The 71509-nt window shown below is 44.8% G+C and overlaps 2 protein-coding genes across 5 annotated transcripts; both read left to right on the top strand.

Moving 5' to 3' along the window:
• The first annotated feature begins 22656 nt into the window (after nucleotides 1–22656).
• SIRPB2 (signal regulatory protein beta 2) lies at nucleotides 22657–33800 on the top strand. Its single transcript, XM_004433882.3, has 5 exons — nucleotides 22657–22853; nucleotides 28779–29144; nucleotides 29624–29965; nucleotides 30542–30607; nucleotides 31647–33800. Exons 1-5 carry the CDS (start codon nucleotides 22781–22783, stop codon nucleotides 31790–31792), a joined length of 993 nt encoding a protein of 330 aa, XP_004433939.2. The 5' UTR covers nucleotides 22657–22780; the 3' UTR covers nucleotides 31793–33800.
• Nucleotides 33801–40178: 6378 nt separating this feature from the next.
• On the top strand, nucleotides 40179–63262 carry NSFL1C (NSFL1 cofactor). Of its 4 annotated transcripts, none has more exons than XM_087445489.1 (10): nucleotides 40179–40343; nucleotides 42550–42647; nucleotides 48977–49051; nucleotides 51601–51766; nucleotides 52412–52504; nucleotides 53517–53626; nucleotides 54029–54166; nucleotides 60868–61032; nucleotides 61131–61201; nucleotides 61940–62819. In XM_087445489.1, exons 1-10 carry the CDS (start codon nucleotides 40239–40241, stop codon nucleotides 62086–62088), a joined length of 1170 nt encoding a protein of 389 aa, XP_087301615.1. In that variant the 5' UTR covers nucleotides 40179–40238; the 3' UTR covers nucleotides 62089–62819. The 4 variants fall into 4 exon arrangements, 3 of the variants coding, with proteins under 3 accessions (XP_087301615.1, XP_087301617.1, XP_087301616.1); XR_015555611.1 differs by lacking the exons at nucleotides 61131–61201; nucleotides 61940–62819 and adding exons at nucleotides 56861–56939; nucleotides 62848–62993 and having other exon boundaries at nucleotides 40180–40343; XM_087445491.1 differs by lacking the exon at nucleotides 61940–62819 and adding an exon at nucleotides 62848–63262 and having other exon boundaries at nucleotides 40180–40343.
• The last annotated feature ends 8247 nt before the right edge of the window (nucleotides 63263–71509 follow it).

Genomic DNA, 71509 nt, shown 5'->3' with positions numbered 1-71509 from the left:
GGACCTTAACACGCCACTTAAATCAATGGATAGATAATCTTGACAGAAAGTCAACAAGGAAACAGTGAGCTTAAATGAAACTAGACAGATGGACTTAATAGATATACAAAGAACATTCTATCCAAAAACAGCAGAATACATATTCTTCTCAAATGCACATGGAACATTCTCAAAGATAGATCATATGTTGGGAAACAAAACAAGCCTTAATAAATTTAAGAAGATTAAAATCATATCAAGCATCTTTTCTGATCACACTGGTATGAAACTACAAATCAACTACAAGAAAAAAGCTGGGAAAATCCCAAATACGTGGAGACTAAACAACATGCTACTGAACAACCATTGGATCAATGAAGAAATCAAAAGGGAAATCAAAAAATGCCTGGAGACAAATGATAATTAAAAAAAAAAAAAAAACTCTTATGGGATGCAGCAAAGCAGCCCTAAGAGGGAAATTCATAGCAATACAGGCCCACCTCAACAAACAAGAAAAATCTCAAATAAGTAATCGTAAACTACCCCTAATAGACCTAGAAAAAGAAGAACAAACAAAGCCCAAAGACAGTAGAAGGAGGGAAATAATAAAAATTGGAGCAGAAATAAATAAAATAGAGACTAAAAACTCAATAGAAAGGATCAATGAAACTATGAGCTGGTTCTTTGAGAAGATAAAGAAAATTTACAGACCCTTAGCCAGAAAAAAAGAGAGAAGACTAAGATAAATAAAATCAGAAATGAAGAGGAGAAATTACAACGGATACCAAAGAAATACAAAGCATTATAAGAGAATAGTATGAAAAACTATATGCCAACAAATTGGAAAATCTAGACGAAATGGATAAATTCTTAGAATCATACAACCTCCCAAAACTGAAACAGGAAGACATAGAGAATCGGAATAGATCAATCACAAGTAAAGAGATTGAAACAGTGATCAAAAACCTCCCAGAAAACAAAAGTCCAGGACCAGATGGCTTCTCTGGTGAATTCTACCAAAGATTCAAAGATTTAAAACCTATCCTTCTCAAACCAATCCAAAATATTGAAGAGGACAGAACACTTCCTAACTCATTCTACAAAGCCAACATTACTCTGATACCAAAACCAGAAAAGGACAACACAGAAAGGAAAATTACAGGCCAATACTGCTGAAGAACATAGAGGCAAAAATCCTCAATAAAATATTAGAATTCAAATACAACAATACTTTAAAAGGATCATGTACCACGATCAAGTAGGATTTATTCCACGGATGTAGGGATGGTTCAACATCTGCAAATCAATCAGTGTGATACACCACATTAACAAAATAAAGAATAAAAATCACATGATCATCTCAATAGACACAAAGAAAGCATTTCACAAGATCTAACAACGATTTATGATAAAAACCCTCAATAAAGTGGGTATGGAAGGAAAGTACCTCAACATAATAAAGGCCATATATGAAAAACCCACAGCTAATATCATACTCAATGGTGAAAAACTGAAAGCTACTCCTCTGAGAACAGGAACAAGACAAGGATGCCCACTCTTACCCTCTTATTCAGTATAGTACTGGAAGTTTTAGCAAAAGCAATAAGGCAAGAAAAAGAAATAGAAGGGATCCAAATAGAAAAGGAAAAAGTAAAACTCTCACTATTTGCAGATGACATGATTCTATACATAGAAAACCCTAAAGAAACTACCAAAAAACTATTAGAAATAATCAACAAATACAGTAAAGTTGCAGGGTACAAAATCAACATACAAAAATGAGTTGCAGGGCCAGCACCATGTTGCACTGGTTGAGTTCAGCAGGCTCCACTTCAGCAGCCCAGGTTCGTGGGTTCGGATCCTCGGCATGGACATACACCACTCGCCAGCCATGCTGAGGTGGCAACCCACATACGAAATAGAGGAAGAATGGCACAGTTGTTAGTTCAGGATGAATATTCCTCATCCAAAAAAAAAAAATCAGTTGCATTTCTAGTTCTACACTAACAGAGAACTACCAGAAAGAGATTTCAAGAATACAACCCCGTTTACAATTGCAACAAAAAGAATAAAATACCTAGGAATAAATTTAACCAAAGAGGTGAAAGGCTTATACACAGAAAACTATAAGACACAATTGAAAGAAATCAAAGAAAGCATAAACAAAAGGAAAAATATTCCATGCTCATGGATTGGAAGAATAAACATAGTTAAAAAGTCCATATTACCTAAAGCAATCTACAGATTCAATGTAATCCCAATCAGAATCCCAATGATATTCTTCACAGAAATAGAACAAAGAATCCCAAAATTTCTATTGAACAACAAAATACCCCAAGTAACCAAAGGAATCCTGAGAAAAAAGAACAATGCTGGAGGGATCACAATCCCTGACTTCAAAATATACAACAAAGCTATAGTAATCAAGAGTATGGTACTGGCACAAAAACAGACACACAGATCAATGAAACCGAATTGAAAGTCCACAAATAAAACCACATGTCTGTGGACAGCTAATCAACAAAGGAGCTAAGAACATACAATGGAGAAAGGAAAGTCTCTTCAATAAATGGTGTTGGGAAAACTGGACAACCACATGCAAAAGAATGAAAGTAGACCATTACCTTATACCACACAAAAAATTAACTTAAAATGGATTAAAGACTTGAATGTGAGACCTGAACCCATAAAACTCCTAGAAGAAAAGACACTCTTTGACATCAGTCTTAGCAGTATCTTTTTGAATACCATGTCTACCAGGCAAGTGACACAAAAGAAAAAATAAACAAATGGGACTACATCAAACTAAAAAGCTTCTGCAAGGCAAAGGAAACCATGAACAAAACAAAAAGACAACACACCAACTGAGAGAAAATATTTGGAAATCATATATCTGACAAGAGGTTAATCTCCAATATAAATAAAGAACACATACAACTCAACAACAAAAAAATGCATAACCAGTCAAAAAATGGGCAGAGGGCCCAGCCCAGTGGCATAGTAGTTAATTTCAGTGTGCTCCACTTCTGTGGCCTGGGTTTGTGGGTTCGGATCCTAGGCGCAGACCTACACCACTTGTCAGCCATGCTGTGGTGGCAACCCACATACAAAATAGAGAGAAGGATTGGCACTGATGTTAGCTCAAGGTGAATCTTCCTCAAGCAAAAAGAGAAAGATTGGCAACAGATGTTAGCTCAGGGCAAATATTCCTCAACAACAACAACAAAAATGGGCAGAGGATATGAACATTTTTCCAAAGAAGACTTACAAATGGCCAACAGGCACATGAAAAGATTTTCAATATCATTAATTATTAGGGAAATTCAAATCAAAACTACAATGAGATATCACCTCATATCTGTCAGAATGGCTATAACTAACAAGACAAGAAATAACAAGTGTTGGAGAAGATGTAGAGAATAGGGAACCCTCATACACTGCTGGTGGGAAGGCAAACTAGTGCAGCCACTATGGAAAATAGTATGGAGATTCCTCAAAAAATTGAAAATAGAAATACCATATGATCCAGTTCCACTCCTGGGTATTTACCCAAAGAAGGCGAAATCAATAAAGTAAAAAGATATGTGCATCCTTATGTTCACTGCAGCATTATTCACAATAGCCAAGATGTGGAAGCAACCCAAATGTCCATCAATGGATGAATGGATAAAGAAGATGTAGTATATATATACCATGGAATACTACTCAATCATAAAAAAGACAAAATTGTCCCATTTGCAACTGCATGGCTGGACCTTGAAGGTATGATGTTAAGAGAAATAAATCAGACAGAGAAAGACAAATACCATATGATTTCACTTATATGGGGAAGATAAACAAATACATACACAAGGAGAATAGATTAGTGGTTACCAGAGGAGAAGGGGGTGGGGAGGGCAAAAGGGGTAAAGGGGCACAGATGTATGGTGATGGATGAAAACTGGACTGTTAGTTGTGACTACAATGCAGTCTATACAGAAACTGAACTACAGTGATGTACACCTGAAATTTACACAATGGCGCAAGCCAGTATGTCCCCAACAGAGTAATTTAAAAAAATGTTTGTTGTTTTTTTTTTAAAAGATTTTATTTATTTATTTTTTCCCCCCAAAGCCCCAGTAGATTGTTGTGTGTCATAGCTGCACATCCTTCTAGTTCTGTATGTGGGACGCGGCCTCAGCATGGTGGGAGAAGCAGTGCCTCGGTGCACGCCCGGGATCCGAACCCGGGCCGCCAGCAGCAGAGCACGTGCACTTAACCGCTAAGCCATGGGGCCGGCCCTAAAAAAATGTTTTTACACAGAATGCAGTTCCGAAGAGAAACAGATTGTCACTTAAGACCACACACATGGAGCTTAGTTGGATTTTATATATAATTATATACAGTATAGATAATAGATCTGCATTGGCACATGTGTTCAATAAATATGAATATTAGCATACAAAAAAACACTTTATGAGAAGAAGGGGGGATATCAGAAAGATGGTGGAATGGGAAACCCCAGACCCTCCTTCTTTCACAGATATGGATTTAACAACAATACAGGGACCAATTGCCTTTGTGAGAAATGCAGAAGCCAGGTAAGAGGTTTCTATACCTCAGGCAAGCTAGAAGCCAATCACATTGAAGCCCGGGAGGAACATTCATGACATTCACTCATCAGAACCCCACCTCTTGGCACAGGGCAGCATTAGTGGGAAGGAACCCTGAACTCCCAACTTCTCCCTGGAGAGGGAAAGGAATGGAGCGAATCAACATTCTGCCTTTTCTGGGTGCTGCCAGAGGGGCTGGTTTCTGTCTTGCCTAAACAATAAAGACAGGAATGGAGTGCAAAGTTGAAAGGTGTTGAGAATAAAAGCAATCAACATGGCTTGGTCTAGCACCAGAGTTTGCAGTACCACAGATAGACATTAGGTGGAGCTCCAGTACTGTGGCTTACTACAACAAGCGCAAGGCTGAAGCATTGCAGACAGACACCAGGGGAGCTCTTGGGTAGAAACACACAAACCTCTTCAATTAGGAAATCACACATACAAACGGAGAAAGGCACATCCCCAGAAAAGGCTTCAGAGGTTTCCATAAGCTCCAGAAGCTCCACAGGCTTTGGTTGGGGAAAGTTTTCCCTGTAGGAAACCAGACTACAAAGATGAAGAGGCAGCTGAGTTTTCAAATTCCAAAGAGCCACAGAAGATAACAAGACATACAAGAAAACAAGGAAACACGGCCTATTCAAACAAATTAAATCTCCAGAAATTGACCCTAAAGAAACATAGATACGTGGATTATCGCACAAAGAATTCAAAATAACCATCATAAAGATATTCAACGACTTAAAAGAGCACAAATAGACAACTAAATGAAATCAGGAAAACAACGCATGAACAAAGTGAGAATAGCAACAAAGATACAGAAACTATAAAGAAGAAATGAACAGAAATTCTAGAGCTGAAGAATATGGTAACTGCATTGAAAAATTCACTAGAAGGACCCCACAGCTGACTTGACCAGGCAGAAGAAAGAATCAGTGAACTCGTATACAATAATTTTGAAATTATCAAGGAAGGGGAGCAAAAAGAAAAAAGAATTAAGGAAAGTTAAAACAGCCTAAGGGATTTATGGGACACCATCAAGAGGAACAACATACAGATTATGTGAGTCTGAGAATAAGAAAGAAAGAAAGGGGCAGAGAGCTTATTTGAAGAAAAAATGGCCTAAAACTTCCCAAATCTGAGGAGAAAAATGGACGTACAAATTCAAGAAGCTCAAAAAACTCCAACTAGGATACATCTAAAGAGACCTACATTGAGATGTCATAATTAAACTGTCAAAAATCACAGACAAACAGAGAATCTTGAAAGCAGCAAGAGAAAAAGTGGCTTGTCACATACAAGGGAGCTCCATTAGCTTGTCAGCCAATTTCTCAGCAGAACTTTGCAGGCTAGAAGGGAGCAGAATGATATATTCAAAGAGCTGGGGAAAAAACCTGCCAACCAAGAATACTATTCCCAGCAAAACTGTCCTTCAAAATTAAGGGGAAATTAAGACTTCTGCAAATAAATGAAAGCTGAGGTAGTTCATCACCACTAGACCTACTCTACAAGAAATGCTGAAGGAAATCCTTCAAAGTGAAGCAAAAGGATGATAAACAGCAACATAACTCTCTGATAAACGTAAACATATAGGCAAATATAGAATCTTGTAGTATTGCAATGCGGGTGTGTAAGTCAATTTTAAATCTGGTGTGAAATTTTCAAAAGAAAAGCATAAAAATAAATATAAATCTATGTTAATGGTACATGATATAAAAAGAGGTAATTTGTGTCATCAATAACATGAAATGGGGGGGTAGAGATGTAAAGAACTAGAGTTTTTGTATGCAATTGAAGTTAAGTTGTTATCTGTTTAAAATAGATTATTTTAACTTTGAGATGTTTTGTGTAGTTGCATTGGTAATCACAAAGAAAATATCTATGAAATATACCCAAAGGGAAATGAGAAGAGAATCAAAATATATAACTACAAAAAATCAACAAAACACAAAAGATGGCAGCATGGGAAGAAAGGATAAATCAAAAAAGCTCCAAGACATAGAAAAAAAATTTTAATAGCAGTAGTGAGTCTCTCTATATCAGTAATTACTTTAAATATAAATGGATTAAACACCCCAATTAAAATATAGATTGGCCAAATGGATTAAAAAATAAGATCCAACTATATGCTGTCTACAAGAGGCTCACTTTAGATCTAAGGACATAAATAGGCTAAAAGTGAAAGGTTGGAAAAAGATATTCTGCACAAATGGGAACCTAAAGAGAGTAGGAGTGACCATACTTATATTAGACAAAATAGATTTTAAGACCAAAAAAATGTCACAAGAGACAAAGAAGGACATCATGTAGTGATAAAAGGGTCAAGTCACCAGGAAGATACAACAACTATAAATACATATGCACCTAACATTTGAGCTCCCAAATATATGAAGCAAACATTGAAGAACTGAAGGGAGAAATAGACAGAAACATAGTAATAATAGGAGCCTTCAGTACCCCACTTTCAGTTATGGATAGAACAACCAGACAGAAGATCAGAGGACTTGATCAACATTGTAGACCTATTGGACATAAGAGACATATACAGAACACTCCACCCGACAGCAGTATAATATACAATCTTCTCACGCACACATAGAACATTCTCCAAGTTAGACCACATATTAGGCCACAAACAAGTGTTAATAAATTTAAGAAGATTAAAATCATACAATGTATCTTCTCTGACCATACTGGAATGAAACCAAACATTAATTGCAGAAAGAAAACAGGAAAATCCACGAATATGTGGAAATTAAACAACTCATTCTTAAACAACCCATGGGTCAAAGAAGAAATCACAAGGGAATTTGGAAATATCTTGAGACAAATGAAAACAAAAACACAACATACCAAACTTACGGGATGCAGTGAAAGCAAAACTAAGAGGTAAGATTATACGGTAAACACATTAAAAAAAAAAAAAAAGAAAAATCTCAACTCAACAACCTAACTTTGTACCACAAGGAACTAGAAAAGAAGAACAAACTCAACCCAAAATTAGCAGAAGGAAGGAAATAGTAAAGATTAGAGCAGAGATCAATGCAATAGATAATAGAAAAGCAGTACAAAAAATCAACAAAACCAAGAATTAATTTTTGTAAAAGATCAACAAAATCAAAACAGACATAGCTGAACTAACTAAGAAAAAAAAGATAAAAGACTCAAATAACAAAAAATAGAAATGAAAGGGAATGTTACAACTAATTTCAGAGAAACAAAAAAGATTATAAAAGACTACTATGAACAATTATACACCAACAAATTGGATAACCTAGAAGAAATGGATAAATTCCTAGAAACATACCAAGACTGGATCATGAAGAAATAAAAAATCTGAACAGACCTATAATAAGTAAGGAGACAGAAGCAGTAATCAAAAACCTCTCAAAAAAGCCCAGAACCAGATGGCACCACTGGAGAATGCTACCAAACATTTAAAGAGGAATTACCACCACACCCACCTCCAAAAATCTGAAGAGGGAACACTTCCAAACTCATTCTATGAGGCCAGCATTACTCTCATATCAAAACCAGACAAAGACACAAGAAAGCTACAGACCAATATCCCCGATGAACGTCGATGCAAAACCCCTCAACAAAATCTAGCAAATCAAATTCAACAGCAAGTTAGGATCATACACTATGACCAAATGGGATTTATACCTGGAATGCAAAGATGATTCAACATATGAAAATCAAAGTAATACACCACATTAACAAAACGAAGGACAAAAACCACGTGATCATCTCAGTTGAGGCAGAAAAAGCATTTGACAAAATTCAAATTCCTTTCATGATAAAAACACTCAACAAACTAGGAATAGAAGGAAACTACTTCAACATAATAAAAGCTATATATGAAAAGCCAACAACTAACATCATACTCAAAGGTGAAAGACTGAAAGATTTTCCTCTAAGATCAGGAACAAAGCAAGGATGCCCATTCCAGACACTACTCTTCAACATACTACCAGAGGATCAATTAGACAAGATAAAAAAATAAAAGGCATCCAAATTGGAAAAGAAGAAGTAAAATTATCTCTATTCTCAAATGACTTGACCTTGTGTGTAGAAAGCCCTAAAGATGACACACATACACACACATTTTACAACTAATAAATTAGTTCAGCAAATTTGAAAGATAGAAAATCAACACACGATAATTGCTTGCGTTTCTATAAACTAACAATGGCCAATCAAAAAAGGAAATTTTTTAAAAATCTCAAATGGATTTTAAAAAAAGCATCAAAAAGGATAAAATACTTAGGAATAAACTTAATCAAGGAGGTGAAAGACTTGTACAGTGAAAACTACAAAACATTGCTAAAAGAAATCAAAGAATGGGGAGGGAGGAGGGCGAAAGAGATGATTAGGCACACGTGTGAGGTGATGGATTGTAATTAGTAATTGGGTGGTGAACATGAGAACATGACCTAATCTATGCAGAAATAGAAGTATAATGATGTACACCTGAAATATTTACAATGTTATAAACCAATGTTACTGCAATAAAAAAAAAAGAAATCAAAGAAGACACAAATAAATGGAAAGACGTTCCACGCTCGTGGATTGAAAGACTTAATATTATTAAAATGTCCATATCACCCAAAGCAATCTACAGATTCTATGCAATTCCTATCAAAATCCCAATGGCACTTTTTTGAAGAAATAGAAAAAAACATTCTAAAATTCATATGGAATCTCAAGGGACCCGGAATAGCCAAAACAATCTTGAAAAAGAACAAAGTTGGGGACTTTACACTTCCTGATTTCAAAACATACTACAGAGCAACAGTAATCAAGAAAGTGTGGTACTGGCATAAAGATAGATATATAGACAAATGAATAGAATAGAGAGACCAGAAATAAACCCTTCCATATACAGCCAAATGATTTTTGACAAGGGTGCCAAGACCACTTAATGGGGAAAGGACAGTCTCTGCAACAAATGTTGGGGAAACTGGATATGCACATGCAAAAGAATGAATTTGGACCCTTACCTTACAACATATACAAAAATTGACTAAACATGGATTAAAGACCTAAATGTAAGAACTAAAACTATAAAACTCCTGGAGGAAAACATAGGGGAAAATCTTCATGACATTGAATTTGGCAATGATTTTTCGGGATATGACACTAAAAGCCAAGGCAACAAAAGCAAAAATAGACGAGTGGGACTACATCAAACCTTAAAACTTCTGCACGTCAAGAAAACAATCAGCAGAGTGAAAAATCAACCTATGGAATGGGAGAAAACATTTGCAAATCATAAATCTAAGAAGGGGTTAATATCTAGAATATATAAGAAACTTCTACAACTCAACAGCAACAACATAAATAATCTGATTGGAAATGGGCAAAGGACTTGAATAAACAAATCTCCAAAGAAGATATACAAATGGCCAACAAGTATATGAAAAGATGCTCAACATCACGAAGCCTGAGAGAAATGCAAATCAAAACTGCAATGGGATATCACCTCACATCCTCTAGGATGGCCACTATTAAAACAACAGAAAACTACATCAAACTAAAAAGCTTCTGCACAGCAAAGGAAACCATCAAGAAAATGAAAAGACAACCTAACAATTGGGAGAAGATATTTGCAAACCATACTTCTGATAAGGGCGTAATCTCCAAAATATATAAAGAACTCATGCATCTCAACAACAAAAAAACTACCAACCCAATTAAAAAATGGGCAAAAGACCTGAACAGACATTTCTCCAAAGAAGATACACAGATGGCCAACAGACACATGAAAAGATGTTCAAAATTACTAACTATCAGGGAAATGCAAATCAAAACTACAATGAAATATCACCTCACGCCCATCAGAATGGCTATAATTAACCAGACAGGAAACAACATGTGTTGGAGAGGATGTGGAGAGAAGGGAACTCTCATACACTGCTGGTGGGAGTGCAAACTGGTGCAGCCACTGTGGAAAACAGTATAGAGATTCCTCAAAAAATCAAGGATAGAACTACCATATGATCCAGCTATTCCACTGTTGGGTATTTATCCAAAGAACTTGAAAACACCAATTTGTAAAGGTACATGCACCCCTGTGTTCATTGCAGCGTTATTCACAATAGCCAAGACTTGGAAGCAACCTAAGTGCCCATCAAGGGACGAATGGATAAAGAAGATGTGGTATATATACACAATGGAATACTACTCAGCCATAAGAAACGATGAAATCCAGCCATTTGTGACAACATGGATGGACATTGAGGGTATAATGCAAAGTGAAATAAGTCAGAGGGAGAAGGTCAAATACCGTATGATTTCCTTCATTAAGTAGTAGATAATAACAACAATAAACAAACACATAGGGACAGAGATTGGATTGGTGGTTACCAGAGGGGAAGGGGGGAGGGAAGAAGGTGAAAGGGATAATTCGGTACATGTGTGTGGTGATGGCTTGTAATTAGTATTTTGGTGGTGAACATGATGTAATCTATGCAGAAATAGAAGCACAATGATGTACACCTGAAATTTTTACACCTGAAATTTTTACAGTGTTATAAACCAATGTTACTGCAATAAACAAAAAATTTAAAAAACACAAAATAAAATAAAAAAACAATAAAATAAAACAAAATAAAATGCTAACTATGAAAGATATTTCACTAGGAAATTGAGAGGCATATAATTATCTATTTAACTGTCTGAGAACATCATTAAAATCGGAATTTGTAGATTAACATAAAATAGTAAAATCATAGGTTTTAATCATTCATAAGGTTTCTCTGTTCTACATGCACTTTGTGTGATCAGAATAAAATGTTTCAGGTACATATTTGAACTAATTCACAAAAAAAAAAAAAAAAAACCAGCAGAAAATAACAAGTGCCGACTAGGATGTGGAGAAACTGGAACTGTGTGCACCGTGCATGGGAATGGAAAATGAAAAATAGTATGGCGGTTTCTCAAAAACTTAAAAATAGTGCTATTATATGATCCAGCAATCCCAATGTATATATCCAAAAGAACTCAAAGCAGGATCACGAAGAGATGTTTCCACACTCATGGTCATCGCAGCATTATTCCCAATAGACAAGAGATGGAAACAACCCAAATGTCCACTGACAGATGAATGGATAAAGAAAATGTGGTATGTCCACACAACAACATGTTATTCAGCCTTAAAAAAGAAGGAAATCTCATCACATGCTATGACATGGATGAACCTCAAGGACATTATGCTAAGCAAAATAAGCCACCCACAAAAGGACGAATACTATACGATTCCACTCATATTACTATCTAAAGTAGTCAAAATCATAGAAACAAAAGGTAAAGTGGGGGTACCAACGGCTAGGGAGAGGGGGAATTAGAGTGTAGTGGGTACAGAGATTCAGTTTTGCAAGATGAAAAAAGCTCTAGTGATCTGTTGCACAGCAATGTAAATATACTTAACACTATGGAACTGGACACTTAAAAATGGTTAAGATGGTAAATTTAGGGAGAGAAGTCAAGATGGCAGCGTAGGCAGACCCTGAACTCACCTCCTCCCGCAGACAAAGCCAATTTACAACTACTTGTGGAAAAATTACCCCTGAGACAGAACTGAAAACTGGATAAGAGGAACTCCTGCAACAACGGACAATCCCAATTGAGGTGGAAGAGGCAGAGACTCCCTTCTGGAGAGAAAAAACGCAGCCTTCACAAGCCGCCAGCTTCACGGCCACCGGGGAGCAGCCCAAAGGTACGCAGCCTACCTGGAGGCGTGGGGCACTGAACCAGGGAGCTCCCCCGCTGTAGGCATTTTGTGGACCCAGCACAATCGAGACCAGTGGCATAATATCTGACTTTGCCTGCTACTAAAACATTGGGGAGTACCCCCAGAAAAGCTGGTTCACAAAGAAATTAAAACTGGCTCTTAAAGGGCCCACGCGCAAACTCACCCGTTTCAGAAAGCATCCTAAAATCACCAGAAAGAAAGGTGCATAGTGCTTTGGTGAAAAGAGACTCACCTGAGAGGCCCTGAGTGCATCTTGGTGAGAGGTGAGACCTCTCCAGGGACTGGGACATTGGCAGCGGCCATTGTTGTGGCCTGGTGTGGGCATGCTGACACAGACGCCATTGGAGTTCTCCCTGGGGCCTGCTAGCCCAGGTCTGCCCAACCCACTAGAGCACCGATTTAATCCAGCTCAGCCAGGGCGGGCAGCCCACCCTAGAGACTGGCCCCACCCAACAACAAGCCCTCAGGCAACTTGTGGGCCTGCATATATTGGTGACTGGATTCTCTGCAGCCTGGCAACTGAGCCCACTTCAGAGGGGCAGGGCGTTCACAAGGAGCAGGTGGAGAGTGTGGGGCAGTGGTGGATTGTGTGGGGCTCCCGCTGTGGAGAGACTGGGTCCACTTCGGGAGGTGGGGGCACACACACGGGGCAGGACTGTGTTGACTGTGTGTGTGGACCTGTGGGCGGCAGGGCTTGTCAGCTGCAGAAGACTTGTGCTTCTCAAAGACCCACATAGGGAGTTTGTCCCACCTTCCAAAGTTTGAAACAATTGGGTGCTCCTGTGCCTGAGGCCAGCCCCACCCAGCTGCAATCCTCAGAGAGCTGACAAGAGACCTAAAGGCTGGAGGCTTATAGCAATTGTAAGGCCCTGAGCCTAACAACCTGCCACGTTGGGGACCTACTCACTTAAAAGAAATATTGCAACATAAACATAGTATTAGAACTTGCAGCCAACTGAGCTGGGGCTCCCCACACCTGATAAAGAGACTGAAGGGCCCACAACAACTACAAGCAGCTGAGCATTACAACAGCTGATCAGGAGCATAACTTGACCTACCTGGACGCCTACAGGGAGAGCAAACAGGCCACAACAGAAGGACATATGTAGCCCGCATAGGGGTCACCCCTGGAACATTGAGAACTGAGGGAAGCACACTGCAGGACTCCTAAGGCATCACTTGTATAAGGTCACCTATCCAAGAGCAGGAGACATAGCTGACCTACTTAATACGTAGACACAAGCACAGGGAAAGAGGCAAAATGAGGAGGCAAAGGAATACATACCAAGTAAGGGAACAGGACAAAACTCCAGAAAAGGAAAAAAGTGAAACAGAAATGAGCAACCTACCCGACAGAGAGTTCAAACTAAGAGTGCTAAGGATGCTCACTGATGTGGGGAGAAGAATAGATGGACTCAGTGAGAATGTCAACAAAGAAATGGAAGATATAAAAAAGAACCAATCAGAAATGAAGAATACAATACTGGAAATGAAAAATTCACTAGAGGGACTCAAAAGCAGAGTAGAGGATACAGAAGAACGGATCTGTGAGCTGGACGAAAGACTAGGAGAAATTACCCAAGCTGAACAGGTAAAAGAGAAAAGAATTAAAAAGAGTGAGGACAGTCTAAGGGACCTCTGGGACAACATCAAGTGCACTAACATCCGTGTTATAGGTGTCCCGGAAGGAGAAGAGTGAGACAAAGGGGCAGAGAATCTATTTCAAGAAATAATGAATGAAAACTTCCCTAACCTAAGGAAGGAAGCAGACATCCAGGTACAGGAATCACAGAGAGCCCCAAATAAGATGAACCCAAAGAGGCCCACACAAGACACATCATAATCAAAATGGCTAGAATTAAAGATAAAGAGAGAATCCTAAAAGCTGCCAGAGAAAGACAAGTTACATACAAAGGAAACCCCATAAGGCTATCAGCTGACTTCTCAGCAGAAACCTTACAGGCTAGAAGAGAATGGCACGATATATTTAAAGTGCTAAAAGGAAAAAACTTACAGCCGAGAATACTCTACCCAGCAAGATTATCATTCAAAATGGAAGGAGAGATCAAAAATTTCCCAGACAAGCAAAAATTAAAGGCGTTTGTCACCAAGAAACCAGTGCTACAAGAAATGTTAAAGGGACTGATTTAAGGGGAAAAGAGAAGACCACAAATACGAAAAAATATCTATTTCCATGATAAGAGGGCAATGGATACAAATGCACATAAAAGAAGTTAGATATGATATCAAAAACATAAAAGGAGGGAGGAGGGGAGTTAAAGAGTAGAGCTTTCAGACAGAGGTCAAACTAAAGAGACCATCAATTCTGTATAGAAGGAGAAAGGAACAGAGAAGGACTACTAAAACACTGAGAAAAAAAGTTTAAAAATGGCAGTAAGTACATACTTATCAATAGCTACTTTAAACATCAATGGACTAAATGCCCCAATTGAAAGGCATAGGGTGGCTGACTGGATAAAACACCAAGATCCATATATATGCTGCATACAAGAGACACACTTCAGACCTAAAGACACTCACAAACTGAAAGCGAAGGGATGGAAAAAGATACTCCATGCAAATGGCAATGAAAAGAAAGCTGGGGTAGCAGTACTCATATCAGACAAAATAGACTTTAAAACAAAAACTGTAAAAAGAGACAAAGAAGGGCATTACATAATGATCAAGGGAACAATCCAACAAGAGGATATAACACTTGTAAACATCTATGCACCCAATGTAGGGGCACCTAAATATATAAAGCAATTATTAACAGACATAAAAACAGAAATAGACAGTAACACAATAATAGTAGGGGACTTTAACACTCCACTTACAACAACGGATAGATCATCCAAACAGAAGATCAATAAGGAAACATTGGCCTTAAACGACACACTAGAACAGATGGACCTAGTAGATATATACAGAGCATTCCATCCAAAAACCGAAGAATACACGTTCTTTTCAAATGCACATGGAACATTCTCCAGGATTGATCACATATTAGGCCACAAAACGAGTCTCCATAAATTTAAGAAGATTGAAATAATACCAAGCATCTTTTCTGACCACAACGGCATGAAACTGGAAATCAACTATAGGAAGAAAATCAGAAAAGCCACAAATACGTGGAGATTAAACAAAATGCTACTGAACAACTACTGGGTCAACGAAGAAATCAAAGAAGAAAGAAAAAATTACCTGGAGACAAATGAAAATGAAAATACGACATGCCAGAATTTATGGGATACAGCAAAAGCGGTTCTAAGAGGAAAGTTTATAGCAATACAGGCCTATCTCAACAAACAAGAAAAATCTCAAATAAACAATCTAACAATGCACCTAAAGGAACTGGAAAAAGAAGAACAAACAAAGCCCAAAATCTGTAGAAGAAGGGAAATAATAAAAATCAGAGCAGAAAGAAATGAAATAGAGATGAAAAAACAATAGAAAAATTAATAAAACCAAGAGCTGATTCTTTGAAAAGATCAACAAAATTGACAAACCTTTAGCTAGACTCACCAAGATAAAAAGAGAGAAGGCACAAATAAGTAAAATCAGAAATGAAAGAGGAGAAATTACATCAGACACCTCAGAAATACAAAAGAGTATAAGAGAATAATATGAAAAGCTATATGCCAACCAATTCGACAATCTGGAAGAAATGGATAAATTCTTAGAATCATACAACCTTCCAAAACTGGATCAAGAAGAAGTAGAGAATTTGAATAGACCAATCACCGGTAAGGAGATCAAAACAGTAATCACAAACCTCCCCAAAAATAAAAGTCCAGGACCAGATGGCTTCCCTGGTGAATTCTACCAAACATTCAAAGAAGACTTAATACCTATCCTTCTCAAACTCTTCCAAAAAATTGAGGAGGGGGGGAAGCTCCCTAACTCATTCTACGAAGCCGACATTACCCTGATACCAAAACCAGACAAGGACAACACAAAAAAAGAAAATTACAGGCCAATATCACTGATGAACATCGATGCAAAAATCCTCAACAAAATACTAGCAAATCGCATACAACAATACGTTAAAAAGATTATACACCATGATCAAGTGGGATTCATTCCAGGTATGCAGGGATGGTTTAACATTCGCAAATCAATCAACGTAATACACCACATTAATAAAATGAAGAACAAAAATCAGATGATCATCTCAATAGATGCAGAGAAAGCATTTGACAAGATACAGCATCCATTTATGATAAAAACTCTGAATAAAATGGGTATAGAAGGAAAGTACCTCAACATAATAAAGACCATATATGAGAAACCCACAGCTAATATCATCCTCAATGGTGAAAAACTGAAAGCTATCCCTCTAAGAACAGGAACCAGACAAGGATGCCCACTGTCACCACTCCTATTTAACATAGTTTTGGAAGTCCTAGCCAGAGCAATCAGGCAAGAGAAAGAAATAAAAGGGATCCAAATTGGAAAGGAAGAAGTGAAACTGTCACTATTTGCACATGACATGATTTTATATATAGAAAACCCTAAAGAATCCACCAGAAAACTTTTAGAAGTAATAAACGAATTTGGTAAAGTTGCAGGATACAAAATCAACATACAAAAATTAGTTGCATTTCTATACACTAACAACGAAGTAGCAGAAAGAGAAATTAAGAATACAATCCCATTTACAATTGCAAGAAAAAGAATAAAATACCTAGGAATAAACTTAACCAAAGAGGTGAAAGAGCTGTACACGGAAAACTATAAAACATTGCTGAAAGAAATTGAAGAAGACACAAAGAAATGGAAAGATATTCCGTGCTCTTGGATTGGAAGAATTAACATAGTGAAGATGTCCATACTTCCTAAAGCAATCTGTAGATTCAATGCAATCCCTATCAAAGTTCCAACAACATTTTTCACAGAAATAGAACAAAGAATCCTAAAATTTATATGGAACAACAAAAGACCCCGAATAGCTAAAGGAATCCTGAGAAAAAAGAACAAAGCTGGAGGTATCACACTCCCTGATTTCAAAATATACTACAAAGCTATAGTAACCAAAACAGCACGGTACTGGCACAAAAACAGACACACAGATCAATGGAATAGAATCAAAAGCCCAGAAATAAACCCACACATCTATGGACAGCTAATCTTCGACAAAGGAGCCATGAACATACAATGGAGAAAAGAAAGTCGCTTCAACAAATGGTGTTGGGAAAACTGGATAGCCATATGCAAAAAAAATGAAAGTAGACCCTTACCTTACACCATACACAAAAATTAACTCCAAATGGATTAAAGACTTGAATGTAAGACCTGAAACTATGAAACTTCTAGAAGAAAACATAAGCAGTACGCTCTTCGACATCAGTCTTAGCAACATATTTTCAAGCACCATGTCTGACCGGGCAAGAGAAACAATAGAAAAAATAAACAAATGGGACTACATCAAACTAAAAAGCTTCTGCACAACAAAGGAAACCATCAACAAAACAAAAAGACAACCTAACAACTGGGAGAAGATATTTGCAAACCATACATCTGATAAGGGGTTAATCTCTAAAATATATAAAGAACTCATGCATCTCAACAACAAAAAAAACTAACAACCCAATTAAAAAATGGGGAAAAGACCTGAACAGACATTTCTCCAAAGAAGATACACAGATGGCCAACAGACACATGAAAAGATGTTCAAAATCATTAACTATCAGGGAAATGCAAATCAAAACTACAATGAAATATCACCTCATTCCCATCAGAATGGCTATAATTAACAAGACAGGAAACAACATGTGTTGGAGAGGATGTGGAGAGAAGGGAACTCTCATACACTGCTGGTGGGAGTGCAAACTGGTGCAGCCTCTATGGAAAACAGTATGGAGATTCCTCAAAATCAAGGATAGAACTACCATATGATCCAGCTATTCCACTGCGGGTATTTATCCAAAGAACTTGAAAACACCAATTAGTAAAGGTACATGCACCCCTGTGTTCATTGCAGCGTTATTCACAATAGCCAAGACTTGGAAGCAACCTAAGTGCCCATCAAGGGACGAATGGATAAAGAAGATGTGGTATATATACACAATGGAATACTACTCAGCCATAAGAAACAATGAAATCCAGCCATTTGTGACAACATGGATGGACATTGAGGGTATTATGCAAAGTGAAATAAGTCAGAGGGAGAAGGTCAAATACCGCATGATTTCCCTCATTAAGTAGTAGATAATAACAACAACAAACAAACACATAGAGACAGAGATTGGATTGGTGGTTACCAGAGGGGAAGGGGGCAGGGAGGAGGGCGAAAGGGATAATTAGGCACATGTGTGTGGTGATGGGTTGTAATTGGTATTTTGGTGGTGAACATGATGTAATCTATGCAGAAATAGAAGTATAATGATGTACACCTGAAATTTATACAATGTTATAAACCAATGTTACTGTTAACAAAAAATTTAAAATAAAAAAAATAAAAATAAAAAAATAAAATAAAAATAAAAGATGGTAAACTTAATGTTATGGGGTTTTTTACCACAATAAAGAAAAAAGAACCCACACGCACAAAAAAAAAGCTTTAAGACGAATGAGTGAAGCCAGGCAACAGTCATTGCATGACTCTATATGAAATTCAAGAACCAGCAAAACCAGTCTATGGTGATAGAAATCAGATTGGTGGTTGCTGATGGGGCCAGAGATTGAATGAGAAGGAGCAAGAAGGAACCTTCTATGTCCTGGGGTGGTGATTACACCGGTGTATTCAGACATAAGAAGCTTAAAAGTTCAGTGAGCCACGCATAATATTTGTGCAGTAGTATGTAAGTCATATCTCAAAAAAAATTTAAAACAACACCATAAAGCATGTCACGGAATTTGACACAAAATATCAAAAGTGAACAAGAAAGGCAAATCAAACCACAGGAGCAGGCAAGTTGCAAAGAGCAGTAAGTCAGGTTCAAGGACCTTAGAGGCTTTAAAGAGAAACTAAACGCTTCCCCTAAAGGAAGGAATGGCAGAAATGATGCTAGATGAACTCCGAGATTAGGTCATAAAAAGTCGTGCACTCCTGCTCTGTTCTCTTGCGAGTTGTGGGATTTGGTGCTTACAGACCACTGGAAATCCTCACTGCTTCAGCTCCCCAGTTCACTGCCAGCTCTCAGAGAATCAGGAATATTCAAGACTTAGAGAAACCCACCACCGGTGATCACAGCTGCCTGTGATTTGCAGGTGACTGACAGAAGGGTGTGGGGGCCACCGCAAAACCTCACATTTGCCGTCCACTGATGCCCACACATCTGCTCCTCTCCGTTTCCAGAGGAGCAATCATGCCTCTCCCTCTCATTCACCTTCCAAATCTAATACAAGCACCTCTCCTCTGTAGAACCTAATCCAAAGCAAATCTGGCAAGGAGTTCTGGAAAATGTGGTTCCCAGGCTTTCAGGCCCTCCAATAAAAAGCAGAACAGAGAAGGGATGTAGATAAATGCCAACTGCAAAAACACCAGTATTGCTGTTTTTTAAATTAGTATTTATTTGATTGCTGGTGAAGTTGAATGTTTTCCCCAGACTTGCTTACTGTGTTTTCCATTTTGTGGTAAACAAGGCAGAAGCTGTTGTTTCAACATAGTTCCATTTCTGTAGGCGGGGGAAAAAAGCCCATGTAGGTGTAGACTTGTGTTTTATTTATATCTCAGGTGCCCCTGCCGAAAACAGCTTAGGCTGATTCCTCAAGCTAGTGACAGTCACTGCGGTTCCCGCAACAACCAAGCCCACTGATGAGGAGGAGAATCACTGCTCCTGGTCACTGAACCATTACCAGGAGCCAGTGCCCCCCATGCTATCACATGGCATGCATTTTACAGATGAGCAGGACAGATCTGATATTTTGTAAGTACTTCCATGTGCATTTCCCTCTCACAGTAGTCTAGTTCCCTCCAGTGCAGCTCTGTTTCCTTCAAAGCTGGAGACTGAGGCTTGTTGCCTGAGGAGATGGCTGGAGAGATTCCAGCTAGAACAGAGGAGACCATCTGCTCAGAAGAGGGCTGAGGTTAGGAAAGTCCCTACAGAAGGAAAGAAGGGAACGCCTCCCCTTATGATTTGGTGAGGGTGGCCATAAAAAGGGGGAGAAGGCCAAGAGTTGAGATGCCAGGGTTCTGGCACACCCACTCCCTGGGGTCAAAACTCTGGGGTGGTGCAGCAACGGAGTATAGAAACCCAGGTATGTTTAGAGATTCCTAGAGCAGAAGGGATCATAGCCTGGCTTCCTAGGGTGTCCAGGAGGTCACACACCTCACCAAGGGGCCAGGTCCAACCTGGCTTCTGAGCAATAGATCAGAGATAGTGGAAGAATTGAATATCTCCAGAAACTGGTGACTATGGTTAACCCCGAGGAAGGTAATATCTGGGAACCTTATGAAGGAGACGTTGAATCCTGTGAATTCTGAACCCCGTGGATGCCCATGGTAGATGAATTACCAAAATGTCCACAATTCTTTCATCTTCCCTGTATCCACGCCCTTTGCAATCTGATTTTGCAGCTGTTCCCATCAGAGGCGAAGTCTGTTTTCCATCCCTTGACTCTGCTCTGATCTCCTGACTTGCTTTGGCCAAAAGAATGTGGTAGAAGTGACATTGCACCTTGCAACTTCTGCTCTCTCTCAGAACTGCCTGTCTCATGTGAACAAGCCCAGACTAGCCTCCTGGAGAGTGAGAGACCCATGGAGGAGAGCTGAGGTGGCCCAGGTGACAGTCAACCAAGGCCAGTAGCAGAGTTACCTAGCCAACCTGCTGCTAATCTCAAATGCATGAGCAATCCCAGTCAAACCAGCTGAGAAGAGACACAGAGCTGAGCCCAGACAAAATCATCAACCCAGAGAATCACAAACTAAAGAAAAGGTTATTGTCTTAAACCACAGCATTTTGGGCTGGTTTGTTATACAGCAATAGCTCACCATTACAATGCCTTACCTATTAAAATAACTAAAATTAATTTTTCTTGAGAAGAAAAGAAATAGCTGAGAAAGGAATCCACACAGATAAGCAGGTGATTCAGAAGTTCCCCTGGAAGGATGACCTGGAGGTGCTGAGGGTCTGTTGGAACTTTCTAGGCCTGTGGTCAATTCAAAGAGGCTCCAATACCTGGGTCTCCTCAACTGGAGAACAAGTAGAAGGAGCAATGGTATTTAGCAGTGGTGCCGATGCAAGGTCCCAGATGGCCGGACAGGACCAGCCACCTCAGCAGACCCAGTGCAAAGTGCTGAGGGACCAGGCCAGATCGCTTCCTCCTGGCAGACCGCAGACCCCGAGACAGTACACCAAAGCCCACCATCCTGCGCCAGAAAGAATCTTCAGCTTCCTCCGCACCCAGGACCACCCAGAGTAGGAAGGAGGGAGGGAAGCACTGAAACTTGATCTTCCTCTTTTTTTCTGGAAAATACCAAGTTAACCTAAAAAAGAATGATAGTAGCTTGTACAGTGCTTACTCCACCCTACACAAGCAATCATATTTTTATTCCTGTTTTACAGACCAGAAAACTGAGGCAGCAAGTGCTCAAAGGATTGTAATGCTTGGGTAAAACCAAGACGTGAACCCAGACAGTGCAGCTAAAGAGGCCGCCAGAATCTGGAAGAGGCTAGGATTGCTTTAACAGGCAAATTTAAGCTTTGCCTTCCTGATAGCCAGCATGATATGGGCTCCTGAGGAAGTTCAGACCAGTTACAGAAGATTAAGATGCCCCAAATACAAATTTTTGTACAATCTGAGTGTTTAATATTTGGACCCCAGGAAATGGAGGTTTAGAGAGTTGCCCATAATCATACATTTAGGAATGGGGTCTGTGCCCTCCCAGCACTGCCAAAAGGAGGCCTCCATGGGGCTTGCTTTATAATAAATCCTTCTTAAGAAAATGTCGTCTCCTCTATTTCCTACACATCATGAGTAACAATGGCTGATATGTTTAGCATTTATCTTGTGCTGAGCCCTCACACAAGTATCTCATATAATCCTCGTAATACCTGTCCGAGGAGGGGATTGCTACTTGTCCACATTTTGCAGATGAGGAAACAAAGGCTCAGAGACAGCAAGTGAGTTTGAAAGATCACACAGCCAGGAAGAGGCAGACCCAATACTTGATCCAAAGTCCAGCTGACTCCAGTGCACACTATGACAGCCGTGCTCATCTCCCTCCCAGGGTGCCCAGGACAGGGCCCGGGGCAAGGGGTCATTAAAGTTTTGACAGAGTGATTACAGGAACCACTGCCCAGACACGGAAGCCTGAAACCCCTCCACCCTGCTCCTTCCTCTTGCACCAGCAGCCTTGTCTTGCTGTAGTGAAAACACTTCCCCAAGGAGCTTTAGCCACGAGAAGCAGAAACAGCCTTTCCCACGGGCCCCACTTCAGAAGCCAACAGCCATCAGAGAGCAGACCGGCAGTCAGTCTTGGGGACCACAGGAGGCACGTGTGCCCCTCGAGATGCCCACCCCCACCCATCTGGGCCACTCACCCCCCTGCTCCCGACTGCTGGCGCTGCTCCTTGTCCTCTCAGGTGAGTGGGATCTGGGACAGAACAGGATCCACCCCTGACCTGTCCCAGAGAGGGACACCACGTGCTCTGGCATGCCTAGAGGGGCTGGACCCCACCAAGACAGAGTGGGGGGTGGGGGGAACTGAGAACTTTCCTGACCCCAGCAGATCACAGACCCAGTATCCGGAGAAGCAGGACTTCTTGGGAGGCAACACAATGAAGTTAAATCCCCAGAATCTGGGCTCATGCCGGCCAGGTTCCTGCTGGAACAATTGTGTGCCCATGTCAGATGCCATGGCTCTTTAGTCTCTCCTACAAAACAGGGCCTCTAATAGGAACTCTCTCTAGGGATGCTATGAGTACTAAATATAAAAATGGTGAGGCTCAGCCCAGGACCACTACGTAATTTGCGGGGCCCAGTGCAAAATGAAACACAGGTCCTTTGTTCAAAAAGTATTAAGGATTTCAAGACAGCAATAGCAAAGTATTAACACACGCATGGGGCCCATCTAAGCGCAGGGCCCTGGGCGACCATACAAATTGCACACCCGTGGGCCAGCACTGGCTCAGCCTGAGAAAAAGCTGGGCTCAAAACTCACCACTGATTGCTTTAAGTAACTTCTCTTTGAGCCTCTATTTTTCCCCTCTGTAAAATGGGGCTAATCATAGGACCCACCTCACGACTTTGTTTAGAGTTTCAACGAGATAATACCTATAAGCACCCAGCACATTGTAAAGATTTAGTAACTGCAGGCAATTATTATCATCATACCCAGGTCTCCTCTAAGTCAGGGTCAGGCTGGTTTAACTCCTGAGTCTTGGAGCTCCTGGGTACAGCTCAGCCTCTGAACCAAGAATTCTCTGATCCACCAGGCAAGATGCTTGGCTCTCAATCAGCTCATTCCATCTCCTGCCCATCTGGGTCCCTGCCCCAGGCCCTCCTGAGATCCAGATTCTGTTCATCACACCTTGGTCACCCCAGGAGAGGCCCTGGTAGGACCCAGGTGTGGGGTCAGACCTGGATGTTCCGTCACTGACTGGCTGCGACTTGGAGCACCACTTTGCTTCGCTGAGCTGGTTTCCTCAATTGTAAAATGTGAATCAAAATTCCTAGTCATGCAGTCCACAAATACTTTTGAGTGTCTACTATGTGTTAGGCACTATGCTAGAAAATCATATATCTAAACCCCCCAGGATCAAATATGTTTGAAAAATATTGATTTTCTACCAGGCTTCCAAAAGGGAGCCCCTCAGCAGGGATCATGAAAGGCAGGGCACGCAGATAGAAAATAGATGAGAAGGCATCCCAGAGCTGCGGGGAGGGGGCTGGTCCAGCTCCACAGACAAGGTACCCAAGACATTTCCCAAAGTCCGTGTGACAACATGGAAGGAGAACTGAGAAGGGGAGAGGGAGGACAAGGGCTGTGGGGCACGGGGGCTTATTCCAGGCTCCTGTGTCCTCCCTGCTGTCTCAAGTTCCCAAACTCGCCCCCCGCTGGGACTTTCTGAGTCATCACCTCCTCCCACTGCCTCTTCGCCATGAGTTCTCCGTTTCTCATTACACACTCGCAGGTTTCATCTTCATGAATTTTTTTCCTTTTTTTTAACAGCTTTATTGAGGTATAATTGACATATAATAAATTGTACATATTTAACATGTACAATTTGTTACATTTGGGGGGCACTGGATATGTTTCACACTTGTGACTCAACACCAAAATCAAGATGATAAACATTTACAACACTCCCAACAATATCCTTGTGATTCATTGTTTCCACTCCTCCTCCCCCTCAGGCAACCACTTATGTGCTTTCTGTCACCAAAGATTAGTTTGCATTTTCTAGAACTTTATACAACAGAGATCATACAGTAGGTACTCCTTTTTGTCTGGTTTCTTTTACTCAGCACAATTATTTTGAGATTCATTCATGTTTTTATACATATCAATAGTTCGTTTCTTTTCATTTCTATCCACTGTATGGATAAGCCAGTTTGTTGTTCCATTCACTTGTTGACAGACATTCGAGTTGTTTGCATTTCGAGGCTATTACAAATAAAGCTTCTATGGACATTCATGTACAAGCTTGTGTGTGGACATATGCTTTCATTTCTCTTGGGAAAATACCTAAGAAGAAAATGACTGGAACATATGGTAGGTGTATGTTTAACTTTTTAAGACACTGCCAAACTGTTTTTCCAGATGGTTGTACCATTTTACATTTTCATCTGCAGTGTACAGGGATGACATTTCCTCCATATCCTCACCGACACATGGTATGGTCACTCTTTAATTTTAGTCCTTCTACTGTGTGTAGTAAGATCTCACTGTGGTTTTCATTTGCATTTCCCTCATGTGTATTGATGTTGAACATCTTTCACATGGATCCTCTTTGAAGTGACTGTTCAACTCCCATTTTTAAATTGTGTTCCTTTTATTGAGTTTTGAGAGTTCTTTACATATTCTGGTTACAAACCTTTTATTGGATATATGCTGTGCAAAGATTTTCTCTTACTCTGTGGCTTGTCTTTTCATTCTTTTACAAGTGTCTTTTGAACAGCACAAGTTCTTAATTCTTATGAAGTCAAATTTATCAACTTGTTCTTTTATGGATCATGATTTTGGTGTCATGTCTAAATGTACAGTAGAATTCACTAGCGAAGCTATCTGGGCTTGGAGTTTTCTTTGTGGGAAGGTTTTTAATACAAATTAAATGTTTTAAATAGATAATAGGGTTATTCACGTTATCCATTTCTTCTTGAGGTAACTTTGGTAGTTTGTGTTTTTCAAGGAATTTGTCCATGTTGTCAAAGTTATATAGCCGTGAACTTGTTCATAATATTCCCTTATTATCCTTTTAATACACTGATGTCACCTCTCTCTTTCCTGATATTAGTAATCTCTTACTCTCTCTCTCTCGCTGTTCAGTATGGCTAGAGGTTTATCAATTTTAATGATTTTCTCAAAGATTTTATTCTCATTGATTTGCTCTATTGTTTTTTGTGCTCTATTTTATTGATTTTCACTCAGATCTTTGTAGTTTCCTTTCTTTTACTTACTTTGGGTTTAATTTGCTCTTTTTTCCAGTTTCTTAAGGTGGAAAACATAAGATCAGATCACTTAAGTCCTAATATTGGCATTTAGCTATAAATTTTCCCCTGCTTTAATGGCATCCCACAAATTTTAATGTTGTGTTTTCATTTTCATTCAAGTCCAAATACTTTCTAATTTCCCTTTTATTTTGTCTTTGACTCATGTGTTATTTAGAAGTGTATTATTTAGATTTCAAATATCCAGGGTTTTCTAGGCATCTGTCACTTATTGATTCCAATTTAATTCCACTGTAGTCAAAGATTATGCTTTTCACTACTTCAGTTCTTTTAAACTTATCGAGAGTTTATATGACTCAGAATATGCTCTATCTTGGTAAATGTTTCTTGTGCATTTGAAAAGAACTGTAGATCCTGTTATCTATTACCCTCCTATTCGTTCTTTGTTCCCTTTTTCTCTTTTTCTCTCTTCTTTTGGTAATTGAATATTTTTATAATGCTATTTTATCTCCTTTATTGACTTATTAGCTATAACTCTTTATTTTGTAGTTTAGTGGTTGTTTGAGGATTTATAGTACAGTCCCTATCCTCGGGTTCTGCATCCGTGGATTCAACCAACTGCAGATGAAAGGCCTACGATGGTTGTGTCCATACTGAACATGTACAGACTATTTTTCTTGACATTATTCCCTAAACGACATAGTATAACAACTATTTACATAGTATTTACACTGTATTAGGTATTATAAGCAATCTAAAGATGATTTAAAGCATACAGGAGAATGTGTGTAAGTTATATGCAAATACTGCACCATTTTATGTAAGGAACTTACGCGTCCCTGGATTTTGGTATCTGTGAGGGGTCCTGGAACCAATCCCCCGAGGATGCCAAGGGACGACTGTATACATCTTTAATTTATCACCCTCTACCTTTAAGTGATATCATATCATTTCTCATATAGTGTAAGAACCTTAAGATTGTATACTAACATTCCCCTCCACCCCACCTTTATTCTGCTGTTGTCTTAACTTTACTTTTACACGTGTTATAAGCCTCATGATAGAATACTATTATTTTTTACCGTTTTGAGGTTTTGCTTTTCAGATTTGTTAGGTGGGACCAGAGCACTTCTCTCTGGGTAGTCTACCCATTTCCCTGTCAATCATGAGGTTTTCCAGGGGGCAGGTGGGAACAGGCGCTATTCTCAGCCCTGTGCTGTGTGATGGGCACTGTTCAGTGCATGTGTATGAGGAAACTACCTGAGGCCAGGGAAAGAACCATCAGAAAGGATGGGAGAGAACAGACCTGACCGACTCAAATAATGGTATTTGGGGGTGGGAGTCGCCGAACTTCTTGGAACTAAGGACACTACGGGCAAGAGGAAGCCCTGGAGTTTAACCTGGGGCATCACTTGGTCACAACTGTGAGGCAGCATTTAGAGGCCATATCACACATGCCTGGCTGAAGACGAGCAGGAAAAGAAGTTAGAATTCCACAACCCTTCCCCAGATCCTCCTAGAAGGGAATGTTTGCTTCACCTCCCTCCTCCCTACCTCACTCGCAACTGAGAAACACCATAATATACTCATGTCTTGGAGTGAGACCGAGTTATGCACAAGGCCTGATGGGAGCACAAACCGAGGGAAACTCAGGGCACAAAGCTGATGACCTTGTGTTGAGCAGAACCCTAAGTCACTGATCTGAGTTCAAATCCTGGCCATGGCACCTACTGAACACATGGTTCACCTCGGGTTTCTTCACCTCTCTGAGCATTACTTTCCTCATCTCAAAGATGGAGATAGTAATAGCATTCACCTCATGAGGTTCTTGGAGGAGGTACTTGTGATCATGTTCATAACCCAGGTGTAGAAGAACTTCCTTGGGTGGCCTCAGCCCTCTTTCTCTGTGCCCAGTCTGAGGCCAAACTCAACAGATCAACCTATCCCCAAAATAGACCCACTTCACAACGCATCAACAAGCGTTGCAGTTTGTTGAAGGAGTCACAGGAGGCGGGGAGGGTGTTTACACTGAACACCACAGCACATAAACTTTATGTGATACATTGGAGGGTTAAGAGCAGGGACCGGAAAAACAGGGTTTGAACTGAGGCTCTGTCACGTTCCTTTTGGTTGATGTATTAGTTTGCTAAGGCTCCCACAACAAGGCTTTAGTTAGTTTGCCACAGGCTGCTGGCTTAAGCAGAGAAATTAATTTTCTCATAATTCTGGAGGCTAGAAGTCTAAGATGAAGGTGTCAGCAGGGTTGGTTTCTCCTGAGGCCTCTCTGCTTGCCTTGTAGATGGCCATCTTCTCCTTATGTCTTCACATGCTCTTTCTCTGTGTGTGTTTGTGTCCGAACCTCCACTTCCTATAAGGACACAAGTCATATTGGATTAGGACCCACCCATGTGACCTCACTTTAACTTAATTACCTATTTAAAGACCCTGTCTCTAAATGCAATGACATTCTGAGGTACTGGGGGTTAGGACTTCAACGTATGAATTTGGGGGTGGGGGGCACAATTCAGCCTAATAAACAGTGATCCCGGGAAGGTTGCCTAACCTTTCTGGGCTCTCAGTGTCTTCTGCTGTAAAATGAAGATGATGCAGCCCACCTCATCGCAGTGTTAAGAGGAATAAATGAGATAATACATGCAGTGCCTGGCATGTGTGAGCACTCAAGTGCCGTCTATCATTGTAAGTTCTCCCTTTGATAGCTCTGTTCCCTCTGTCCAGCAAGCTGCCTCATCTGCTCGTTCACTTCCCTCTCCAACAACACCCTTTGAGTGTCCTGAGCCATTGTTCTCGGCCAGCTAATGACTGGTTTATATTAAGCTTGCCTCTTAGAGCACCAAGTCCTTCCTGCCCAACCCCAAGCCTTTCTTCCCCTGTCGTAGGATCCTCTGAGCAGAGCAACAGGCATGAGTGGCAGGTGCAGCAGCCCAAGGGCCCCGTGCTGGTGGCAGAAGGTGAGATGCTCCTACTGAGGTGTACGTTAGTCGGCTCCTGCCTTGATGACATGATAAAACGGGTCAAGGTGAGCAATCAGGACCAGCAGGAAATTTATAACTTCAAACACAGCATCTTCCCCGGGGTGATGCCCCTGATCCAGAGGACGTTGGAGCCACTTAATTGTGACTATTCCATCTATATCCACATTGTCACCAGGGAGCACGCTGGAACCTACCACTGTGTGAGGTTTGACGGCTTGAGTGAGCGCTCAGAAAAGAAGCTGGATGAGGGCACCTCAGTGCTTATGAAGGGTGAGTATCAGCCATGCAGCTCACAGCACCCTGCTCTGCTCTATCTCCCTGCATTAGTCGCCTTTATCCACAGTCACGTGTGTGTGGCGAGGGGTTCATTTTAACTTGATGCAAGTGTTTCCGGATGGCTTCTCTGACTCCTTCTGAGCTGTGACAGGTGCCTTCACTGCGGTCCTGCAGTCCTCTGGGTTTCCAACCTCAGGGGGATTTTCTGGACCATCTCCACCACCAGACTGGGAGCTTGCTCAGGGCAGGACATTTGTGTGTCTTGCTGAGCTTCATTTTCCCCGATTCTAGCATCAGCACACAGTATGTGCTGAGAACTTCTTTACTGAGTGAATCAGCTAGTGAGTAATGAGGGAATGTGGAAGGGAGTGGGTGAGTGAAGAAATCGGGGGGAAGGGAGGGAAGATATGAGGGAGGAAATGAATGGACAATGGAGGGAGAGCTGGAATACAAGAAACTCTCTTTGGCTTCAGGAGCTGGGGACTCAGAGCCAGACCTCTGGATCATCCAGGCCCAGGAGCTGGTGCTGACGACCACCGGAGACACTGTCTTCCTGAACTGCACAGTGCTTGGAGATGGTCCCCCCGGACCCATCAGGTGGTTTTGGGGGACTGGTCTGAGCTGGGAGGCCATTTACAACTTTGAAGGCATCTCCCACCCCAAAGTGACAGCAGTCTGGGCCTCCAACAGCGATTTCAGCATTCTTCTGCGAGGCGTCTCCACTGAGTATGCAGGCACTTACTACTGCGTAAAGTTTCAGAGAAAACTCAACAGGCAATACCTGTCCATACAGGGCACCAGGCTGAGAGTGAAAGGTGAGACGTATGGTCTAGGAGGTGTTGGGAGAGAGGGGGAGGTGGTCCACAAGGAACTTTTCACTATGTCCAAAAAAAAAAGCCAGCTCTTCTCAGCCTCCAAGTCTTTATATAAGCTGTTCCTTCCGCCCCGGAATGCTTTCTCCTTTTCTTTGGAGAACTCCTACTCATCCTTCAAGGCCCAACACAAATAGCCCTCCCCTGTGAAACCTTCTGCTTCTCCCAGGCAGAGTTCATTTCTCCTCCTTCTGGGATCCCCCTTCTGGGCTCCCCCTTCTGGGCTCCCCAGAACATTTTATAGATCAATAATGATTCAACAAACATCTATTGCGTGCCTGCTGACTGCCCTGCACTGCACTAGGTGCTGCAAATACAGCAAAGAGTCAGACAGGTCTACCCCAGAGATGCTCAAGCAGGTCTAACAAGTCTTTCATAGTTACAGGGTTTGACTTCTAGCCCCCATTCCAGGTAGAAACCGGCAGACTCATCTTGGTGACCCCAGCTCCTAGCACGGAGCTCAGAAAGTGGCAAGAGAGAAAGAAAAGGGGAATGTGAGACCACCTCTCTCCTTTGCAGCAAAGCCCACTTCTCCCCAAGAGACAGAGTTCATCAATGAACGTGCAGCCAGGATATTTCCATCAGGTGAGTGTACCCACCTCCAGTGGAGTTAACCAGTCCCCCACAGGCAAAGGGGGCAAAGACGGCTTGTCCGTGGGACGGGAGCAGTCCCGAACTTCTAGGGCCCATCTGCCACCAAGACAGTTCCCAGGACTCCATCTCAACTGCAGAACTGGGAGCCCCGAGAACCATGTTAAAGCTCAATCAAAGAAAGGGCTTTCTAACAGCCAGTGCTAACTGTTCAGTGGGCGGTCTTGCTTGAGAGGTAGTGAGCTCCCCGTGATTCAGTGCGAGGATGCTGTGAAGCTGTGCATAATAGTGCTGAAGAACAAGGCTTTGTAGCCAGGCCTCCCGGCCTCAGCCCCTTTCTAGCTGTGTGATTGTGGGCAGGTTGCCTTGCTCCTTGAATCTCTGGTGTCCTCCTTTAAGAACTGGGGGAGAAAGGGAATAAGAATCTGAGAGCCTGCCTCACGGGGTTGTGTGCAGATCCAATGAGATCCCAGAACTGTGCCTGCCACAGCACCTTCTACACTCGGGGGCACTGGGTAATGGGGGGAGGGATAGAGGTGGCCAGGTTAGCCCCCCGATGCTCACCCTGCTCCCACCTTCCTGAGAGCCAGACCACCCGGTCCTATCATTTCTCTGACACACAGGGCCCTGAGCAAATCCCTTCCCCTCTCTGGGTCTGTCTTCTCGTCTATACAAATCGGATAGATACCCTACCTCACAAGATTAGTCTGAGGATTATATTAGGCAATTAGGAAATGCTTAGCTCAGCGTCTGGGGCAGAGAGTTGAGCAGCCAAGAAGTGTAAGCAGTTTTCTACTATTATGAGAGGTCAGGGATGCTGTCAAGATGATTAAAGGTACAGGTAGGATACGGGGCAAAGCCTCTTCAGCCCGCGACAGAGGTAGGGGAGGTCTTTGGTCTCTCGCCGTGTAGAAAGGATGTGGCCCCAGAGGTTATACAGCAGCTGGGCCCGACCTCGCCACGGGGGCACTGAGGTGTGAGCTGTTGGGGGCTCGCTAGGGGTCCTCCCTGAGCTCTCCCCTGTGTCCCCCAGGCCTCCTGTCTATGCTCAAACTTGTGGTCCTGGGGCTGAAGGCAGTGACCTTGGCTGCACTCCTGCTGGCCCTGGCTGTCCGCTGGAGGAGCTCTCAGCAAGAAGACTTCAAGACCCCAGGCCCAGCAGAGCTGTGCTCATCTTAGCACGGGGCATGGGGCATGGGTGAGGGGCCAGCCCCAGAGTGGGTCCTCTGAGTTGGAGAGGGGCCAGGGCTCCCCAGCCATTTCTCTGCCTCCAATCCCAGCCTCCAGATACCCCCAGGCCTCACGACGACCTCCAGGATCCCTGCGCCTGTGTTCAGTTTGCCTAGTGAAGTTCCCCACTTGGCACCATGCTCCCCTCTGGTGTGTCTTCTTCTCTTTGTCCTTCAAGGCCTTGCCCGGTCTCTCCTCAAGGCCTTTGCCCCTGCTGCAGCCCCTTCTGGCATGCCTGCCCCCTTTCTCCGCATCTCCACATTTTCTTATCCTTCAAGATCCAATTCAGAGTCCTTCCCAGAAGGTTTCCCTGAGCATCTCTAAGCTCACCCAGCCAGACACCCTGTGTCCCTCCATTTACATCCTTCTCTCCCCCTTTCCTGCCTTCTCTCCTTCCCCACGGTGGCTGGCTCAGGTGTCTGTAGCAGTTAGAATGCAGGTTTGGCCACTTCAACAAAACTCTTAAATAACAGTGGCTTAACCCACAAGAAAATTGATTTCTCTAGTAATATCCAAGCGTAAGCAGACCAGGCAACATGGGGACTCCCTGGTATTGAGTCCCAGGATTCCCAGATCTTGTTGCTACCAGGTCCACATCCCAGGCAGCAAGACCAAGAAAGAAGGCAGTGAAGGGCAGCGTGACCCTCGCCTTCAAGGGCACAGCTAGGAATTTGCCCACATCACCTCTAATTGGCTGAATGTGGTCACGTTGTCACACCTAGCTGCAAAGAAGGCTGGGAAATGTAGTCTTTAGTCTGGCAACAATGTGCCCAGCTGAAGTTTGTCACTAGAGAACCAGATGGTAGATATCAGTAGATAACCAGTGATCTCCACTGCAGTGGCATAGAGGCAGCCTCTTACCTGCTCTGTGCGACACCTGACTTCAATCCCCAGCTGAAACGGCCCCTTTGTACCACCACCTCCACGAGGACAGTGTAACGGAGGGTAGTAGTTCTCAAGAAGAGGAGATTCCCCCCCACCACCAGCACCAGGGGACATTTGGCAATGTCCAGAGACATTTTTGGTTGTCACAACTTGGGGGGTGCTATCGCCCTCTAGTGGGTAGAGGTCAGGACGCTGCTAAACACTAGAACGCCGCCCACGACAGTGGTCTGGCTCAAAGCATCGTCAGTGCCGGGGCTGAGGAGCCCTGATGTAGGGAAAGCCTGCACTGGCTGCAGTCAGACACGCCTGACCTCTAGTCCTGAAGACCCCGCTCCCTCCCCGTGTGCCCTTAGCGATTAGCCAGCCACTTCACCTCTCGGAACATCACATAGGTGATAACAGCATGGACTTCCCTGCGTTGTATAAGAACCAGTTCAGTTCATTTACTGAGCGCTTACTATGTGCTGGGTGCTCTGTGTACCCTCAGAACACATGAACTCCCTTTTCTCTTTCCATGTGCGCATTTATTAGCACCTACTGTGTGCAAAAGTGGATTCGTCTGGATGTTTTTTGTTATAATAAACAGAAACACAGCTTGAACAGCTTGAACTAAGCCAAAGGGGACATTAATTTAGTCTGAGATGTGAATAAATCATTAAATTACCAGACATTAGAAGAAAGGGCGGATATGGTAAACTAAATAACGCCTCCGCCACAAAAGATATCCCCGGCCTAATCCCTGGAACCCGTGAATGTTACCTTATACGGCAAAACAGGACTTTGCAGATGTGATTAAGGATCTTGAGATGGGGAGGTTATCCTGGATTATCCAGGTGGGCTCTAAATGCAATCACAAGTGTCCTGATGAGGGGGAGACAGAGGTAGATTTGACACAGAAGAGGAGAAAGCAGTGTGACCACAAAGGCAGAGATGGGAGTGATGCAGCCACAAGTTAAAGGATGCTGGCAGCCATGAGAAGCTGGAGGAGGCAAGGAACAGATTCTCCCCAGAGCCTCTGGAGGGAGCATGGCCGCTGACACCTTGATTTCAGCCCAGCGATGCTGATTTCAGACTTCTGGCCTCCAGAACTATGACGGAATAAATTTCTGTTGTTTTAATCTGCTGGGTTTGTGGTAATTTGTTACAGCAGCCACAGGAAACTAATAGCAGGAAAGCCTGGAACTGGGCCTCCAAAATAACTGGAGATTGTTCCTCGCTCAGCCCCTGAGAACCTCCTCACGTTGCAGGGCCCTGCACGATCTGGTCCCTGTCACCCCCCGATCTCTTCTCCCACCACCACCCCTTAAACTGACTGCCCTCTGTCACCCACCTGGGCCTTGAGCACACCAAGTTCCCTAATTCATCCAAGTCTCTGCTTAACCGTTTCTTTCAAGAGGCTTCGCTGGACCATTGTATCCACCATGACATCTTCATCCCTCTCAGTTCCCTCACAGGGAAGTGAGGGATGTTTTCTAAGTTTTTCCAAGAGGTTTTCTTCACAGCACTTACTGCTGCTACCTGAAATATATGTGTGTGTGTGTGCGTGTGTGTGAGTGTGTTTATTTCCTTGATGGTTGTTAGTTATCCCCACTAAAATTTGAGCTCACTGAGAGCAGAATCCTAACTTTTCACCATTGTAGCCTCTTTCATTCGGTCATAAAAAGTGGTTGAAGGCAGACAATGTGCCAGGCACTAATCCGTGTGCTGCGAATAAAACAGAAAAGTCTGCCCTCTCAGAGCTCACCTCCTGCTGTGGGAAGAGACAATGAGCGAGTAAACATAGCTAAGTCATAGGTCACATGGTTGTGAGTGCTGAGGGAATAATAAGACAGTGATGGGGGATGGAAGGTGCCAGATATAGGAAGAGGTGATGCTATTTTATTTAGGGTGGTCAGAAGAGGCCTCACTGATTAAGTGACATTAGAGCAGAGACCTGAAGGAAGTGAGGGAGAGAATCTTGCAGATATCTGGGGGAAGAGCTTAATAGGCACAAGGAACAGATAGTGCAAAGGCCCTGAGGCAGGAGTGTACTTGCCATGGCACAGGAACTGCAAGCACCAAGCAGAGTGCTTGGCACATGTTAGACCCCTGTAAACATCTGAGGGGGAGTACAGGGGAGAGGTGAAGTTCATGGTCTTGGGAAACTGACTGCTCCAGTTCAAATTCCAGTTCTCCTATTCATCTCTTGGGTGACTTTGCTTATCTCAGCACGTCTTGGTTTCCTTATCTGTAAGTTGGTAATAACATTGGCACCTCCCTTCTGAGGCACTTTTAAGGCTAAAATGCATGGGTGCATGTAAAGCCTTATCTGTGCCTGGCACCTGGGAAGCACCAAATAATTGTTATGACGTGTTGATGGAATAAGCTGCAGTCACCGTCCTTCACATGGCAGAGAGCGTGGCAGCCCACAGTGCCTGGGCCCCTCATCTTGTGACGTCAGCCACCAGAGGGCCCTGACTCTCCTCAGATTCTATTGGAAAATCCTAGGGAAAGACATTAATGTAGCTTATAGGGACATGGCGGGAGTGAGAGGTACCAGTCCCCACAAGAAGTGAAGGTGCTGGCAAATGAAACAAAAGGTGGATAATTCAGGGCCCCCGGGGAAAACCTGCTATTGACAGATGAAAAGAGTGGGGAATGAACGGGCATCGAAGTTCCTCTGTCCAGCCCCTCCCCTGCTCTGGGGCCTGGGGCGCTGCACAGGCAAGATGACGGACCAAAGACAGAGAAGAGGCCAGGCCAGGGGGCAGCCCAAGCTCCCACCAGGGCCAACAGGCCAGTCTTGGCTCATCTCGCTTGGGCCTGGGGATCCGAGGCAGGAGGTGAGTGGCTGTACTCCAGGCCTCCCTGAATCGGAGCATCTGTGTCTCTCCCTCCTCTTCTTCTGTTCTCTCCTCTCCTGCTGCTCTTCTCTATCGCTTTTCTCCCCCTCCCATGGTTCTTGCCCCTCTCCTCCTCCTTCCCCAAGGAGACCCTGGCAAGGCTGCCCAGGGCCCAGCCTGCATGGCAGCTCCTGTGAGAGAGACGGGTCTGTTCACATCTCTCCGTGGGCCTCCCACTTCCTCCTGCAGATAAGGCCCAGAGCTGGAGGAAGAGGAGGGACAGACACCACTCAGCAGGGAACTCTTGTATCCTGACACCCAGAGGATGGCAGCCTGGAGGGTCCACTGTTGGGGGGAGTGAAAAGGGGCGCCAGGCCTGGTCAAGTATGCTCCACCACCACCCACAAGACGCACACTCGCACAGCTCAGAGGGCAGCTGTACGTCTTTGGGCTGGGGGCGAGGGGGTGCCAGGCCTAGTCAAGCATGGTCTTATACATTTCTAAACTCTACCTAAATGGCACTATATAATGGTACTTTACTACACATATCATTCCCAACCTTGCTTTTCTGGCTCAACATTTGAAATTTAACCAGGTTGGTTACCTGTAGCTCTAATTCATTCGTCTTCACAGCTGTATAGTATTCCATTGTGTAACTCTATCATATTTGTGAATTCTAGTGATGATTGGAGACGTAAGTCTTCCAGTTTATCACTGTCACACACAGACAATTTCAATGTGTCTCTTGTGCATGCGTACAAGCATTTACTGAGGGTATATGCCCACAAGTAGAGCTGGAAAGTTATATAGGTTTTGTGCTTCTTCAACTAGGTTTCCAAATTGTGTTCCCGTGCCTTTTAGCCCACCTTCACTCCCACCAGACACGGGACAATTCCTGTTGCCTTACATCCACGCCAATACTTCATATCATCAGACTTGTACAATGTTTTGCCAGTTGGATGGGGCCGAAGGGCACTTGATTGCAGTTTTAATTGGGTCTCACTGCTGACTAGTGCAGCTAAGCATCTTTCCACACACAGATTGGCAGTATTGGTATATTGTTATTATTATCATTAGTTGGCTTGGAGAAGCTGTAAAAAGAGAGAGAAACAGTCCCAACTTTGCTGAGGCAGTGGTGGTAGGGAAAAGTGAGAGGTGATTCTATGGATAGAAGGCTCTGGAAGGTTTGAATATCAATTGAAAAATCAATAGGCTGCTCCACCTAGCAGCTCTCCCTGAGCCACTAAGCTATAGGAGGTCTAGTGCTTGGGGGCCTAAGGGGAGATCAGAGGAGACGCTGGCCCTGGGGATGCACAACCCCCACCCAAATGACATCACTATTAGTGGGGGGACAGCAGAGGGGGTGCCAAAGGAAGGTGGAGTTGGAGAGGTGGTGGAGGGTGGGAGTAAAGCGTGGGACTGGGGTGAGGCTAGGGTGGGAACCAAGCTGGGCATGAGACTGGAGGGAGGCTGGGGAAGTGGGGTGCATGCAATACTGCAGGTGAGATTAGGGGTGAAAGTGGGGCTTGGTGGGTTAGGAGGTGGTGGTGGTGGGTCTTCGAGGTAGGGGTGAGGCTGGAGGTGGTAGTGGTGGTAAGACTGGGGGATGGGGCTGGGGTTGGGGGTGGGGCTGGAGGTAGGAAGGGGGGACTGGAGCTGGCCTTCAGCAGCCCCCCCCGACCCAGGTTTGTTCAGGACATTTAGATGTATTATGAAAATGTAGTTTCAAGTTCACACCCTCACATCCCCTTCCAATCAAACTGCTGCCATAAACGCCTCTAGTCAGATAATCCAGAGCCGGATATGGGAATTGTCCAGCACAGTCCTTTAGGCCGAGGAGAGACAGGGTTGTGTAGTGGTTAGGAACGCAGGCTTGGAGCCATGAGGCCTGGGTTCAGAATCATTTAGGAGTCCAGGTTTCCCCTCTGTAAAATGGAAATGATAATAATAGAACTCACTACATCAAGTTGTCACGAGGATGAATGAGTTAGTGTATTTAAAGCTCTTTTAAGAGTGTCTGAGACATAGTAAATGCTCAATAAACATGAGCTGCCAGGTAACGTTACAGGGGAGGGATGCCCTAAGGCCTCTGGAAGAGGAGTCAGGGGTCCTCTGGCCTGAGAAAAGGCTTTCCTGTGGCACAAAAGTGAAGAGAGAGTGATTCTGGGTTCAGGGACTCAAATTCCAGCCAAGGAGAGGGATCTTGGGAACCTAGTTACCCACAGATCTTTAAGCTGGGCAAGTTGTCGTCAGCTTCCCGGATGGAAAGATCTTGCTGGGCGCCGAGCATGAGCATGGTGCAGAGTGAGCCTCCAGGCCTCTGGACTCTCTGGGAAGTTGGGCGGCATTTCCGGTTGACACAGAGATGACGGGGGCCAGGACTGGAAACAGGGCTGGTGCTGAGGGCACTTGCAACAGAAAGGAGAGTCTCAAACCACAAAGAATGGTCCTCCTCCCACACGACTTGCCAGGACCTGCTGGAAACCTGCTTATAGTAACATGAACCTAGACCCTGATTCATTTGACATATAAACTTACAGTATTTTTTTGCCCGGTTTTAATGTACACCAAATTTCCCAAGAATGCAATTACTGTGTCAATCAAGGGAAGACTGAAATTTGTGTTGTTCATAACTTTATTAAGAGGGTTTTTTTTTACCATTTTAAAAAATTATGTCACCACAGCAACACACTTACAGTATTCCAATCGCTCACAAAACAACCACGTACATAGAGGTAAGCATCTAACTGCTTCATTTTGTCCTATATTGTACTTATACCTGAGGACTGAAATACAGATCATTTTATTCCAAATCAATTTCCCTATGTGTCCAGTTAGAGCACAATGTTGATTTTTTTAATGTGTGTAGGTCAGTTTTATTATCTCTGAATTCCATCTAAGGCAGTAAAGGGTGATACAAAATGTTTGTTACGAAAAAGCAGGTCTGGGTCTGGAAGGTTGTGAACATTTGGCTGGCCCACCTCCCCCTCCACTGTGTTGAGATGTAGGCCCTGAGGCCCAGAGAGGGCAAGAGGCCTGCCCACATGACCCAGCTTGTGAAGGGAAAGCCTAGCCCACAATCTTGATGAACACAAAGGGCAGTGGCTTTGCAGCCACCTCACTTTGGGACTCTGTATTTGCCGGTCTGAGGGCCCAGGCCATTTCTCCTTGCCACAAAGGCATCTGTTTCACAGAAAATAAAAATTTTTATATATTGAAATTAGGTCACCCCATAGTCAGCTCAACACCCCTCAGGGGTCCAGGTACCTGCCTGGCATCCTTGTTCTCAGATTCTGATCCCTGCGTTTCTCACCTGGATCCGCAGATACTCCAGGTTTCATTCATTCACTCCTTCATTAACTCAGCAAAGAGTCATTAAGTGGCTATTTAATGCCGAGGACTGCCAGTCACAGGAGATAAAATGACAGCCAGCATTTGCTGAGGGCTCACTAAGCCTCAAGCATTGCTCTCAGTTCACCCTGAATCCTCACACACTCCTCTGAGGGAGGGCCTGTTAGGAGCTCCAGTTACCCCAGGAAACTGAAGCTTAGAGGGAGAATCTGCCCAAGATCCCACAAGCAGTAATATCTGGGCTTCAACCCCAGCCTGAGTCCAGAGAGCGTGCTCTCAAGCCATACTGTGCTGGAGACAGCGCAGCCCCTGCTGTCACAGGGATGGTGGCCCTGGGGGAAAGTGGACACTTAACATGGCGTCACAGGGCACGCACGGAGACTGTCTGATGGAGCCTGGGGACGAAGAGAGGCCTCCTTGAGGAGCAGACGCCTAAACTGAGGCCGGAAAGATGAGCAGAAGCTGACAAAGGGAAGCGGAAGAGAAGTGCATCCCAGGCAGGGTGGCAGGAGGCAAGAGGGCGAAGAAGCCAAGGGCCTAAACCACAGGATTGTGTCTGAGAAGGCGCCCTTCGAGCAGAGGTCTCCGGAGAGTGAGGGAGCATCTTGTCCCGGCGAGGAAGAGGTGCTCCAGGAAAGGGAGCCGCGGGTGAAAGGCTCTGATGCACCTGCACGCCCGGCGCCCTCCAGGCACAGCAAGGCGGGCAGTGCGCCCGGGGCAGAGGCAGCTAGCGAGCAGCAGCCTAGGAGAGGAGATGGAGGGCTGGCCACGTCACACGGGTCTTGCAGGGACTTTGGCTTTCAAGCGGAGTGAGATGGGGAGCCACAGAAGGGCTGGGAGAGAGGAGTAACCAGTTGTGCAGGTCTGGTTTTTTCCCCTAGAATGTGAGCAACCAGTGGGCAGGGACTTGGTTTTGCTCGCTGCGATCCCCAGCCCTGGAACAGTACCCGGCCCTTGAGAGCACTCAGTGAGTATCTGAACAAGCGAATAACGAATGAATAAACGACGAAATGAGGGGATGGGTCAGTGAATAATTGTGACTCTGACCCATTTCGGGATCCCTCATTCCGCAGGTGTGTGGAAGACCGGCCCCGCCCCTCCTCCTCTGCGCGGCTCCCTCCCCCGCCGTCAGGCTGCGGGTGCGCGCCGCAGCCGCCAGAGGGCGCGGAGCGGCGGCGTTTCCCGCACGGAGGGCTTTGCGTGAGGCACCGCGCGGGGCGGGGCCTGCGGGCGGGCGCCGCTCGGCTGGGTCCGGTCGACCCGCGGGCGGAACGCGACAGCCGGGCCGAGGCTGTGCGGTGGGGGCCGGAGCGGTTTGGGCGGCGCACGGGGCGAAGATGGCGGCGGAGCGGCAGGAGGCGCTGAGGGAGTTCGTGGCGGTGACGGGCGCCGAGGAGGACCGGGCCCGCTTCTTCCTCGAGTCGGCCGGCTGGGACCTGCAGGTAGCGCCGCGAGGCGGGCCGCGTCGGGCGGGCCGGGGGCCGCGGGCGCCTGGCGCCACAAGCCCGTGTGGCCGAAGCGCACCGTCATCCGCCGGGCCGCGGCCCGAGCCAGGCCTCGCTCCCGGGGCCGCTGGCCGCGCGTCGCCCCGGGCTGGGGCGTGGGAACACGCGGTCGGCCCCGGCCCGCCCCGCCGGGCCCCGGCTTCCCTTTGTGCCCGCCCGCTCGCGGCTCGGCGGGGCTCGGGCACCGCCGCAGCCCGCGTGGAGAGGGGGGCGGGGGGCGTGGCGGCCGCGCCGGCCGGAGCTGGCCGGGCTGGGGCGGCTGGGGACGCGGTCGTCGTTGCCGCTGCCGCAGCCGCGCCGCGGGTGGAGGGCGAGGCCCGGCCCCGCCTACCTAATTGCGGAGAAACTCCCTCGGGGGTTGGCGCCGGGTAGGAGGCTGTTCTCTCTCCTAGTTAAACGTCTGTAAAATGGGGGTCTCGAGTTTATTGGCCAGTTCACGGGCACGTGTTAAGTATTCGTTAAACACTTCTTGATTATTTAGGAAGACGTTAGGATGAGCTGTATGGGGCAGGGGTTTTTGTAAACTGTTGATTCCCCGGTGCCTAACGATGCCTGGCACCTCATGGACACTCAGTAATTAATGGTAGAAAAAAGTGCACCAATGTTGGTGGCCGGCCTACATCTTACGTAGATGATGATGGTGATGAGTGTTTGCTGAGTACCTGCCGTGAGCCACCTGGTGCTGTTCTAGCTGCTCTGCATGACATTTTCCAGCTGAGGTTTATGGAGGTTAAGTAACTTGCTCAAGGCCTCCCCAGCTACCAAATGGAAGAGAGAGCATTAGAACTCAGTTCTGTCTGATTCCAGAGCCCGAGCTCTTAACCACCATGTGGCAGGCACCTTGCATATGATGATTCATTTAATTCTGGCAACACTGTGAGGTAAAGAAGGCTAGCCCTGTTGTATATAGATGAGGACTTGGAAGATCGGAGGGCAAGTTATATGCCCAAGGTCACATAGTAAGTAATGAGGTTGGGATTTGAACTGGATCTGCTGACTGCACCATTTAATTTGCTTCCCAAAGGTAAAAGAGTTAGGTAGAGCATCACACCTGTACGGACACACAGTGTGAAGCCCCTGTGCTGGGCAGAAATACAAAAAGCAGCTTCTGCCTGAAAGACCAGGAAGCTCACAGTGTTACAGTTGGCAGGTCTTCAGTTCCAGTCTCCTCATGCTATAGGTGGGGAAACTGAGGCTCGTGCGTGTGACATGACTTGCCTGGCAGGGCCAGTACCTGAATGCGGGGCCCCCCCCCAAGTGCCAGTTGAGTGCGTGTCCCGCAACAGCTCACTGCCTCTAAGGCTAGTGACCTTGAGGACAGGAGCCATGTCTTTTGTATCTCTTTAGACCTCAGTGCTCTTTCTTATTTCTTAAGTGATTAGTAAATATCTATCCATTGAGTTGGTGAAAGAAACACAATCGCAAATTGGCCAAAAAACTCCCATATTCCTTCTGTATGTAGAGCTAGACATGACTGCGTGTAAATGTTATTGGATCCTCTCATCCCATTGTGCAGGGTTGAGTGGGACGGGTGTCCCCATTGCTCAGATTAGGAAACTGGGCCTCAGAGAGAAAGTAAAAGTAGCGATCTGGACTGACCTCACACTTCCTGGCTCCTAGCTATCACATAAGAGCTGAGAGTAAGGGCCTAAGCAGACTGTCTGGGAAGGAGCCTAGCTCTGCCCCTTACTAACTGTGTAACCTGGGGCAATTTTCTTAACCTTTCAGTGCTTCTGTATCAGCTACAAAATGAGACAATAATAGTGCTGAGTACCTAGGGTGCTTTGAAGATTAAATGAATGAACGCATGTAGAGTTACGCTCAGAACAATGTGGCAAATAAATACTCAATAAATGTACACTGCTTTTACTAGATCACATTTCCTGATGAGAATGAGGAGTGTCTCCATCTCAACTTTCCTTCTTGCCTTCTTTTCCCCTTAGTAGGTGAAATTTGTTTCGGGAGATATGAAGACTAGTAGTTGGGCTGTTACCTTTGGGTCTGATTTTCTATGGCCCCCAGGTACAGACCGCCTTGTAAGTGTGGGCCATATCTTGGTGTCTTTACTCCTTTGTGCTCAAAAGAGATTTGTGTTAGATGAAGGCCTATTTAAGGATCCCAGGTTACTGCCTCTGTGTTTCAGATCGCCTTAGCGAGCTTTTATGAGGATGGAGGGGACGAAGACATTGTGACCATTTCACAGGCAATCCCCGGTTCAGTGTCCAGAGGCACAGCTGCCAGGTAAGGGCCAACTTCAATTATTGCTACATGGTTGTGCTGTCAGCAGTGATGAGGCACTATTTCCTGACTTGACAGAGAGTTCAGACCTGGGGATGTGGACCAGTGGGTTTGAGTGAGAAGGTTAGACTGACTGGCGGGTAGTAGTTCCTTGCAAGACTCGTTCCTTTCCTGTAGAGATAGGCATGACACACTCCGGTAGAGGCTCTTACCTGAGTGTGGTTTATGGTCCAATCCTGAGGCAAAACCACAGAACCTACTTTTTAGATGTCTGAGGGTCTTTTATTTATGAAATGTGAGGAGTGGTCTCTCCTCTAGAATTTTTTAACTAGAAACCAAAGGACTTCCTTTGTGTCCTTTGAATATGATTAATGGTCCAATCCTGAGGGAAGCTACAGAACCTACTTTTAAGATGTTTGAGGGTCTTTTATTTATGAAATGTGAGGAGAGGACTCTCTTCCTCTTCGTGTTTTTAAGTAGATCCGAAAAGACTTCCTTTCGGGGGTGCTGTAGATGTAGAGGATTAGGCTAGATGGCTTTAGAAATGCTCTTTTGAAATTTGAGGATGCCCATTACCCTATTAAGAAGTCTTAGAGAAATTATACCTGTGTAACCCACCCTTTCCCAGATTGATTCTGGAGACCTTATTAGGTGAAACAGTGTTAACCTTTACGTTAACCATTTGCATCCCAGTCCCGGTCACCCTGGCTCCGAGGTTCCCGTGGCAGATCACTGCTGTGATCTGCAGAGTGGGACAGTGCTGGTCTTCCAGGAGACAGGCAGGACCTCTTCCTAAAAAGGTGTTTGAACTACAGCTCCCTTCTCTGCTTTAGCCTGATTTACGTCTACTCTCTTGTATATGTTTTCACCAGAAAAATTTATTTGGTTTTTAATTCAACCCCAGAATACAGATAGAGTGTTTCTTTGCTAGTGAAGTGGTAAACTGTGTTTCTCTCTAAGGGCATCTGAGCTTTAAATTACATTTCCTCCCTTTGGAGAAGGAAGAAGGAACAGTAACCCCAGATCTATTGTTTCCTTACCTTCTTTCCCTACCTCCCTTTGCCAGAGAAGAGAGGTAGTAGGCAAGTGAGGTTTTAATTATTCACAGGTGCAAATCTGCGAGGTGTCGCTGATGGCACATCAGGATGTTACTGCCTGGGACGTGGTTGTTAGGGTAAGGGCTCTTCTTGCAGCCGCTGGTAGAGACAGCTGATTGCCTGGGATGTGAGCCTTTCACAGCCACCCCAGGTTACTGTGGAGTGTTGGCATGTCAGAAATACAGAGAGGGAGAAGTTGAAACTTAGCCGCTGATGTCAGTCACATGTTCAATCCTCTCTTCTCTAGTAGTCCCAAAGCCCTATCAAGGCAGTGATTTATTAGAGCATGGGTCTAGGAGCCTGACTGCCTATGTTCAAATCCCAGCTTTGCCACTTTGAAGCTTTGTGACCTTGGGCAGGTTACTCAACATCCCAGTCCCCCGATTTTCCTCACCTGTCAAATGGGAATGATAGCAGGGCCTACCACATGGGAGATTAAATGAGTTCGTACTTGCAAAGCACTTAGAACACAGTACATGTTAGCTGCTGCTATTGTCAGTTTATTATCATTATTAGCATCCATTCTCATCTTCCCCATTCTTACGTATTCCCTGTCTCATTCCACAGCAAGTATGTATATTTAAAAATAGACATAAAAGTAAAAGAATTGAGGAAATAGGGAAGTTTAATGTTAAGACTGAGGGGAATAGAAGACTGAACACACATTCAGGCCTAAAGGCCTTGCTTTGTTGCTTTGGTTAAGCCTCAGACTTAGTACTGGGCTTAGGTAAAGCCAAGAAAAAGGGAGAAGGAGGGCACAGTTTGCTACATCGTGGTCCTTGTCCAGACGGGAAACGCTGACTGCATTCTCAGGAAAAGCCGAGCTTGTGCTAGCACCTCAGAGGAATTCTCTCTGGGGCCTGCCTTCCCCACATTGGACCTGACTGTTGCAGGACGCTTAGCCTGCTGCTGGGCTCTCCCCGTCCCCCATGGTCATCTTCTCAAAGGTCCTTTCGTGTCATCACTGCTGCCGTGGAACAACACTCCCTTAGTGAGTTCCTCCTTTGACTCTAGAACAGAAGTTCTTAGTGTGGAGGCCCTGAACCTCGAGGAGGAATCTGTGGAATGGATGTGAAAAGGTCCATAAATTACCTGAAATTGTAGGCAGAATTTTGTGTGTACGTTATATATTTTCTGGCAAAAAAATCCATAGGTTTTATTAGATTCTCAAAGGGCTATGGAACATAAAAAGGATAACCATTGCTGTAGGAGAAAGTCTCAACTCCTCAGTAATAACAGCTGTCATTTATCCAGCATTTACCAGGTGCCATGCACTGGATTAAGCCTTTACATATACATCTGTTTTAGTCCTCACTACAGCCCTGTGAGGTGGGTACTGTTGTTATCCCCATGTTACAGATGAATACGCTGAAGCTGGGCATCTTCCCAAGATCACACAGCTAGTGAAACAGGGATTTAAGTGCAGACCTGTTTCTGCTTCCAGCATTCAGCTCTCAGCCAGAATGATATACTGCCTTGCCTTGTGGACATTCAGGGTCCTCCAGAGTTTGCCCTGAACCTGCCATCCTATTCTTATCCCCTTTTCCTCATTTCTTAAATCTTTATTCCAACCAGACTGATTCCTTTGGTGTCTCAATTCTGCCTTATTTTTAGTTGTCCTGCTTTTGTTTGAGCCTTTCACCTGACTAGACTTGCCCTCTCTTTTGCTTTCTGCCTGTCCAGATCCCATGTGTCCTTCCAGGTTTAGTTCCATCCCCACATTTTCTTTTTTTTTTTTAATAATTTTATTTATTTATTTTCCTCCCCAAACCCCTAGTAGATAGTTGTATGTCATAGTTGCACATCCTTCTAGTCGCTGTATGTGGGATGCGGCCTTAGCATGGCCGGAGAAGTGGTACGTCGGTACGCACCCAGATCCGAACCTGGGCCACCAGCAGCGGAGCGCGCGCACCCAACCGCTAAGCCACCAGGCCGGCCCATCCTCACATTTTCTATTGAGCATGTTATCCCCAACCTGTAGGCAACACGCCACACTCCTTTTCCTCAGAACTCCAGCTACAGCTGTAATCATTCACTTCTTTGACCCATATCTGTGTCCTGGTTGGTGACATCTCTCCTATGTTGTCTTGAACTCTTCTCCTGATATTTAACTTAAGTTTTTCTCCATAAGTAAACTGTAAGTGGTAGGGCTAGTATTTCAGGAGTGCCTACCATCTGTCTAACTCTGCCAAATATTCTCACATATGTTCTCTTCTTATACTTGAACAACTTTGGAAGTAGATAGGGTACTCACCATTTCACAGGTCAGGATGCTGAGTCTTAGAAAGGTCGAGTAACTCAGAGCTGCTGTTATGGCAGATGCAAGCCCAAGTCTGTCTAAATCCAAAGCTGCTTCTGCCACATACTACCTCCTTGTCTAGCACCTCCCACCCCTGTACCTAGCACAGGGTCGAGCAAAAAGTAGTGGTTTCACCCTTTTTTGTCTTCTTCATCCAGCAAAACTATACTTTCTTAGAATTTCAGGGACTGCCATTGTCTGATTCTCTAAAACTATGCTATCCAGTATGGTAGCCACTAGCTTCATATGGCTATTTAAATTAGTTAAAATTAAATAAAACAAACATTGTTATTCATTCACACTGACCACATTTCAAATGCTGAGTAGCCACATGTGACTAGTAGCTTCCGTGTTGGACAGATACGCAGTTATAGCATGTCCATCACCACAGAAAATGTGATCTGACACAGGACTTTTGTGCCACTTCAGAGTACCTGGGAGATAGAGTTTTGATGCTGAAAAATTGAAATTTCTGAGACATTTTGCCAATTTGTAGAGGACATGTGACAAACTATTCTGAAATTGGTAACGTCCCCAGAACATCCATGCCATAAGGTAACTCTCAGAGCATTACACTAGAGCAGTGGTTCTCAAACTTGAGCGTGTATTAGAATTATTTGAAGGGCTCCTTAAAACCAGATTGCTGGGGGCTGGCCCCGTGGCTTGGCGGTTGAGTGTGCGCGCTGTGCTACTGGCGGCCCGGGTTCGAATCCCGGGCGCGCACTGACGCACCGCTTCTCCAGCCATGCTGAAGCTGCATCCCACATACAGCAACTAGAAGGATGTGCAACTATGACATACAGCTATCTACTGGGGCTTTGGGGGGGGAAAAAAAAGGAGGAGGATTCGCAATAGATGTTAGCTCAGAGCCGGTCTTCCTCAGCAAAAAGAGGAGGATTAGCACGGATATCAGCTCAGGGCTGATCTTCCTCACAAAAAAAAAAAAAAAAAAACAGATTGCTGGACGCTCCTTACAGAGTTTCTGATTCAAGAGGTCTAAGGCGGGACCTGAGGATTTGCATTGCTCACAGTTTCACAGGCAGTGCTGATGCTCCAGTCCAAGGACTGACAGTTTGAGAACCACTGCTCAGGAGTAGTATTTGAAATGTGCTACACCACACATTGTTACCCCGACTATTCACAGAAAGCCAATGAGGTTGGTGCTGTGATTGTCCCCATTTTCACATGAGAAAATGAAGGCTTAGAGAACTTCATTAGCATGCCCAAGGTCCCAGGGTGAGAGGCTAAATTAAGATTGGAACCAGATGTGTAGACACCAGAGTCTGTGTCACATACTGTCAAAGTGGATGAGGAGGCTTCTGTCTGCTTCTGCTGTAGGCTAGTCAAGAAAAGTATTTATTAGTGTTTAAGAAAAAAGCAGAGTTGTATGGGTGTGGTGGAGAGGGCACACTAAAAATGGGTGTCAGTTTTGGAGAAAGAATCAAACTTATAGCCGGAGCAAGTAGTTTGTTCGAATAAGTGTACACGTGTATATCTGAAGGTGTTGAACAACAGAGAGATAGAGGACTCTTTCCATAGATGCTAGGCTGAGCAGCTGTAGAAAACTCCCCCTGGGAAGATTAATGAGTGGGATTAGCCTTTGAGGGCACTAGTACGGATCTTATCACTTGGATCCATGTCTCACAGAGTATCAAGGAATGCCCAGGACGTTGCTCTCAGCTGACTCAAGCAGAGAATGTATTTGCTACATCGGTTGGTCTTTGTCCTCTCATTTCTAGTTGATGGAACCTCAAAGCCTGATCTATCCTCTGACTGTCTCCTTGAAATAAATCTGTGTTCAAGACTGAACTGGAACTTTTTTCCTAATAAAGAACTCCTTCTCTGTCTAGCCTCACTAAACCTGTATTACCCTTTTCCCCCATGTTATAGAGAAGCTACTTTTTTCCCCTAAGAAATACTGAAAACGTTTTTATAAATTGTGTGTCTCATGATCCTTAAAATACTGAAATTGTTCCTTGTGGACAAGTCTAAACTAGGAAAAAAGTGGCAGTGGAAGACAATGTCAGAGGAGAGAGTTAACCCTTCTCACACCCATTTTTAGTGCGCCCTCTCCGCCACACCCATACAACCCTGCTTTTTTCCTAAACACTAATAAATACTTTTCTTGACTAGCCTACAGCAGAAGCAGACAGAAGCCTCCTCACCAACATGTTCATTTCATTTTTACTTCTTGACGACTTATCCTTCCTCTAATGTGTTATTCTCACTAGTCTTTCTGTGTGTGCATATGCTGTTTTCCTGTAATGCCCTGCTGGTCCCCTTTCCCTGCCAGCCCCACCAACCTTCATCCAACCGACTGACTGTCCACCAGTTCTTCAGCACTCAGTCCAAATGTTGTGTTTTTCTGGGAAGCCTTTCTTGATGTTTCCCCATCCCCACCCCCCACTCAGACCAAGAGGCTCTGTGCTCACACGTCCCATGTGCTTCCCTCTGTCACAGCCCCTATTGCGTAATATTTAATGGATGGTTTCCTGGCCAAAGGGCCACTAGCCTATAAGCAACTCAAGGGTAAGGACTGTGTCTGATCATCTTTATAGACCTAACATCCAATTCAGTGCCTGGCACACAGGCATTCCCTCAGTATTTAAAAATTAAATGATGAGAATAGCTATCCAGTAGTAAGTTTTTATGGTAGTGCAGACCCCATCCTGTTCCTTCACTCCCCCCAGGAGAGTTTAATTGGATTCTATTTTACTTCACAATAGTGCTTTTTAATTTATTCTCAGTCCTGTGTGACTTTGAAGAAATAAATGCCACATTATTTTGCATGTAAGTTTAGGTTAATCCTCTTCCACATAGGTCCTCTTCCTGCCCCACCCAAAAAATTTACGCCATGTCCTCAATTCCTTAGCAGCTGATGATGGGGGTTGCCTTTAACTCCCCTGAGATCATTTTGCTCCTTTCTGTGTCTCCAGTGATAATAGGGTGACATCTTTCAGAGACCTCATTCATGACCAAGACGAGGAAGAGGAGGAGGAGGAAGGCCAGAGGTGAGTCTTTGTTGCAGGCAGCACAATCCACAGGAAAGTCCATGATAATGTGTAAATCACAGTAATGTGTAAATCATCTAGAAGGACTTAGAAGGATAAATGTGCTTGGTTATCATTAGCCATCACTACTGTGGGCTATATCCCGGAAACTGTCTCCCACTCCCTCTAGCTTAGAAGTGATCCGTGTCCTTTGTTACTATTTTTTTTTTCTTTTGGGGTATTCTGGGTTTTTGTTCTTTTTTTTAATTATTAAAATAATATATATTTATTGAAGAATATTAGGGGAAGGGAAACAGATCACTAAGAAGGAAAAATGTCATTCATAATACTGCTGTAATACTGGTTACCAGAGGTAACCAGGTATCAGTATTTTTGGTGTATTTCTTTCCAGCTTTTCTTTTGAGTTGAAAAGGCAATATATCACATAACCAACAGAATATAAGGCTTAAATGTATGTTCCCCCAGTGTACACACACACACACTGTTTGTTTGTTTCTAACCTTTAGAAATGTTATAATAAAATTAGTATCCATTGTGGAAAATACAAAATAGTGTAATGAAAAAACATAACACACATCCACCCTTTGGTAACTATGGTTAATATTTTGGCATATTTTCATTCAGTCTTAGTTCTGTGTATAAATGTACTTTGTTTTATATTATATTTCACATGGTGAAGGTCAGATAGTTTTGTTTCTTGCTTTTGTTGGATTAATGCTGTATCTTAAACACTTCTTCATGTCATTAAGATTCTTCATAAGTGTTTTCAATGACTAATAATAATCCATCATACAAGATGTCCAGCATTCAGATTGTTACTAGTTTTTTACCACTGTAAATATCAGTGCTGTGAACATCTCTGTGTATTAATCTTTGACTACATTTCAGGTTATTTTCTTGGAATAGTTTCTGGAAATGAAAATGCCAGGTCAAGGGCATGAATATTTTTAAGGCACTTGATCACAGGCTCCGTTCGTAAGCCAAGGCTTTGAGATCCCTTAATAAAGACCTTACAGTCCATTGAGCAGAGGAGAACTTCCATCTCCCTGGAATGAACAAGAATAAACCGGTTGTAGCCTCGTTTCACAGGTTTTGGTTCTCCAAGGGATCTATCTTGGTCTGTCAAACATTCCTAAGGAACACTGTATAATAATCATTACGGAAATGCAGTTACCTCATCACGGTCACTCTTTGGGAACTGGACTGAGAAATTACGTGTGTTCTAGTCTCTGTTTTTATCTATATAGTGACCTTTACACTGCCTCAGAGCCTTCTTTTTAGATACACTCAAGGTTCAGGAATAAATGTTAGTTTCAGGGTTTTACACTCCTTGAGTGAAAGACAGTGTCATCAAGTATGTGAATGCCCAAGTCCTAAATGACCTCCTCCTTCCCCTATCCTGTCACGTCCTCCAGGCAATGTCCTTGGTTTATTTCACATCCCAATTACTTCCCTGATCCCTTAGCATTTTAGACTTGACGATACTGGTGCTGTTGTCCTTGCCAAGGCCTATAGTTTTGCCTTGCATTCTGTGGAATAGAGAATAGTTAGGAAATAGAAGGCAGAGACTAATTTTTATAGGTTCTCAATTCTCCCCCACTCAGAGACATGCTCTTGACTCAGCTGTGAATGGGGATGATAAGGAGGCAGCTAGCTAGGTTATGTGACTACTGGTTTTCAGACCCAGGTGAAAAAGTGCTGACTTGATCTTAAGCCATGCTCGGTCCATTACAAAGCCTGGTGTGAGTATCTTGGGGCTTGTATTTGACCTTCTCCACTACCCTTCTCAGTGCCCCCAGTGTATGTCGCAAGAATAGCAAGGTGAGGTGAGGCTTGGGTGAGCTCGCGGTGCTCTGTCACACGACCTTACATGTGTGCGTTACTCTGTGCTTGTTCTTTTGCATACATCCGCTGATTTGAACCTCACGGCCCTGACTTAAGGAGCAGGTAGGTAGGGCATGTGGTCCTTCCCTCCCATTTCAAAGACAAGGAAAGTACGATACAGGGCAATGCACTGGCTTGCCCAGGGTCACTCAGTGGCAGAGCCAACACTGGAGCCTAGCTGCTTATACTAACCACACCACTACCACCATTAACCCAGAGCTGCTAGTGGTAGCTGCTTCTGACTGTGACCATAGTTGTTTTCTCCTGGAGAGGTGCTGGCCACTGGATGGACAATTCCCAGTCTAGGACTCTCTCTGGAGCTGACATGCTGTTGTGCATGCCTGGAATGCCCTTTCCTGGTTTCTTCACCTGATAAATTCATCCTCATCTTCAAGACTCAGCCCAGAAGACACCCTTCTAGGAAGCCTTGACTGTCCCCTCCAGCTCAGTGTTTCCCAGAGCACCCCTACTGACCACGGCTGCTGCTCACACTGCAGTATGCCTGCCTGCCTCCTTACATGTGTCCCCAGCTAGATAGTAAGTTCCTTAAAGATGGGGATTGTACCCTTTGCTTCAGTGTGCCCAGCACCTAGCCCAGAGTCTGGCACGTGCTCTATTCATGTTTTCCAAGTGCGTTTGGTGTTAGATTTGTATTTTCTGCACAGGTTTTATGCCGGGGGCTCAGAGAGAAGTGGACAGCAGATTGTTGGCCCTCCCAGGAAGAAAAGTCCCAACGAGCTGGTAGATGATCTCTTTAAAGGTGCCAAGGAGCATGGAGCTGTAGCTGTGGAGCGAGTGACCAGGAGCCCTGGAGAGACCAGTAAACCGAGAGTGAGCATAGGGGACGTTGTCTGTGTCCACAGGACTCAGGTTCCAGAGTGGGGGAAGGAGGCTTTCCTCACCTCACCCCAGTAGGGACTGAATTTGTCTCATTTTGTTTTTCATTTGCTCGCTTGCTCTTGTATGGAGAAGAGCAATGCAGTTTCTCTCACCCTTTAACGTGAAATAAAGATTTGAGGCAGAGTTTTCAGACCTGTGGCCTATGGCCTGGATCAGGGCCTGCAGACATGCTTTATTTGGCCTAACAATATGACTTAGTGTTTTGCTTTATTTTTTTTTTTTTCGGTTGAATTTAATAACTGCCTGTTTTATGTAAAATCTGGATTTCTGTCTTCTTTGGGAAAATCAAAGTCTTTGGTGTTATCCTGCACCTAGACTCCTACATGGCTGTGGTTAACTAGAGCTTAGTAGCAGAGCTGTACCCGTTAGCCAAGCAGCACCCCCGCCCCGTTCCAGTTCTCACCCCAATCCTGGCCGTTTAATTCGTTTACCATGCTGCCTGGCCCTGTAGCTCTGAGTTTGATAGCCAGAGAAATTGCACCTAGTAGTTAACAAGCTTGAGATACATCATTGTATCTGAGTAACCCCATCACCATTGACCCACTTCTCAGGTGTTGATGAACTTGTCTTTTATAGCCATTTGCAGGGGGTGGCTACCGTCTTGGTGCAGCACCAGAGGAAGAGTCTGCCTACGTGGCAGGAGAAAGGAGGCGGCATTCCAGCCAAGATGTGAGTGTGCATCTACCTTCCTGGGGGAAGCTCACGGACTTGCCATTTTTCAGAAGGGATTGGTCACATGTTATGTGTGAACCAGCAGCCTGTGAAAGAGAAGAGGCTTACCTGAGAATGAAAGGCAGCTCTCATCTGGCTGGGCGAGGGGGCTCATGAGAAGGGGTGGGCAGAGGGAATGGACAAATGAAGGAGTTTTCTAAGCATTCCATGGATCTCAGGCAGAGGGATAGTGATTCCCGGGTTCTCTGGTGATGTGGACATAGCTGAAGAACTTGGTCTTCAGACCACCTGAGGAGGCCTGAAACACAGCTTTTTAAAAATTTTCCTTACCATTGTCCAGTCCTTTTTCCCTGTGTATAGGAGTCCCCCCCCCATAAGTGTAATCATACTATATAGACAATTATAAGTTTTTTTAATTTAATAATATGCCATAAACATTTTCATATAGCCACGTGACCATTAGTTTCTATAATGTATTTTTAATCATTTTGGGTTTTATTCCAAAATGAAGTCAAGCAAGAAGAAAATACAAATCTATCACCTGAGGCAGCAGCTGCTAATACGTTGGTTTGTAGCCTTCTAGACCCTTTTCTCTGAACATGTAGAGGGAGTTGTTAACAGAAATTGTAGGTATAAATTTTAGTGGCTGCAAAATAGTCCATGAGTAGATTTGCTGTGGTAGTTTTAGTTGAGCATGAGCTACGTGCCAAGCACACTGGCAGTCCTGCAGATAAGTCATCTGCTCAGAGCCACTTAGCTAGTGAGTGGCAGAATCAAGACCAGACCCAGGTCTGCTTCAATCAAAGCCCATGCTCTTAACCTGTGCCACATCACCTTCTTATTTTAGGCTGATAACTTATTTGGTTCATTGTTGATTGATTTCCTCATGCGTGTGTGTGTTTAATAATGACACAGTAAAATAGTAAAAACCTGCTAATTTGCAGGTTCACATTGGTGTGCTTGCCAGGTTCCTGACAGTGTATGGACTGCTTACCTCCTGTTGTCACAGGTTCATGTAGTGTTGAAGCTCTGGAAGAGTGGATTCAGCCTGGACAATGGCGAACTCAGAAGCTACCAAGACCCATCCAATGCACAGTTTCTGGAGTCCATCCGCCGAGGGTGAGCAGAAAAGCCGCCGCTGGGTTCCATGTTAGCGAGTGAGATGGCAGATAGGAAGAAGCTGATCCAAATGTTTATTGTTAAAGAAGTAAAAATGATTAAGCAGATTTAGCACTGTTGAGATACAGGTTCACAGATCTACTCCAAAAACCTTGTGTGTCCATTTTTTCATTCAGGCCTGGGGCAGAGCCAGGTGGCCAAATAAGATAACAGGTCTCTGCTATGACTTTGAGCAGGCAAGAGAGAAGGGGCAGGCAGACAGGTAGCCACTAAAGTAGCTGGCTCTGTGTGGAGGCCCAGCGATTTTCACAATTGGAACTGAGGAGTTTCTTCTCCTCTTGCACCCATCACTCATTCCCATCCTGCTCCGTGTGGACCCCAGCGTTGCCTTTTCTCCTTCAGGGAGGTGCCAGCAGAGCTGCGGAGGTTAGCTCATGGTGGACAGGTGAATTTGGACATGGAGGACCATCGGGACGAGGACTTTGTGAAGCCCAAGGGAGCCTTCAAAGCCTTCACTGGCGAGGGTCAGAAACTGGGCAGGTAAGGAGCAGCATGGGGGGAGTGGGACTGTCAGCCACTCCAGCCCCAGCAGACCCTATGCATCGCTCACTTTATCTAGCTCTTTACTGTTTACAGAGTACTTCAAGTTTTATTTTTATTGGAGAAAGAGTATGGAGAACGAGTATGGAGAATGTGGGCTTTGGCGTTAACAGACCTGAGTGTAAATCTCTTCTTTGCCTTCTAGCCATATGACCTTGAGTGTATAGCCTCAGTTTGCTCAACTATAAAATGGGACTAATGCGAGTCCTTGTCTCTTCGATTGTTATTGGGAGGAGCACATAGAGCAATGCCCCACAGTGAACAGTCAGTGTCAGCAATGAGGGTAACACACTGCTCCTTTGACTTAGTAATCTAGGGTGTTCAGGGCAAGCGGGACCCCTTGATGGCTTAAAGCTGAAACAGACGCACATATTCGGGTCACCTAAAATGGGGGTTCAGAGGGAATAAGGAATCCTAGAGTCTCCTGCCCAGCCAGCCTCACAGTGGCATTGTTCAGGATTCAAGGAATCTCAAGGACGTTGTTGCCTTGTGAAGGCTGCTGCTCCACTATTATGGCAGCTCTTATCTCTCCTTTGGCCCTGCTTGACACTCAGTCACTTCCTGTGACTTTTTCTGTTTTGTGTCCTCTGCCACTTCCTCTGTCTTACATTTAAACCCCCAATAGGATCTGGTTGGTTGATAGTCAGTGTTACCTCTGATAGGCACAGTTCTCCCACCAGACCCTTGACCAACCCGTAGGCAAGCTGCCTTCTCTCAGGGGCCCACTCAGCTTTGGCCATGGCTGTGGGGTCACTTGGTCGGTATTCAGAGGGAACTGCACACAAGAGGCACTCAGAACATAGTAACCCTCCCTGCCAGTGCAATCCTTATTTTACAGGAGGAAAACTGAGGCTTTTGGACTCTAAGGGTTACCATTCGGTGCATGACTGATATGTGGTGGAACCAGGCCTGGAACTCAGACCTTCTGATTGGCATTCCTTCCCACACTCCTGCACAGCAAAACACCCTTTCTGACCTAGATCTGGCAGCTCTTGAGCTAGGCACTGCCGTTGCTCACCTCACCACCATCTGCAGGGATCAGAGCGTGGTCTGCCAGCACACACAGGCACGGGGCTAGCTGGCCCTCTCCTGGAATCCCCTACCACCCTGTTGGCCATTCATGCCTCATTAGGAGCAAGAGTCATAGCTCAGGACAGTAGAGACTGATCGATTGTGATTCACCAGGACCAAAATAGTTAAGTCCACCCTGCTCTCATCATTTCATCTACCACATTGTGGCCTGTGGGTTAGACCAGGACAGCTGTTTTCAGAGTGGTCCATCTGTGGCTTCCCTGTCAGCTGTGGTAAGCTTTGTAGAGCACCAGATAATTTTTTCTATTATTATTATTATAATAGTGTTTATCTTTAAAATAGAAAATGCAGGTAAAGAATTAAAACTATTCATAACCCTAAGACCCAGATATATCCAGTTAGCATCTGGGAAGTATCCTTCTAGTCCTGTATGAATAGTGTGTGTGCGCGTCTGTCTGTGTGTGTGTGTAAAATGCTCTTTTATCACCTGCTATTTTGCCTAATCAATGTAGCTATCATTCTATATCAGTAAAGGTATTTCTATAATATTGTTTCTAATGCTGGCATTTTTAATCCTAATTTAACCAGTCACTGCTGTTAAACATTTAGGCAGCTGCCAGTATTAAGAACAACATTGCAGTGAATATCTCTAATTAAATCTTTACAGTCTTGGGCCAGAAGTAAAATTGCTGGCTCAAAAGGTCTTCATATTTTTAAGATGTTGTCAAATTGCCCTCCAAAAAGGTGGTATCAGTTTTTTTACCCACCAGCAATTATAAGGGCCCAGAACTCAGAACATTCATGATACTAACAGGAAGTGCTTCTGCTTTTGGAGAATCTAACTATATTATGTGTGCAAGACCCCATATCTCAAAAAATTAAAGTATTTTTTTTTTTTTTTTTTTTAAAGATTTTATTTTTTTCCCCCCAAAGCCCCAGTAGATAGTTGTATGTCATAGCTGCACATCCCTCTAGTTGCTGTATGTGGGACTCGGCCCCAGGATGGACGGAGAAGTGGTGCCTCGATGCACACCCGGGATCCGAACCCGGGCCACCAGCATTGCAGCGCGCGCACTTAACCACCAAGCCACAGGGCCGGCCCCAAAATTAAAGTATTTTTAAGGAAGTCTGTTTTAGCAGGATGGGAGTAAATACTTTATTAGTGTGGAGGATGAACCCAAAAAGTTGAGACAGAGCTTAATCTCCAAACATCAGATGTGATGTTTGTCAGCTAAATAAATGTTCCTTGCCAATTCTACTTTTATTTTATTTCAGTTCTGGCTTTTTATGAAAAATGAGCTAAAAAAAGTTTTATACAGCTAAGCGAGATGGGATTTTATAGCTTTTCAGTCTAAACCAGTTGGACAGCTTTTTTAGTTTTTCCCATAAATTTTGCTGTGTTTTCCATTGTCATCTTGTCAACTAAAATGAGCAGAAGCCAAAAATTTAAGAAAATTTTTTCAGGTTTGCCTTGAAAATCAGTCAGTCCTGGGTTTTTTCCTTCCATTATCTGGAAAAATACTTTAAATGAATAGATTATTCTCAGTTCAAAAATTTGAGAAAATCCTTACAGTTGTATTAAACTTTTTTTTGTCATTTTAGGTTTTGCATGTTTGTGTGGATGGGAACTAATCTGAAGATTTGGAAAAGACTGCATTTATTTGATTTTGAGTGGCAAACAGTAAGAGTGCACTGGGCGGGGCAGGGTCACTGCTGCCAGGGATGAGTTTCACCTGCTCACTGTGCTTTCTGTAGTGGTCATTTTTGTGGCAACCAAGCACCTTAGTGCCCAGTTTATTCCCACTACAAAGGAAATGAGCATTTGGTGATTCAGGCTCTCGACCTGAAGGAGACTCAATTTCCCTGTGACTCATTATGATATTTGCGGAGAGATGGTAAAGAAACTCGTCTTTTTATAGATGTCTAATCTGACTGTTTCTGCCCCTGGGTGAAGTGCCCTCACTGCTGCAGATAGCCCAGCCGCTCCCGTGAGAGGAATGGCTGAGGTGTTAGCAGTTCTCAAAAGCACCAGACAGAGGCTTGTGCCCTTGAACAGATGCATGTGGCTGTCCTGTGTGATGATGAGAGCAATTTGGGCCTGATGCTCTTTGAGTGTCTTGCTCCAAATAAGAATCACGAGGCCTAGTATTGAGGTTCCTCCTATCCCAATCTATGGCCTCCTTAAGGACAGCATAGGCTGGGAGTGCCTCAGGTGACTTTCTACTTACAGCCCGCAGATAGGCAGTAGCATCTCCAAGTGATTTGGGTCTAGAATTTAGCAAATAAAAGTGGGGCAGGACCTTGAAGAATGATAGTAGTCAGCTATGTGAGTGTTTTTCTGGGTTAGCTAAGCACTATACTAAGCATTTCACATGTTACTGCCTTTAATCCAGTTTTAATCCCCATTCTACAAACAAGGACTCTGAGCCTTGAAGAGGTCAGTTCGCACCCAAGGCCGCATCGCTGGTCAGTGCACACTGGCTTCCCTCCAGTCTCTGCTCTTATCTGCCACGCTGCATTGCATCCTGCATTTTCCAACATAGCCACATAGACATTTGTTTGTGCTTCTAGTATATGCTGGGTACGGTGCATTGTTTTTAGCTATTATCTCAACCATGGGAGATTTTATTTAACTCCCATTGTGTTGATGAGTAAACTATGTCTTAGGGTAATGTTCCTAAAATCCAGGTCTAGGTCTGCCTGACACCATGGCTTGGCAGGAAAGTGTGGTAGGTGTTAAGATCACAGGATCTAGAGCCAGACGGCTTGGATTGTATCCTGGCTTCACCTCAAACCAACACTGGGATCTTGGGCAAGTTGCTTAATCCCACTGTGCCTCAGTTTCCTCATCTGTAAAGTAGAGATTATGAATCCCTACCTCACAGGCTGTTGCGAGGATTAACTGAACTAATAATGTGTAAAGTACTCAGCCTCAGGCCCAGCTTGGTAATGGTTGCTTCATAAACATACACCATTTTCATCATGCCTCCCAAACTCACCTTATTTTTAGGGTGTGTAAGAGAAACAGTCAGAAGCAACACAGCCAAGTCCATGCATCATGCATTCCTTGACCTGCAAATGATGAGCACCAGCTCTGTGCAAGAGGCTATGCTGGGAAGAAAGCCAAAAACACCAGTTGCCTGGCCTATGTTGGACCTTCTGCACACATTATCTCATCTAACCCTCACAGCAGAACAGTTGCTTGTGTTACACATGGAGACACTAAAGCCCAGGGAATCTGAATAACTTGCTCAAGGCCACACCTCCTGTTTAGTATAGTGGTAGACCTGGGTCCAGATGGCAGGTTGTGCTGTTTCTCCAGCATCACAGTGACTTTCCTTAATAATAATGGCTGCCATCTAGTGCACTGCCTACCCTAAAGGTGTGGAGGTGGTGGGATAGTATTTCCATTTTACAGAAAAGGAAATTGAGAAGCCAAGGTGTTCAGTAACTTGCTGAGGGTCATACAGCTCATAAGTGAGGGGTATGTCAGATTTTCTGGGAGCAGGGGAGAAGTTTGAGAAAGGATTTTCAATATAAGTATTATTTTCCTAAAGTGAACCATAGAAAGTAAAGCTTTACAAAGTCCTGGCTGATAGGAATACACAGAAGGTAGAGGAAGAAAGCTTAATTTAAAACTGCTTTGCAACATGTGCTTCTGTTTTCTCATCTGTAAAATGGAGATAATACCCATCTCAGGATGGTTGTGATGATTCACTGAGGCCATGGATATAAAACTCCCCCCTAGACAGTGCGTGCATAGAGTAGGTGTAAATGTCATTCTTATTTTCCCTCCCACACCCACCCTTGCCTGAACTGTAGAGATGATGAATCCCTGATATCAGCTACTTTGGAATAACAGCGTCTTTCTCATTTTAGGCCTGACTGAAAATGTAAGAGTTCCCTTTCTGGCAGGCAGTAGCTTCAATGAGTCCTGTCTTGTCCTTGGAATTTTTATAAACAATTGAAGGACAGGCTTCCTACAATCTAATTAGAGAGTTGACCTAACGCCCATAAAACTAATGAACAAAACAGAGTAGATCTTAGACATTTACATGTGTAACATTAACTTTGCACTATTTCCAAACATCTCTTGAGGCCTGTGGTACTATTTATCTGTGTGTCCTGGTGCACATTTAAGTCCCACATGCTATGAGACTGATGCATAGAAGAAGCTCCTCATAGCTAGTAAGTGTGGCCAGCATTCTTTTCTGAGCCCCACTTGTAATTCTCTAAGCCCGTATTTTTCACATGTGCAGAAAAGAGTAAGTTCGCTTTTCATTTCTGCTTTGCTAGTTATATGCTCCGGGGCAATGTTTCCTAAACTGTATTCCATGAAATACTCTATCTGCAGGAGGTTAATAAGTGTAACATGAGAAAGGGATGATGTGGTGGTCAAATAAGTTTGCCTTAACTACTCGGTCTCTCAGGACCTTTAATATGCTAGTGGCCTGTGATGCTGCTGGTGTAACGTGGCATTTCCGAAACCTTCCTGGAGATATCTCAAGGGATTAGGGTCCCAGGGAAAGCACTTTCAGTTGAATTTGCTAAGAATACCTTTTTAGGTTTAAAAATCTGAGGGAAGGGAGAGATGTAGGTACTGATCTAATCAGAGTCTTTGGGAAGAAGCAAGCGAGCTCTCATCTAATGGCCTCTCTTCTCTGCAAAGATCTAGGCCAGGGCATCTGCTAAGAGAAAGGCTGAGAGTGAGATGCATAGGTGGTTTAAAAGAGAAAGGCGAAGGCTCCAAACAGTGGTGGGGAATTGGGAGTTCTGTGTGCGTTTTGTCAGCCATCCTAAGTGCTTTATGTAATTCTCCCCTTTAATCGCCACAAAAACTCAGCAAGGCAGGTAGCCATAACCCTTGTTAGAGATCCTGTTACTACCGTTGTTGAAACTAAGTAAGCTTAAGTAACTTGCCCAATGCCACATAGCTAATGGGTGAATTCAAACCCTGGTTCATCTGATTCTAAGATCTGAGCTCTAAACACAGCAGCAGACACCATGTCCTGTTCATATTGAATAATTAATCCCTACAGTGCCGGGTGCTTAGCTGGCCTTCAGGAAATCTCGCCCCCCTTCTGATAGTTGACACACGAGTATGAAATACACACAAGTGAGGTTGCACCAGGGAATGCAGGCCTGAAAATTCCATCACAGGGAAAGAGTCTGGACTCATCCCATCAGCCATTGCCGGGCTGTGTCAAGCCTGCCTCCGCTGCAGAGTTGGAGTGCCCCCTCCCTGTTCTGCCCTCAGCCTCTCATTGAGGCTAAAACACCCTGGTCTCCCACCCCAGGCTGTCATGCATATTGCTTTCCTCCCTTCAAGCCCTGGTTCAGGTGAAGACACCGAGGAAGAAGGGGGTTGAGTAACGTGCCCATGGTGACTCAGGAGTGAAGGAACTAGCAGTAACTCAGGGTTTGAGGTGAACTCTGCTGGACCTGTAAGTTCCATGAGGGCAGAGATTCTGTCTTGGTCACTCCTTGTATCAGTAGCTCCAGACACAGTGCCTGGTGCAGCAAATGCTCAGTAAAAACCTGAGACAGGATTCCCCTCCTACTAGGGGTCTTGTTTCTGTTTGTGTGCTAATGTAATCCTCTCTCCTCAGCACTGCCCCCCAGGTGTTGAATACCAGCTCTCCAGCCCAACAGGCAGAAAATGAAGCCAAAGCCAGCTCCTCCATCTCAATCGACGAGTCACAGCCTACCACAAACATCCAAATACGGCTTGCCGACGGTGGGAGGCTGGTGCAGAAGTTTAACCACAGCCACAGGTACCTTGCATTGTCTGGCCTAGCTTATTCTAGGAGAGTCCCAGAGACTCCCACAGATGGGTGGGAAGCAGAGAGCTGTTCTTCTTCCTGAACACCAGCAGGCACTCTATGCTTCCCCTAAAGAAGGTGTGCAAGTCTGAAGCCTTCGGTTCTCATCTCCACTCTTCCAGTAAGTGTGGCCAGCGTCTGCTCACTTCACCATCCTGTGGGTCTCATTCCTCATCTGTAAAATTAGAGATTGATTCCTCAGGGGGGTTTAGCCAGCAGACTCTTTATTCAAAGGAGTCTCATGTTAAAGCCCAAGTGTAGAACAGATAAAATTTGAATGGCTGTGGTTGATGGAGGGGAGAGGGGATGCAGTGCTAACATCCCACCCACGGCTTCCTCCACCTCACTCCCCACAGGGGGCCTCTGAAAACCACTAGGCTATTAAGGTCTCCTCTAAATCTGGCCTTTGAGAATTCTAGAAAACCTGCTCTACTATCTCAGATCATCTGGGCTGGATCAAAGCAAACTCTGCCTCCCCCATTTTAAAGAAGGGGAAATTGAGGCACAAAGTGATGAAGAGATTAGTGGGGGAGGACTGTTACCAGTAAAGATATTTGGCAACTCCTTTTTCTACAATAGCAGTGTCTAAATGTCATCAGTCATAGGCCAACTAAACCAGAACCCACATGTGGAGCCCAGTGAATGGCTTGACAGTCCTTGAGTGTTGACAAGGTTCACATGTGGGGTAAGTTGTAAAACAACTAGTTTTACAACTGGGAGCACAAGGAGGCTTTGTCCAAACATTTCTTATTCATTAGGAACCCTTCACTGCACTTCAGGTGCTTGGTGTTTAAGGGGATTAACCCCTCTCACTGATCTCAGTTCTTTGCCTCAGTTTTATTTCACTCATTAACTCCAGCCTTCCAGCATGACTGCTGCTCACTCCCCAGGGTGGACAGACCATCCCAAGTGCTTACCAGCTGGGTAACCGAAGTCTGTTTGCCAGAAGTCTCAGGCTGCATCTTGGATGTCCAGACCCTTAGATGTGCCAAATTGTGGACTGCATAGATTTTAAGGGTTGGGGACGGAGAGAAACTTCTATGTAAGTGCTCTAACGGAGAAGGCTATCTGTTTCCAGGTGACTCCATTCTCCTGTGATCACCAGGTTCAGGAAACAGGGAGTTCCTGGAGAAGGGATTCCTGGGGCTTAAGAGTTGCTGACCTTCATTAATTCTTCTCACTAATAGTTTGCCTCCTGTGATGTACAAAAGAGACATAATATTTTCTGCCCTTTAAACTCATGGTCTACAAGAGGAGACAAACATTAATCAAATCATCCCAAAATTGATTACAGTACCATGGAAGCAAGATCAGGGGACAGGGACCGAGAGTTAGGGGAAGGCTGCCCTGACGAGGCAGCATTCGAGCTGAGGCCTGAGGTTTGGTCAGGATTACAGGAAAAGGATCAGGCAGAGGAGCCCCTAGAAAGAGGGACCCAAATGTAGGCAGGGAGCATGGCATGATGAAGAACTAAAAGGAAGGAGATAGAGAACAGGGGAAGGGGGGTGGTATAAAGTTAGGCAGGCCTTGGGACCACAGTAAGGAGGTTGGTGTTTCTCCCCAAGAAAATGGGAGCGACTGTGAAGGGTTTTCAGCAAAGGAATGACACAATCCTTTCCTACTGAGAGCTTTGGCTGCTCTGTGGAGAAGGTGGGACCAGGGGAGGGACCTTGGGGGATGTGGTGCAGCCTTCCGCAAGGTGGGGGTTTGTGGACAGCATAGAAGGGCACTGCTCACCCACCTCCCCACTCACTCCCACTCCACCAGGATTAGTGACATCCGACTCTTCATCGTGGACGCCCGGCCGGCCATGGCTGCTACCAGCTTTGTCCTCATGACTACCTTCCCAAACAAAGAGCTGGCCGACGAGAGCCAGACCCTGAAGGAAGCCAACCTGCTCAACGCCGTCATCGTGCAGCGGTTAACATAACCTCCCGGCCCGGCCGGCAGCCGTGCCTCCCTCCTGTGTCTCCCATGGCCAGCTGCCCCATGGGGACTGCCCCTCCCGCCCCCTCCTGCACACCCAGCAGTCCAGTGCCACGTCTCCTCCGTAGCTCTGGGTTCCTAGATCTCAGTTGGACATTTGTTTTCTCCTTAGTTGCATTTCCTGGGTTTTTGTGATGATCAATGGACTTTAAAGAAAAAAATAAAAACAACCAAAAAAGTTGAAGGAATATCACCAGCATGTTGTACAGAACCTCTCTCACTGAAGCAGACTTTGATTGCTTTAAAATCATATTTATCTCCCTGGTGTGTGGGGAGAAGCCTGCCTTCTGCCCTCTCTGCATAAAAATTGCTTGTGGCACACAACTCCCATCCAGTAGCGTGTCCACCAGCCACCCTAAGATGACTAGTGGGGGATTTCCCCCTTTATAGGAAAGTGAGCAGGGGGGCTGGTAGAAAGAGGCTTTGCAGCCACTGGCTCCCACAAGAACAGATCTCTTGCCAGGATAAAAGCGGGCAGCAGCAAGACTCCCCTGAAGTGTGAGATAAGATCTAGATGCACACAACTGCTTCAGGTGAAAATAAAACTTCCCTGTGCTCCTTTCACTCGAATCCTGGGAAATGCAAGCTCCCCAGGCCTTGGCCAGTTGAGATTCTAACTAGACCTGCCTGCCCAGCCCTTTCCTCCCTCACCATCCAGGCTGCTCCCACCATGGTGATCCTCAGCTACTCTGTCATCACTTGGCTTACTCCACGTGCAGAGATCTGTCCCCAGGAGTTAGAAGGGACATCTCATTGGGAAACAGTTCGTGCCAGCCCAAATGAGTTCAGAGTCAGGTTATCTTGGCCTGAAAGAGAAACAGAATCAAGATGTCACTGAGTTCTTCGCTGTTTGCAAATCAACTGTTGGAGAAGGGGTGGGTTCCCTGTGCTGCCAGCACCTTTTACTGTTAGAGTTTGCAGGAGGCTTCTGCTGAATGGAGTTTGAGGGTGAGTATAATGTCAGTGCCTGGCTTCGAGGTGCAGCTTCGCTTCACAGTCATTCTCTGCCCTGCTGAGTTCTGACTTGTGGCAACTTAGGCAGTGGGCCCAACCTGGTAAAGACCCTCCCCCATAAGTGTGCTTCCTGTGCAAGTGGGAGAGGAGGATCGCCGGGGGCTTGGATGGAAGCCTTCCCACCTCCCCATTAAATGAACCACTGGCTTAGAATCAACACTCAGAATCTCCTGGTTTTGAATCATAACGTGCCTCAATCCTCTTCCCAAGCAGTCATCACCAATCACTTTCTCTTCCCTGCCTCATGCCCTGCGACAAGCCAGGAACCAACACTGCTTCTACCCAGAGCTGGAGAAGAGCTTAGGGTTGCAACCTGGACCCATCCTGAGAGAGGGACTTGGCTTGGTGCTTCCAGTCCCAAACTGGCAGGGGCCTGCCAGGGCTGAGCATCTGCCGCAGCTCGTCCTCCAGCAGGTGGAGGTAAACTGGAAACTAAGTGCAGGTGGGGAAAAACTTTGTAAATAATTGCCACATTGACCATTAAAAACCAGAATGAGGGCAATGGAGTTTTGTACTTTCTAATGGGTTGCTTTGAAGAAAACGCAGCAGCCATTGTAAGTGCTTCAATGCCTCACAAGGGTCCCATTTTACAGTGCAAAACCTGAAGCCCACCTCACACAGCTGGTAAGTGGTGAGGTGCCGGCTGTCTGCTTCCAATGCTGCTGGTCTTAACCACCATGCCGCTCTATATATACGCACTTCATACCCTAACCCCCTCCCACCCTCCTGCACGGTTCCTGCGTAGGTTCATTAGTACACACCGGAAGAGATCATACAAACACCACTTACAACCTGCATCATCTGGAAGAGTTTGCAAGGCCTCTGGATTCCCACCCGGCCCTGGGAGCGAGGCAGCCGATCCAACTTGCAGCTGCCACAGTCAGACCAGCCGGGTGTCTGGCCCAAGGTCAGAGGGATTGCCAGCCACAGAGCCAGCGATCACACTGGTCTGGATCCGGGCTGGATGAGGATGTTTTCAGCCCTAGTTTTCTGTTCTGCGGGGCCCAGATGGAAAGTTCCATCCACCCGGATAGGCTTTCACCGGTTTAAAAAGAAAGAAAAAAAGGATACTCGACAGCCACTGGTCCTGGGGCTTCTGAAGTCAGGGCCATTGTTCTCAGCTGAGGCATTTTGTTCATCTGGGAGGGCACTGGATCATCCCAAAAATTGGTTGGCAAGTAAGGGAACCTGGCATTAAATGGGCCAGGTCAAGGATATATTGCAACACATGGCACGTGTCCTGATAGATATGCAAAATTTCATCACTAAGTGAAAAACGCAAGTTGGCTCATGACGATACCCTTTCTAACAAATTCAGTTTAAACTAGTCTACTGTGGGACATGTGTATTGATTCTGTTTGGTCTTGTAAACCACACCATGCCAAACAACCCTGGAGGTACGGTTTGGGGTACATCTGGTTGCTCCCTCAGGAGATGGAAGAAAGGGAGGAGGTAGGCCTGTGGGGTGAGAGCTGGGCATGTCTTTATGGCTTTGGGTGGTGGTGTCAAAGTGCCCCCCAGAGCAGCAGCGCTCCTCTCCTTGCCCACCAGCAGTACAGAGTGTGCCCGCCCCCTCCAGGAACTCCTTAAAGCTGCCTTTGGGCTCCTTGGAGGGAAGCAGCCACTGCTTGCTGCTCCCTCTGTCCTAACCACTAGCACTTTCAGAGGGAACTGCTGTCGGGGCTTTTCCCTCCCAAGGCCAAATAAAAGGTCTTCCTTCTTTAAAATGGGTTTTGCTCCTCTGTCGGGCTGTAGCTGTGGCCTCCCATCCCCCCTCTTCCAGGTCCCCTCTCTTCTCACGCCAGGGCAGAGAAGCAGAAAACACATTGTTGACCTCTAGTGTCCACCCTGGGTCCTGGGCTGAGCAAGCTCCTGCGCTGTGTGACTGCCTCTCTCCCCAGTGACCTCACGCCTCACTTCACATGCAGTCCATCAGCAAGTCCTCTAGGCTTTGCCACAGATGGATCCCAAATCCAGCCTCTTGTCATCCCTCCCCTGCGATCTCCCGGGCCCAACCTCCATCATCTCTCTCAGTGACAACTGCGGTGACCTCTTCATTGGTCCCCTGCTTCTGCCCTTGCCCCATTAGTCTGTTCACACAGCCACCACATCCATCACTCCCTTTAAAGCCCTCAGGAGCTCCTCGTTAGCCCTGGAAACTTCTCACTGAGGCCTGAAGAGCCCCGCAGGGCCCAGCCTCTGCCCATCACTCTCTGTCCCTTTGTTCTGCTTTGTTTTCCTTCTTATCCTGTCTCCATCTGGTGCATTATACATTCGATTTCCCTATTTGTTTCCCTCACCCCTACACTAGATTATAAGCTCCATGAAGGCAGGGGTTTTTGTGTTCTTCACTCTTACATCCTGAGCTCTGGGTACAGTGCCTGACACATAGTAGGTCCTCAACAGATACCTGGTCGGATGAAATGGAGATAAAACCTCCCTATCTAAAGGATGAAGACTGATGGTCAGAGTGCCCCATGTGGTAGGTGCTTAGGTAACTGCCGTCCCTCCCTTCCTCCCAAAGCAGGTTCTCCTCCAGCCACAGGGGGGCATCATTCTAAAGGGCACCCTTTAGAATGCCAAAGGCACTTATCAAAGGCACTAAGAAGGTGGAGCTAAAAACAGGAGTATATATGGGGAGAGGAAGAGCAGGGTGTGAAGGGAATCCCTCCCAGCACTGCTCCTGCCCTGCCTGGGCTGGACTAGGACCTTTATTCACGGCCAGTTACCCTCCCTATTGAGCACCTGAGACCCTCAATGCCAGGACCAGGTCTTTACTTGCTACTGATGATAGCAGTGCTGTGTTATGTGAGCACTACGTTTGTGTCAGGCCCTGTACATACCTTACCTCATGTAGTTTGACATCAACCCAAACATACTGTGGTTAGCCCATTTTATATAAGGAGGAAGACACTGCGGCTTAGCCTGGTAAAGGGATTTGCCTGAAGTCACACGTCAAGTAAAAGGCAGAACCAAGATTTGAATCCCCCACTGCCTGACTCCAAAGCCACAGCCCTTTACCACCACCCTCTTATTGCTGTGAAAAAGGCCCAAGGACAGAGGCAGGAGGGATGACTGGGACAGGTGGGAAGTGGGGCAGGGGAAAATCAGGGAGGGCTTCTCAGAAGAGGATACTCGAGCTGGGTTGTGGATGATCAAGGGTTGGTTCTTTGACAAAGAGGCAAAAAGTTTTTCCTTCCTCAAGAGACAAACCCAAAGGATGTGTGAAGGTGTGCAGCAGGCAGATCTGGCTTTGAACTTAGGTTCTGTCTTTTACTAGGTATGACCTTGGACAAGTCACCTAACCTCTGGGCTCTGAGAGGGAGCCACTGCCAAGGACAGCATCTTGTCCCCTACAGAGGGACAAAAAGCCCGCTCAGACTTGTGGGTCTGGAGACAGCCCATGAAACCAACACTGCACCCCAGAGGCCTGTGTTCAAGCCCTTCCTTCTCGACTCAGCTCTCTCTGCTCTGCAGTTTTCCTATCTGTGAAATGGGCTCTTGGCAGGATTAAAGGAATCCACACACATAATACTCTTAGCCAAGTGACCAGTATTGTTAGTAACACTGTTTCCTAAACGTTTGAGTTCCTGTGTCCCTGGATCAGCCAGTACTGTTGGTTTAGACAACCACACTCCAGCCTCCAGGGTGGATTTGGGACCCCTGAACTCCCCGCAGTTGATGGGGTTTATCAGAAGATTTCAGACTGATAAGGTAGCAGGTCAGCGTGGGTGACCCTTGGACCCTCTCTATTTTCTTCCCCAAATTCTGGGTGATTTTCACCCAGGAACCTAGAGATCGAGGCTGAAATCAGCTGAGACACAGAAGGCTCTTACCAGGTTTATCAATGATCCTTCGACTCCAAGGAGATGGGACAGCTTCCCCTCCAGCCAGGCCAGACAGGTCCCAAAATCCCCAGTGGTGGCCAGAATTCCAGGGAGACTTTGGCCATCTGAACACTCTCAGCTCACTAGCCAAATAACAGAGATCTGAAGTGGAGTGGGGAGAAGTCCCTGGGGGCAAGAGTTATCACAAGGGCCTGACAATGACCTAAACCAAGTCCTTGAAGCCCCAAGGGCACAGGTAGAAGTGACCAAGAAACAAGTGCTCCGGGCCCTGAGCTGGACCTGGATTTGATGCTTACCCCACCGCTTATTGGCTGTGTGTTGTGGAGATCAAAATTGGCCACCTCAAAATATGTCTTTTTACCTTAATTATTTTCTCTGAAAACATGCAGCCTTCCCCCAAACTGCCTAAAGAATTTAACATGGAAGGCCTGTTCCAGGAAGGAACCACCACCATATGATAACTGTAGTATAATGTAAAGTAGGTGCGATAAGACAGACACCAACAAGCCCATCTTATCAAAAATTCTGTCTCCGGCCACATTCTCTATAGGTGGCCCTGTAAAGAGTCACCTGACAAACATTTGCATTTCCATCTCCATGTGAATTGTCTTATTCCCCTCTGAAATCCCGAACCACTTCCCCAACATCCTCCTTAACTTGAGCTGAAAAATACTTAAGCAAGCAACTTAGTCAGAATGATGAGGTCCTCAGTTTGTATTTTCTGAGTTTCTCCCATGTATACACGTTATAAAGCTTTGTTTGATTTTCTCCTGCTATTTGGTCTCATGAGTCAGTTTAATTTGTGGCCCAGCCGGAAAGGACCCAGAGTGGGTAGAGGATAGTCTTCCTCCCCTTCAGTGTCCTTGGACCAGCTGCTCCCCTCTCTGAGCCTTAATGTCCTCATTTTTTTTATTTTTTATTTTTTTTTGAGGAAGATTGGCTCTGAGCTAACATCTATTGCCAATCTTACTCTTTTTTTCTGTTTTCTGCCCAAAGCCCCCAGTACATAGTTGTAGGTCCTTCTAGTTCTTTCATGTGGGACGCTGCCTCAGCATGGCTTGATGAGCGGTGAGTAGTCCACACCCAGGATCCAAACCGGCGAACCCCAGGCCGCCAAAGCAGAACACACGAACTTAACCACCGTGCCACTGGGCTGGCCCCAATGTCCTGATTTCTAAAGGAAGATAGTAATTATATCTGCCTCAGAGGGTTACTGGGAAAATTAACTCAAATAATCCATACAGGTTCACACTCGAGCATTCAGCATTAGTTGTTGTTACCTGATCAGGGAGGGAAGTAGATAGGCTGTGAACTCAGACCAATGAGCTTGCTAACAGCCCTTGGCTTCGCCAGGGGCAGCTGAGATCTTGAGCACAAGGAAATGCATTTTCTAAAATCCAGGTCTCTTGCAGATTTAGAAAAGGAAAACAAGTGAGAGAAACGTAGTCTGTGGTGTCCTGATATCAGTCAGCGAGGGTTGGTGAGCACTTGCTTGGTGCCAGGACCAAGGGTCCATGGTGAACCACCAGGCTCCTGCAGGGTCGCACCTGTGTACAGTCTGCAGGGAGAGGGACAGTAACTAAAGGATGGCGAGGGGCAAGATGGACTCTCGGAGCTTCTCACAGGTGAACATGGCCTGTCAGGGACCCAGGGACCCTTCCTCGAAGAGGGGACTTTGGAGCCAAGGACTGGATATTGGGCAGGAATCAGCCAAGAGGTCAGAGAGCAGGTGAAGAATGTTCCGGGAGGAGGGAGCAAAAGGTGCAAAGGCCAGGAAGTGAGAGAGAGTGTGGTGCGTTCTGGGAGCTGAGTGAGGCAGGCGTGCGTGCATGAATCAGTCTTTGTAATCTAAGAAGATTCCAAATGAATTTAAATGTCCATCAACCCCGATGGTTAAGTAAATTATGGTGACTCACATAGTGGATACAATACAGCCTTTTATAAAGATTGAGTTCTCAATGCGTGAAAATGGATGTTCTCCAAGACACCTGATAAGTCATTTCCAGGAATAGGGCTTACCGTGTGCCAGGCACTGTTCTAAGCACTTTATAAATATCCACTTCATGATCTTCACACCAACCCCATTGGGGAGACAGGAGAGAGAAACATGGTATGGGTGACTTGCCCAAGGTCACACAGCTAGTAGGTGGAGGAGGCAGGATGTGAACTTGAGGACCTGGTTCCAGAATCTGTGCTGGACCGTTTTCCCTCCCTCCCTGGGAACGTGTAATTTGCTTCTGGAGGGGAAGCAAAACTTTACCTCGACCTGTCTTAGGTTTTCAACTGGGACTCTAACAAAATGTTAGATTAACAAGAGAAAAACAGTTTATTAGTGCATGCACCACACATCACGCGGGAGAAACCTAACGAAAAGTAACTCAAAATGGCAGCTTAGAATTTCAACAAAGAGCAATGAATTCATAAAGAAATGACAAGACAAAGGAAAGCAGTTTAGGCTTCCAAGGGTGGAAAGGTAAATAGATGGGAGGGAACAAATGGAGTAAGGTTTATTTACAGATTCCCATGGTGTCATCTCTGGGCTGATAAGTCTGTCTCCAGTAAAAGAGGAATTTACGTCTTGCCTTTAGGAAGAAAAGGGGGAGCTTTTTCTAGGTTTGCTGTTTCTTAATTGCCTTCGGCTCAAAATAATTTTTATGTCCAAGAGGCATATTTTGGGATGACATATTTTGCTTTCCTTCACTTCCATCCCTATAAAATAAAATGTTTATAAATATGTTTTGTTGTATCTATATAGACCCCCCCCAACTCTGGAAAGACACGCCAAATGGTAATCATGGTTGTGGGGAGAGGGGTCACCTGGGTGGCTGAGAGACAGAGTGGGAGGGGGACTTATTTTACACTGCCTATTTTTTTTTACTTTAGAATTTTGAACAATGCACTTTTAATGCCCATTAAAAATTACGCTAGCTGGAGGAAGAGAATGGATTGGTAACAAACACACTGTGGATGGGACTATAAATTGTTAGGACCACGTTGGAAAACAAATTCTCCTCGGTGTATACCCAAGAGAAATGAGTGCATACGTCCAAAAAAGGCGTTTCAATAGCTCCAACCTGGAAACAACCTATGTTCCCATTCACGATAGCATATATAAATAGATGTGGTGTGTTTATGCCATGGAATACTATGCAGCCATGCAAATGAACAGACAACTGCTACATGCAAACATACTGATGAATTTCACAAACACAAAGTTAAAGTGATTCAGACACAAAAGAGCACATACCACATGATTCCATTTATATAAAACTAATCTGTGGTGTCAGAAGTCAGGATCAAGGGTACCCCTGGAAAGAGAAAAGGAGCTAAGGAAGGGCCCAAGAGGACTTCGTGGGGGCTGGTCATATGCTGTTGCTTGGTTTGGGTGATGGTTTCTCAAGTGTGTTCAGTTTGTGAAAATTCACTGAGATGCACACTTTTGATGTTGCAGTTATCTATATGTATGTTCCACATGAATAAAAGGCTTAAAAATGAAAAAGAGAGAAGCCGGGAGGTGTTTGCAATTGTCAAGGTGAGAGATGAGAGAGCTCATGGAAGCTGGCCTGGGGAGCTGGCAGTGG

This window comes from Ceratotherium simum, chromosome 21, assembly GCF_057802395.1.
Source record: "Ceratotherium simum simum isolate JZ-2026a chromosome 21, ASM5780239v1, whole genome shotgun sequence".
NCBI classification, from domain to species: domain Eukaryota; kingdom Metazoa; phylum Chordata; class Mammalia; order Perissodactyla; family Rhinocerotidae; genus Ceratotherium; species Ceratotherium simum.
Note: the sequence above shows the minus strand (reverse complement) of the source record. Positions and strands in the feature narration are given on the sequence as shown.

Coding starts and splice junctions, on each gene's coding strand:
- NSFL1C (XM_087445489.1), top strand. CDS start 40,239: ATGGCGGCGGAGCGGCAGGAGGCGCTGAGGGAGTTCGTGGCGGTGACG. Junction 52,505..53,516: donor GGCGGCATTCCAGCCAAGAT/GTGAGTGTGCAT, acceptor CTGTTGTCACAG/GTTCATGTAGTGTTGAAGCT. Junction 61,202..61,939: donor TTCTCATCTCCACTCTTCCA/GTAAGTGTGGCC, acceptor CATTAACTCCAG/CCTTCCAGCATGACTGCTGC.
- SIRPB2 (XM_004433882.3), top strand. CDS start 22,781: ATGCCCACCCCCACCCATCTGGGCCACTCACCCCCCTGCTCCCGACTG. Junction 22,854..28,778: donor GCTGCTCCTTGTCCTCTCAG/GTGAGTGGGATC, acceptor CCCCTGTCGTAG/GATCCTCTGAGCAGAGCAAC. Junction 29,966..30,541: donor CACCAGGCTGAGAGTGAAAG/GTGAGACGTATG, acceptor TCTCCTTTGCAG/CAAAGCCCACTTCTCCCCAA.